This window comes from Solanum verrucosum, unplaced genomic scaffold (genome assembly GCF_900185275.1).
Source record: "Solanum verrucosum unplaced genomic scaffold, falcon-dt-bn FXZP01000255.1, whole genome shotgun sequence".
Lineage (NCBI taxonomy): Eukaryota > Viridiplantae > Streptophyta > Magnoliopsida > Solanales > Solanaceae > Solanum > Solanum verrucosum.
In genome coordinates, this window is record NW_026020006.1 from 2,215,085 (window position 1) to 2,267,723 (window position 52,639).

The following is a 52,639-nucleotide window of genomic DNA, read 5'->3' on the forward strand; positions in this document are numbered from 1 at the left end:
TGACCACAATCAGGAAAAAAATATTATAGATATATGATAGAAAAGAGAAGTGAATACTTTCTTTTTTGCCATTTTTTGTTTGTACAATGTTAATCAACCTATTCGTACTCGAATATTTCTTAGACACATGAGTTAAGTCACAATTCATTGATGTCAGGTAGAAAGTTTAAAATAAAGAGTTACTATTAGAAGAAAAAAAAGACATTGTTTTTAAAATTAATTGAAATGGATGTAGTATCTATTTTCTACTGAACTCGTAAGTAGACTTGTAGCTCCGCTCCTGACCTCACGGTTATATATGATGATAAGAATTAGTTGAGGAGGGAAAGTGTAATTTGTTTCAAACTTGTAAGGTGTCAAAGTGGAATAAGATGAATAATAATTTTGTCATATTATGGAAGATCATATCCTATTTTTAAGCAAATATATGGAGGAGCTCTTTGTTTTTCATACGCTAAAACCACTCTCTTGACATTTTCATCTCTTCCAAAAATCCATCAAAAAAAAATTCCCTTTTTTAAAATCATACATACATAAAAAATAAAAAAAAGTGGCACAATGTCTCTGTTGTTGTCAAAATCAAGAAAATTGATCTGTTTGAAACCCAAGATTGGATTTTTATCTTCTGTTTATCATCATCATACACTTATATCACCAAATCTGAGAACCCCATTTCGAATTCTTGGGTTAAATCAACCCCATTTTGCCTCTTTTCGTTTTGAATCAACCAAAGCTCAAACACAGTTAAATCCCATGCACAGCATTCATAATGATTCCCAGGTTTGGGTTTTATTCTGTTTTTACTAATGTGTATATCTTACTTGCTTAAAGTTTCCTTTTTTTTCAGCTTTGATTTATAATGTTTGGACTATTCTCTGTTCTAAAAGCTTGATTATTTACTTAGTTGTTGTCTTCAACATGCCCTTCATGTGCACACTTTTTGGTAATAATAAGTGATGGTTTAGACTCAAAGTCGCGAACTTTATCTGCTCTAATACCATGTTAAATTGTATAGTGACGTAGCTACGTAGAATAAAAGGTGGTCTATTGTGTGACTATGTTAGAGAAAACACACTTATTATTACTTAATTAAGTACTTGTTTGTTATTAGCTTTTTGTATGTGGATGTGGTGGGAGTATGTATATCTAACTGAAAACTGTTGCTGCTAGAGGTTCAGTTTAAGTTGTAACACTGAAATCTTTTGTTTCTAATAATAGTAACAGTATAAGGTTTGTTATAGTGCTAGCTGTATTGGCTTCTTTTGAAAAAGAAACTCTGTTTTGGAAGATTTTTTCCATCTGAGAAGGTTTTTTTGGATAACTGTTGCAGCTAACCTCAAGAAATGGAAAAAAAGTGTTGAGAAAATGTCTGTCTGAATGATAAAAGTTTATATTATCCACTTTCAGAAATGTATTAGAAGTGTGTCCCTTCACATTTAGCTCCTTTTATAGAAACAAAAAAAAAACATGATGTCAGGGCCAGTTTGTACGCACTTCGGCTAATTTTACGAGTTACCTACTATCTCCCACTAGTGCAAGTATTGGATAACTCTGTCCACTGGGGCTTGAACAGATGGGAAAAAATCACCTAATGTTTTTACCTCTGCTAGTATTTGAACCTATGCCCTTGTGGTTCTGGGGAAAATAAATCTCACATGTATATGGGTCCTCTATAGGTGTTAACAGGTATACTTGCAGGAAAAAAATAGGATCTTTACCAGTTATTTTGTAAGTTTTAGCATATATTCTACTTTGAGTATGCATGACCATAAACTTTCCTCTTGATGTTAGGTCCTCGATTTCCCTGGAGGCGAGGTCAAATTCACCTCACATTTGAACTTTATACCTGAAACAAGGGAGGAGAGAGTACACTGTTACCGGGTCCTTGACGACGATGGTTACCCAATCACTAGCGATTTTGCACAGGTAATCCAAATATACATTTTGTTGTTGATGCTTGTATCAGGATAGGTTGTCTACATCGCTGCCCTCTTGGGTGCGTCCCTTCCTAGAGCCCATATTTAACGTGCACTGGGCTACCCCTTTAATCTAATAGACATTTAAGCAGCTTAAACTTTGCATCAAGATTCAACAGATGAATTTTTATTGGGTATTCATCTTGGTCAGATTGAAAAGGAAGTTGCATTGAAAATATATACTGATATGGTCTCACTTCAAACAATGGATACAATCTTTTATGAAGCACAAAGACAAGGACGAATATCTTTCTATCTTACCACAGTTGGAGAAGAAGCTATCAACATTGCATCAGCTGCTGCACTTAAGACAGACGATTTCATCTTTCCACAGGTTAGTCGTGCACATAAATTCCCTTCTAATCTGTGAAAGTCACATTTTGTTGAACTAAAGATGCAAAAATTTGGATAGGAAATATATGAAGATCTACAATACACCTTCCAAACCGACCTTCTTCCCAACGAAATAATACCTTTTAGTGAAAACAGAAAGAAGCGTGAGTATTGGCGTTTGGCCTTTAGGTGTTACCAAATGTTGATTAAAACAGGAGCTATTGAATTATCTAAAGGAAATTTGTTGATTACTTCAGTTCCATCGAGTGAGTAGGGAGGTAATTTGAATTGTTTCTAGAAATTACACTAGTCACGAAGCGGCTGCATCTCTGCCAATATTCTATGCTCTGATAAGGCTGGATACACTGTACTCTCCATTTCCAGTTCAAGAGGAAGGGAACATATCATTTTTATCTGATATGCATCATGTCCATTAGGTTTCTTTGAAATGATTTGAATCTAGTGTTGTGTGTCCTTTTATTAATATTCTAGCTTTCTTCTTCTAGTATAAATCCTCAAACTTACTTTCTCCAACATTAGTGGAAGTTTATGAGGCAAATTCTAGGAAGATTGGATAGATGTAACTTTATCCTCAGATCACCTGTCTCCACCATAGGCGTATTTGGTTAAGATTTTTAGTTTCAGACCAACGGTGATAAGCAAATGCTGAGGTTCACTTGTCCAATGATTTGCCCTGTAATGTCAATGTTTTTCTTTTTTGTCGTTGCAGTATAGGGAGTCCGGAGTTCTATTATGGAGAGGGTTTACCATTCAAGAATTTGCCAATCAGTTGTTTGGAAACAAACACGATTATGGAAAAGGCAGGCAGATGCCTATCCATTATGGATCTAATAAGCACAATTATATTACTGTTGCATCAACAGTAGCGTAAGATACTCATGCTTTTGTACTGATACTTCTATTTTGATGTTTTCAAACATCTTTCCAAGGTAATCTTTGATGTAAATAATTGATGAACCGAAGTGGTTATTTTGCTTCAGTACTCAGCTTCCACATGCTGTTGGTGCTGCCTATGCTCTAAAGATGGACGCGAAAAATGCATGTACAATTGTATATTTTGGAGATGGAGGCTCTAGTACGGTATGTGTTTCAACTAACTTGTGGATAATGAACTTTTTAAAAAATTCATCTAACTAGGTTCCTCAAACCTCAACCATACTCAGATTTTCACAGATGGTGTGTTGTGATTTCGTTACTGTTCTTCCTGTTAAATTCATTGATTTCATTTCAGGGAGATTTTCATGCTGCTCTGAACTTTGCCGCGGTGTTAGATGCACCCGTTATCTTTTTCTGCCGGAACAATGGGTTTGCAATAAGTACACCAGTTAGTGACCAGTTTCGAAGTAGGTGCCTCTCTTAGCTGCTCAATTATTTGCTGCTACTGTTATGTAGTTGGCTACTGATGAAGACTGTCTTCTATTTATGGTTACTTAGGTGATGGTGTTGTTACCAAAGGACAGGCCTATGGAATTCGTAGTATTCGTGTGGATGGTAACGATGCTCTTGCTGTTTTCACCGCTGTCCAAGAGGCACGAAAAATGGCTGTTAATGAACGTAAACCTATTCTAGTTGAGGTAAATTGTACACTTGTTTGGACTTGAGGCTTAGTAGACAGCAAGAATCACTTGTCTTTTTCTGTTATAGCTAGTTTTGGAAGTGTTGTTAAGTGCTTCTTTTATGTTCAACAGGCTCTTACTTATAGAGCAGGACATCATTCAACCTCAGATGACTCAACCAAATATCGTCCAGCTAAAGAAATTGAATGGTGGAGAAGAGAAAGAGACCCTGTAAGCAGATTTGGGAAATGGATTGAAAGAGAAGGCTGGTTGAACTCTCAGGTTGAATCCGAACTTCGCAGTAATATCAGGAAGCAGGTAAAGTTTGCTCGTTGTTGCATGAATAGCTTTCTAGAGCAGAAATCTAACGAAGTATTTCCAGATTAGATAAGTTACAGTTAAACTGAGACGGAATTAAATGGAGCAACATGGACCAGTAACAATTTCATATAGCCGGCTCCCACTGTTGGTTTTCTGAAGTCTGCTTTCAATGTTGTGATACAGGTATTGCAAGCCATTCAAGTTGCAGAAAAACAAGAGAAGCCCCCAATTAAGGATGTATTTACAGATGTATATGATGTTTCTCCAGCCAACCTCCAAGAACAAGAAATATCTATTCGTGAAACAATCCGAAAACATCCACAGGATTATCCTACTGATGTTCCTCTCTAGTTGAAACTGCTTGTCTATGATATGAAAATGCAAATTATCAAAAGAGTTAATGTAATTAGCAAAGTTGTTGCATCTCTCTCAAGAGGGACCAATCTTATTCAGAAAATGATTACACAAAGAAATTATTAATTGGTTATCAACGTCTTCGATATGTACAAGTCTTGTCCCAAGAGTCTGATTTGCTATTTAATGTGTGACATTCGTTTATTAATGGTGTTCCAGCATCAGCCAGCATTGCAATTAGGACAAGATCCTGATATACTAGAGTGACAAGACTGGAATCGCCATAAAAAAACATAACAAGAGAACTACATAATGTTTAATCAAAGTTGAGTTGACATAACCAGAGAACTAAAAAATGTTTATCAAAGCTTGAGCTGAGATGACAATCAAAGAGCTAAAGTAATATCAGAAATGTGTAGAAGGAGAAGAACAGGTGAAAATGAGCAGCTGCAAGTACCATTCTGGGAACTACAATAAGATAGCTGCAGTTTATTGTTACTGGTTTGATCATCACAAGGATGAAGCTTTCTCATTCAAAGATTCTTTAACAGCCTTGAGGAGAGCAGGCATCAGCTTTTTATTGGTAACGATTATGCCTTCGTGTAAATCAAGGTATCTTCCCTTGGAGAAGTCCAAAGGGTTTCCTGCAGCATCTGAGACAACACCTCCAGCTTCTGCAAATTAGATGACAAATTTCTTTATGATTAACAAAGAAATCCTAGCTTAACCATTAAATAAGTGGCCAAGAATGATTAAAATACAACGTGTAGCAGAAAAACATAAATCACTTTGGTCCATGCAAAGTAGAAAAGTTGTATCATATATTGGGATTCAAACTTGTCTCCAACCAACAAATCTCATGCACTTAACCTATATAGAGCAGCTAAATTTTTATAAGATGTTCTAATTTAGCACATTCAAAGAAACTCAATTATATGATTTTTGGCAGTTACAAAAACTTGCTCAATAAGATAATGTTGCCAAGTGAGCAAAATGCTTAAAAGGACTTTGAGCATCCATCTAATAATTCTGTGTACAGCATCTCCAAGGGGTGTGATAGATAGATATGGATGATATCTCTGTGCCATTAACTTTAAATGAAATATCAATCATATAGCTGATACGGACTTTTTATGCCCAGATACAAAAAAAAACATAGCTTTCCAGTGCTCAATGGCATGGACTTGCACATTATTGAGAGTTAAGCTTGAATTAAGAGATAAACTTTTCAAGGGTTGATAACTATCTTAATGAAGCCCGAGAGGAAGCTGGATAAAAGGGAGTCCTCAAGTGGCGGGGTATTCGTAGGCAAGGCCAAGAGAAAGCATGGAAACTGATAAAAAGAGCAGGAGAAAGTGGTAGAGTACCATAAAGTGGGCAAGAGGATTCAAACTACACCACAATGAGATCTGCCACTAAAAGGGTGACCTGATCAATCATGTGAACAATGAGTTGGAACTTTGAGAAGGAGACTCTTAACCTTATCTCTCAAGCAAGGGGCAGAAAGTTGTTTATATGCTAGCCACCCTTGTAATGTTGTTCAGGACCTCTAGTGAATTGTATATAATTGCTGTTAGAATAATGTGTTTTTCTAATCAGCCATCTCTTGGAGTTAAAGGTTCTCTCTTCTTTAGTTGAAGGTATTAATACTATAACTTCTTGTTATCATAAAGTACCAGCAGTTGCAAATCAAATTTCTTATGCTCAGCTCTTCGTTGAACGAATAGATTCTCTGAGCATGAATACTGATCCGAGTGAAGCAAAAGTGAAATGTTAATTTAGAAAGCAGAAATCATATTATGGACCTGCAACAACAAGATATCCCGCCGCATGATCCCATATCTTCTCGCGGTAGCCTTTATGAGGAAACCGCAGATATATTGCTCCATCTCCACGGGACAAAGCACCATACTTTGCCTGGCTGTCTATTCGAACTGGGGGGGCTTTTACACCAAGTTTCTGTTTATAGAAGAAGAATAGAGACCTCACTCGCATATGCATTAAGATGGAATGAGAGAAGTTATGCACATTAAGAGAAAACAAAATACAAAAAAGAAACGTTGAAAGAGAACTGATACCTTTGCTATCAAACTAGATAGGTCGTGCAAAGAATGTGCTGCTTCAAAAGATTCAAAAAAAGATGCCTCTTCAGGGTTGTCTAAATCAGTTACATGCACCTGAAGGCAGTAGAGCAACCTATCAGCTGATTAGAGATGCAATTATTGAAGTTGTTAGAGAAAATTACAAAATACTCAGAACATGAACCTTTGTTGGTGTAGAGCCATCAAGAGACTGCATATAAGTTCCAGAACCAACTTGGGCATAAAAAAGGCAACCAACTTTGTCTTGATCATCCTGTAGATTGTGGGAGGCAAGAGAAGATAATGGAAGATTTGGACAGGCTAAGACGCCCAAAACCACCTTCCCTTCATCTAGCAATCCCAATGCAATTGCATATTGGTCTCCCCTCAGAAACCTGGAGAAAGATTAAGACCTTTTGAGAGACTCATAAATATGTTTTGTAAGCACTTTCCTGAAATCAAAGAAGCAAAAGTTACAATGTAGATGTAATAAAGAATTAAACATGAGATAGAGAGTTCTACATCAACCAAAAGGTGGCACATCCTGGTAATTAGTTGAGTTTGACAATAAGCAGTAACGGCATAAATTCCCTGGTTAGTGTAAGCATAGCTTGGCAATATCAATTGTACAAGCAACAGAAATCATGGTAGGGTGAGGCGAGAAGAGAGCTACCACAAACTTAATTCACATTGGTGTCAGCCTGTTTTAAGATAATTTACCAATTTTAATGAGGTTAATCAGTCATATCTCGCAAAAACTGACATGAAAAATCTTATTTCCACTCACCCTTTAGTACCATCAATAGGATCCAACACCCAGTGCTGCCCAGATGGACCCCCTTCAGATCTACCACTATCAATGGCAGCAAGGACATCTTCTTCAGATAATGGGGCAGTACCATATGTTCCATCACTAGCAAGTGTTTCATTGACAAGCTTCATGATACGCTGTAATGTTGCTTTTCCCTCTTCATTACGAAGATCTCCAGAGTCCTAGAGAAACTTAGATTTAGACCTTTAGTTTGATGCAAGAACATACATTTTCCACTGTAGGGAAATGAATATGCAGAGATAAATAAAAAACCGTAAAGCAGAAATGATTTAAGAGAGCAGGAAACACCACATAAAACAGAGGCAGACTGGTAATGACATCGACAAGAATTTCCTAAGATATCAAACCCAGTAAACTTTATTTTGCTATGAGCTCTCTGGGATTTTCCTTTAAGAAATCATCAACTATTAGAACTTAGAAGTACAAAAGCTCACCAAATCAAACATATTAGTTGGTTATGTTTCAGGAGAGGATTAGTTAAAAGACGAGAGCCTTTCAATTGCTTTAATTTCACGAAAATGTCAAAAGATAATACTTTGAGGTTTGTGACCATCTTTCGGCTATCGCATTGATTCACTCGTATTGTGCCCCAGGAAGAATATGCATAACTCCATACATCAACTCATCACTTAGGTTTGAGGCTGTTATGCCCAGAATAAATTGGACTAGTAGAGCTCCTGAGGTGCTATGTGTGATTTCTGACCATGAAGACGCTATGAAGAATTCCAAGAAAAGGCATCTAGAATATGTCCCTTTATTAGCTGAAAGAATTGTTAACATATTTTTGTTATTTTCTTCTTTTTCTTCAAAATGATACCTTGCCTATGCACAAATGTTCTTTCCTAGGTTTCATTTGAATGCTATCTTTATGAATAAACAATGAAGGTAGGCACAACATGGACTAAACAGCTAAGAGTTCAAACATTACCTCCTCAGCCACTAATGAAAATGAAGCAGAACCCAACTCTTTCTGCAAAACAACGCTAACCACGGCCTGTGAGCCTGATAAACTAATGTGAGACATTTTCAAAAGGAGAGAATAAATTGCAAGGCTCCATCAACATGATAACAAACATAAAATGTATATTTGTTTCAGAACATCAGTTTCTTTAATGCAGAAATGAGAAGCATCTTGCTCCATGAGAGAGACAGAGAGGAGGTGGAACATATATAGAGCGAACGGAACGAAATGTCTAAGGAAATAGACTGGTCCCTGCACATGACATTTTTGTTCTCTCTTTTGAAATCTTTACATTAGCATGGAAGCATGTTATATTAATATACCATAATCAGCCACCGTCACAGGAGATTTGTCAGACTTTGATTGAACATCTGCTTGCAACAGTGCTTTTTGGACTTTCTGCAGAAAATACAGGATATGTTAGTTGAACTACATAAAGAAACTGCCAAGTTGAATGAATATGCCAAAATAAATCAATCTGGTTTAAACAAAATATCAAATGAAATAGACATCTTGTTTCTAGTGCAAGAGGGAACACCGCGAACAAGTCCTCCCCCCACCACAAAGAAACTACAAAAAGCATGAAAGCATTTGGAGGCATTGAATGCTAGTAAATTGTACAGTTAGAAAGGTTTCACGATAGGTAATGGTCTGGTAGTAGTTCAAAGACTTAAAGGGCTATAAGGTGAATATCAAAGGCTGTTTCCTTTATGCACAGTTGGTAAGAAGAACAGGAGATGTGACATAAAAAACAAAATAAACCATTCTAGATCCATCTGCGGCATACATTAATCTTTATTACTCAACTCTAATGAGTTGGAAGGATTCCCACTGGGACCTATTCCCTTTCCTAAAACTAATCCAAACCAACCAGAAAAATGAGTCATTTAAATTTCGAACCTTTCATTAGAATGAATCCACCCTTTTCTAGCATGTTAGCATCTCAGATACAAAATCTCCTTGCTGTAAAAGATATTCAAGAAAAACAGAACGAAAAAGATACTGAAAATCTAATGTAAACCACTCCAAGTCCACTAAGTTAATTTCCAAAAAGCCCCGTCGACCTCAACATAGATCAAGTTTAGTGCTTTTCCATTGCAAGCACTTTTATCGGACGTTTATAAATTTCAAGGCTGCTTCTTTAATGTCCTATTTTAGTCTGACTTTTACAAGGCAAATCCCAAAATCTAATGCTTGGGAAGCAGAATCTAGCAGAGACCAAAAAGAGACAGAACATCTAATATAGAAGACTCAAAATCACTAACTTAATTTCTAAATAGCTTCATCAATCACAAAATAGATCAAGTTTAGTGCTTTCCCATTGCAAGAACTTCTGTCAGACATTTTATAAACTTCAAAAAGCTGCTTGTTTAGTTTCCTATTATAGTCATATGGAGTATTTCCCCATTCAAGCATTAGATACAATTGGACTTTTACATGACAAACCCCAAAATCTTATGTACTAGAAACACCCACTCCCTCCCTCCCCCACCTCTTCCCAATCCTAAAACAAAAATAAAGAAGTTTTCACCTTCTTGAAGATAAACTAAAGCCTGTTCACCACCCTCACCATGCTTTTCATCCAATATATTCATCATCAGAACTCTCAATCTCTTATGTATGCAACTAATGACCTAAGATACAAATAATACATTGATAACAATCTCATGACACAACCATCCAGCATATATTTTGAGCTACAAAATTTCATGTTTCATACTACCATATCTGGTGGCTCAACCAGGATTTTCACTGAGGGTGTTCAAAATTCAAAGAAGCCGAAGGGGGCTCAACATCAACTATATAAAAAAAAACTTGTAACCATGTATAAACATGGTAATTTTCAGCCAAAGGGGATTCAGATAAACCCCTCGGACCTACCTGGCCCCGCCCCCTACCATATCAAGGGCAATAAAATCAAGAACAACTCACCACTTTTATAGATAAAGGGCATACTTATCAGAAAGATAGGATCTTTCTCCATTCCACAATCACAATTCACACAAATTAAAACACAAACATGAAAAACAAGCTGAAATAATGAGCAAAGATTTACTTGACAAAGGCGAGCAGCAAGAGAAGCAGCATTCTTGGCAGCATCAAGCTCTTTATCATACGACATTGAAACAGCTCTTAAGGTTGATTTAGATGGTCTTAGAGTGAGACAAAGTGAAAAGGGGAAATGGGGTTTTGTATTTTTTGTTAACAATGGCAGGGTTTTTTGTGTCAAGGAATTTATAGTCCTAGATGATAATGTGAAAGTAGCCATTTCCATTCTTGGAGTTGGTGGCAAAATGGGGTTATTTGCCTTGGCCAATGTGCAAATTTTATTGAAATTAAAAAAAAAAAAAATACATACAAAACTCCACTTATTTTTTCTTGTATAAAATGAAAAAAATATTAGCACAAAGAAGTTGTGCTAATATTATTCTAAGATTCTTAATCTCAAAATTATTGAATTTTTCGTAATTGAGTTTTGGATCTTAAAAAAAAAGTGCAAAAATAGATTGAACAATTAGTTTTTTTAACATTACTTGAGTCGATGGTCTTTCAAAACAATCAATCTTTCTTCGAGAGATAGAGATAAAGTCTACATACACTTTATCATTTACATACTTTGCAGTCTTGCGGGACTATACCGAATATATTGTTGTTATATCCAAATCATTTTAACTTCAACCATATATTATCCCAAAATATATATAAAAGAAAAAAAAAGCATGAGTGGGCTTGCTATGTTTTAGAATGGGTTTGGGCTTGTAACTTTGAAACAACAAGGCCTTAATAGTTGCATCCAAAATGGGCCTAAATAACTATATCCAAATGGTAAAATTTAGGGAAAATTTTCAAAACAACAATATTTTAGCTTTTAATGGGACTCCTTAGCAATAGTTTCATTATTTATTAAAAATGTCATTATTTTAGTTTGTTAAGGGATTAGTTATGTATTTATTTTATTTTGATTAATTTGAAAGAATACAAATAATTAATAACAAAACAGAGAAATCATGGAACAAAAAAATTCAAAAAAGGTAAAAAAGATTTTAAATACAAATCATTTACATTTTGAAAAGAGCATAAATAGCCATCTTTCCGTCGAGCGTTTTTTTGCTTTCTTCTTAAGAACATAAAATTAAAATAATTTAGTTTGTCTTCCGAATCATTCATCTGTTAACTTTCAAAGCTTCTTCAAGTTGAATATGACATATTTTTGAAACCGAATTTTTCAAAATTGACAACTATAAATTTGTCGCATCCAGTGAACAATCGAAAAACAATCAGGTATTTTTTTTTGATGTTTTTATTTGTTTGGATGAGATATTCGTATATGTCGAGTACAAGAGTGTTGTTTTTTTTTCCTGATTGAATATGTGAAATCTTTGTATGCATTGGGATTTATAGCTTTTTTTGGATGTTTTGTATCCAAATTATGATGTATAACGAATGATATTGTTTTTTTTTTTTAGTTTAGTAGCTGTTTTTTCTGTTTGATTGCATACAATAATTGTATCCCATTAAGTTAATATAACTAATCGATCATGAACTATATGTTGAATACAACTATATATGAATACAAAAGTGAGATGAAAATACAAAGTTATAAATACAAAGTGAGATTGAATATAAAGTTGTGAATACAAAAGAAATATTCTCTTTATTTGATATACAAAGTGACTTTGAAAGGTAAAATACAAACTAATGGATCATGAACTATATGTTGAATACAACAATATATGAATACAAAAGTGAGATGAAAACACAAAGTTATAAATACAAAGTGAGATTGAATGTAAAGTTGTGAATACAAAAGAAATTAAATACTCTCTTCACTTGAAATACAAAGTGACTTTGAAAGGTAAAGTAGGCACATAAAATACAAAACTTGTTGGTATACAATTAGGTTGAATACAAAACAAAAGAGAAATACAAACTTGTTCACATATAAATTGAGATTAAAATACAGAATGAATACCCAATAAAATACAAAATTGTTAGCATACAGTTAGGATGAATACAAATTAAGAAGGAAATACAAACATGTTGGTATACTAATTGAGATTGAAATACAATGTAAAAACAAAAAATGTAAAACTTGTTGATATATAGATAAAATGAATACACAAATAAATTGTTGATTCAGACATTGTAGACAGACATATGCTTTCCCCAAATCTATAACCATAAAAGCAAATATAAATGTATTAAAAATCAAACAAAATAAACATATGAATGAATTTGTAGATTCTAATAAATCTGAAATATTAAACGAAATCAAAAAAAAATTGTTTAATCGACTAAAAATCTAAAATACATAAATTTTACATGAATATGTAAACAAACTTGCATAACAATCGAAAAAATTAACGGAAAATTCGTAATATGTACAATGCGAAATATAAATCATAAACGGTGATATTGAAAATAAATCAAAAGAAATCTAAATAACTAATTGAAATACATAAATATTAGATGAATATGTTGCATAAAAATCGAAAAAATTGACGGAAAATCCGTAATATGTACAATGTGAAATATAAACCATAAACGGTGATATTGAATACAAATCAAAAGAAATCAAAATAACTAATCAAAATTGATAATGGAAATTACCTTGCCAACCGAGAGATCTGCTTGAATTAATAAAGAGATTTCGTTTAACAATAAAGAAAATTTCTTGATGAACAATAATTTAGCACCTTGAAGAAAGATAAACTTGAAACGTGAAAGGTGGGGAAGAAACGTGTATGGTGATGAAAAAAAGTTAATGGTATATAATTTGGTCAAATATAGGACTCTTTCCATAAATAAAATTAATTTAAAATACTAAAATCTGAATATATATTATTTTATAAAAATATTGTTATTCTGCCATTTTAAATAAATATTTTAAAGTGTTGTTATTTTGACTAATTATGTTAGATATTATGACTTAATTGCTGATATAAATTTCAAACAAAAATTATTATTATTATTACTGCTAATATTTAAAAGCATTTTTGGTTGTATTAGGAAGGGAATCTAAATATCTAACTCCTTGACTATTTTTCTTACATCAGTAGAATTAAATAATTTTAAATCCAAATAAGTCATAAAACAACACTTTTACTCGTAAAACAAGGAGTTATTCCTGCTTTTCTGTCCCACATAAATATTAAAGAATAATATTTATTAATTTCTAAGTTGAAGCCTAACATTATGCTGATCAAGTTCTTAAATTATACAAAAATATATTATTTCTTGTCCCATAATTAATCCCATAGATCTTAGGGCTAAATATAAATTGTTTTTTTTTTCACTACAATTCCCTAGGCATCTTTGTGATCATATTATTCTATCCTAATTTTTTAATAAATAATGAAATTGTTGCTTAATTATTTATGTATCACCAAACGTTCTATTAGTTCAATCTGTTTTTTTTTTTTCTATATTAACTTTACTTTATCTAATTTTATAAGTTGAATTTGAAACTTTTTAAGTGGCAGACAAAGCTGTACCCAAAACACACAAAATTTCTCTAAATGTTAAATATAGTACATTTCTTTTCTTAGTTCTGTTATATATTTGACTTTTTGCCCTTTATTGTATACTTAGTAAATTTGTTCCCGCTTCGTACGGTGGTGAACTACGTCAACAATTTACTTTTGAATATTTGATAATATAAGTATTTTTGAATGGGTAAAGCCCTAGATAAATTGTCAAGAATATTTTATCCAAAAATGAAATGAAATATTTTTTAAATCTTAAAATAAAAAAAAATTGATTCTAATTATTTATGCATTTTGTTATTAATTCTTAATTTTACTCTAGTTCTTCATCACCAAATTCTTTAGAAAAGATATGTAGTTGTTTCATTGTCTCTATTTGTATTTTCAAAAAGTGGTACAAACATTGTATTAATCAATTGTGAGAGTTTTTTTCCTATTCAACGCCTCTACATGCAGAATCTAAATGTTATACATCTTATGTAATTAGTTGTGTACTTGATAAGTTAATTAAAATATAAAAACACATCTCTCGGAGTTCAATGAAATAACGTATGTCGCTCAAATAATTTGGATTAAATGATGTCTTGGCAAGTCCCTTATTCAAAATCATTCGCAATCGATGACACTACTTTGATAGCCAAAAGACATATTTTGTTGTTTATGTTTCGATCAATATGGTTTAAACTTTAATTTTTTGCGATTTTTAATCTAATGTTTATAAGGAGATAATTATTTCTTTAAGATTTGATTAATATGGACTCATCCTGCTTTGAGGGGTAATTCATTGACTCCAATCCGAAATTGGAACCCCAAACTTTTGATTAAGGTTGAGTACAATACTTACCATCTCACTACATTCCTTTTTTTATGTCACTAATCGATTGAATACCTCGAGAAGATAGAAAGTTGAATAACTAAAACTCCAAAGTAGTGTGGAACCACAACTTTTGAACACTCAAAAGTCCCTTCTTGAACATCTCATGGATCTTTTAGCCACATAAAATATAAAGATCAAAAGTCATTCATTTCAAATGTTTAAGAATTCTAATCTACATGACACCAATAGTCTAATGATTACATTAAACTCTTTATTAACATATCTTTACTTCCACATAATGGTAAAAAACATAAGCATAAACAACAAAGTTTAAAACATGTACTAAAAACAACAATAAATAACATAAGCATAAATTAATGACTGCAAAAAAATATACCAGGATCTGTAACAATCGAATGAAACAAAAAGAAAAAAATGGAGCTCACTAAATTCACATTGTCCCCATAAGTAAATTATTCCCCTCTAGTACTAGAGTTTTAAAGGAATAGATCCTCTCGGGATAGAACGATTCTATTCACCAGTGTATCGATACAAAACAATGGTGTCAGTGAGCCACTCAACATGAGCAAATTACAGGAATATTTAATTGTGCAGAAGAAGAAGAAAATGTTCAGAATTTTCGTTGTTTTAAAATGAAAGGAAATTCCTCTATTTATAGACAACAAAGGGTAGTGTGAACAAATATTTATTGTGTCTTATCAGAAAGGTCACAACTTTTCGGAAAAGTCACATCTTTCATAAAAGATGAAAAGTTGTAACTCTTCATAAAAGTCACAATTTTTTTTATAAAAGTCACAACTTTTCATGAAAAAAAAGGCTAATTTTGAAAATAAATAAATTAAAAGGGAATCTTAATTTGTGATAGCGTCACGTAGGCAGGCCTAGAATTCTCTTTTATATATATATATATATGATATGATTGTACGTATTCTTATTTTTCCCTTCTTTATATGTGTTGTCTAATATTGATGATATACTGTTACTTTTCAGCTAAGGTCGTATATACATGGATGACAAAAAAATAATACACTAGAAAGTGCTAGTAGCAGACACTGAGGATAAAATATGAGAAGATTGTTTGAGATAGTTTGAATATGTTTTGCGTTGACTTAAAAAATATATTAAATCGTATGTGTGAAATTATGATAAATAAAAAGGTTACAATTAGAAGATCATAGACCTAAAATCACATAAAATGAAATTGTTTGAAGTACCTACATACACATTCTTGGTATATATATAACTAAAGATAAGATACAAAGGAAGAAAAAAATTGATATAACCTGCTAGTTGAGAATAAGTTTTAGACTTGTTAGATAACTTCTAATAAAAATAATCATAATTTTATTTACATAATGATTGATATGAAGCGATGTTAAATGAAAAAGTGAAAATTTGTATAATTGATCTTACTTATTTAAAATTGAAATATTATTATGATATTACAATATAAACATGTAAGAACTTATATAAAAAATGTAAATCTTTACTAAAAGTCCAAATCATGAATCTGATTAGGAGTTTATATACCTAACTAAAAAAACAAGAGATTGAGAGATGAGATCATAGGATATGCACATGTTTGTATTTGACTAATTAATAGAATCATGTACTCCACTCACTTTATGTTATGCCAAAAATAAAAATAAAGGGGACAATATTAGCTGGAGTTGTTGCATTTTGACTAAGGGAAAAAACAATATGCCTTGTTTGGCCAGTCAAAAATATACTGAAATAGGGTAGTTATTTATCATAACATAATTACTTCTTTTTTGTTCCTATTAATTAATTATGGATACATTCAATTTTAATTTTGATACATGAATGTCAAAGTTAAAATCTTATACGTTTTTGCATTCATTAATAGTAGTTTTTTTAGTTCTTCTATACCCAACTAGTAAGAAGAGAACTACACTTGGACTATCACCTACAAATACTCTTTTTGCCCAAAATATTCTAGAACAACAACATAATTAAATTCATGTAAGCAGTTGATTAATTTACATAGTATTTTAGCTACATGAATAAGATCATACATTAGTTTAGTATAATTGAAAAGAAAAGAAAGATATATATGAAGTATATGAATATTTTTAATGGTACGAGACTTTCAAGAGAAAATTGTATTTCTTTTCTAATGAATTTATACCGCACAAATTTAAATTAATGGAATTAAGCTTTAGATACTGAATGATTAAATAATAATCCATGAGTATGCAGACAAAGAGATACCTTTTGTTTATTCTTTTTTATATATATAAAAAATTAATACTTTTTTGTTTTGTGGTAAAGGAGGTGTCACATCTTTCATATTCAAACAAGTATAATTTGAGGGGATTCAAAGTTCAAAGACGTGAACTTTTGATTGAGTGAGTGGGTCAGTTTGACTGTAGTGTTGATCTATTTATAAAAAAAAAAAAAAAACAAATGGTCCTACTTACTCTCTATTACTAAAATTATTCTATACTATTAGTTGCAATCTACCAATCTTTATTTTGCTTTATTTTACTTAGATAAGGCCTACTCTTTTTTTGGCCAACTCTTGTGTTTTGTATCTCTTTGTTCTCTTATCATTTTTCCCACTCACTTTTGGCCTATTACTCCTCATTTCATGTGCTTTGTTCCACTTCAAACTCACAATCTTTTGGCCTACTCTTCCACTATAAAATTTTTCAACTTTCTTCAATCTACAAATAGACTATACATATTCTACTAGTTTATATAGATTGATCTTCTAATCTCACATGTTCAAGAAAAGTTTTCATCTTTCTTTGCTTAGTTTATCCTTTCAACTAGTGAAAACTCAATGTTCCAACTCTCTTGTCACTTCTACACACACCGTTTGAATCTACAAATAGACTAGACATATCACATATTGTTCTAGTTTATGAAGATTCATCTTCTAATCTCACATGTTCAAGAAAAGTTTTCATCTTTTTTGCTTAGCTTATCCTTTCAACTAGTGAAAATTCAATGTTCTAACTCTTTTGTCATTTCTACACACACCCTTTGAATCTACAAATAGACTAGACATATCACATATTGTACTAGTTTATGTATGAAGATTGGTTTTATAATCTCACTTGTTCAAGAAAAGTTTTGATCTTTCTTGGCTTGTTCTTTCAATTAGTGAAAACTCAATGTTTCAACTTTCTTGTCATGTATACACACACCCTTTGGAGATAAAACTAAAATCCCACTTCAAAGATTTCATTTTTACTTGAATCCTATAAGTATATAGTTGATTCTAATGAAGCAGCCTGAAATTGGAATTCCTATCTTGTTTAGATGTCCAATAAGTTTAGATTTGTTTAAAGATCCAGTTACTTTATGCACAGGCCAAACATATGATAGGTCCAGTATTGAAAAATGGTTATCTTGTGGGAATTCAACTTGTCCTGTTACAATGCAGAAGCTTCATGACTCTACTATTGTACCAAACACCACTCTTCGCCATTTGATCGATCGATGGCTTCAAATAAACTGCAGTCATGGTTATGATCTTGATTACTTTCAAACAGTTGATGATTCATTTGTTGTTCTTAAACACAATCTTCAGTCAAAGGAGTCTACATTGGAAGCAAAAGTTGAAGCATTAGAGAAAGTTATTGCTTTATCAAAAGATCTGCCTTTCGAAAACTGTCCCCTGATTCAACTAGATTTCTTCCAAATGATTCTTGAATTAGCCTTGGAAAATGCTGATGAAAGTTTGAACTTTGAAGGAAATATCATGTTTGTGGAGCAAGCATTAGTTTGTGGATTGAAGTTGTTGCCATTTAGTGACTTGGGAACACTCAACATGCTTAAACAAGATGAATCAAAGTTTACAAACTTCTTGATTCTGTTCAAGAAAGGGAGTTTTATGATCAAGAAAAGTTTGTGTCATTACATAGTGGCAATTTCATCATCCTTGCAATCAAAGGAACTTTTAGTTATGTTGGGTAAATCCAAGATTCTTGTTCAAGAACTTGTTCATCTTATTGAGAACAAACTAGATGGTTATGAAGAATCAATCAAGGCTCTCTCAGCATTATCTTCTGTTGAACAGAATTGTGAAGTTATAGCAAAAGAAAATGTAGTAAAGGCATTGATAACATATATTGTGAATGCTCCAAAGTGTGAATATAGAAGCTTGTTTGGACTTGTTATGGCAATGAAAACAATTGAGACATTGCTAGTTGTAGAAAGTGCAAAAGAGGATGTTTTGGATCATCCAAATGGTATTAGTGAAATTGTGAAGATGGTATTTAGAGTTTCATCAGATAATGAAGCAAGTGAAAGTGCAATGAATTGTTTAATCATTTTGTGTCAAGATTTCATGAATGCTAGGGAAGAAGCTATTTGTTGTGGGATTTTGACTAAGTTGTTGTTACTACTTCAAAGCCAATGTAGTGAAAGGACCAAAAATAAGGCTAGAATGTTGCTCAAGTTGTTGAGATCCATGTGCAATAGGGACCAAAAATGAGTCTTCTAGATTTACATACATTATTACATGATTTTACAATTGATATGCTCTTTGTCCTTGTTACTACAATTTATTTAAAAATTTATAATGACCTTTTTTTTAATAATGCCTTCGATTGAGCTCGATCGACTATATGAATTCTCATTTATCATGTTTCTGTGGTTAAATTCAATCTTAGGCCAAAGAATCCCTAAAAAGAAAAAAAAAGGGCATGGTTTATAATACGAACTTTGCACCAAATGAATGCATACATAAAATCCAAGATTAGCTTATTTGAAAAGACCATCGTTTTTAGGAAGAAAATATGCAAGATTTTAAGGGACTAACTTTAAAATAGGTACAATTAAAACTCACAAGATAATTAGTTCACATATGTGCTGTTAGGACAAAATTTCATTATGTTTATTGTGTATAGAGTTGGACTTACTTTAATATACAAAATGATAATTATTTTAAGAATATATTTTAGAGTGAGAAAAATCCTTTTTTAAATATATTTTATATTTATTATAATAATAGAGAGTGTTGCGACTAAAATAAAATCTAAGTTCATTAAGTATATGTTTAGTTTAACCTTTTCAAGACTTTGAATGAAGTTGCTTCGATTTTATTTTTTTTGAATAATTAGCATATTGATTACTACTTATCAATAAATTAAATGACAATCTAAGAAAAATGAAAGGAGAACAAATTGCATTTTGCATCAAATATCTTTGAAAATTTCACACCGTGTTGAATCCTTCTAGATAAAAATATTCTATCTTTTTTTGGGTCAAAATTGTAAAGAATGTTCTATTAATTGATCATAGTGTTGCTACTTAGAGATTTCCTTAGTCAAAATATTACAACAATGGATAAGTTTATGAAACAAACGTAAAATGAGTGCTAAGAGATTTGCTTTTCTATTTTAATTGTTATAATAATTAGTATTATTAGTATAAATAAAATAAAAGTGGGGCAATGCTTTGTTTATCAAAAATAATATGTCACTTTTCTTTGATCATCATGAAGAAAAAAAACCAAATCCAACATCATAATGAAAGACAGTTGAATTCATAAAATGGTTGCTTAATTTTTACTTTATTGGATCAAAATTACTAAGTATTTATAGCACATTTTAAAATTCAATTATGCATTACATTTAAAATTCCTTTTTAGCTTCTTTTTTTTGGTTATAAAAGTAGTTTAATAACTTGTTGTAAAATAAAATTAAAGTAAATGACCATTCATGAAACTAAGCCTATATGATTAAAGGCACGTCTTCTTAACAAGGGCAAACACAGAAATTAAAATTACTTATAAGGTTAATAACTATGATTTAAATCCTTTAATGCATCTTTTTTTTTATATGTATCTTTCAATGTACGGTTTAAATTTCTTTCCATTATAAAATATATATCATACATAACCTACCATTAAAATTATATATTGTCATATATGAAGTAATTAAAGAAGCTTTAGTACAACATACACAATTAAGTGATAGAATATTGATAGTTATTATAAATATGTTTAGTAAAATATCATCAATAACACTATTAACACAAAATATAACCTTTTGTAGCTCCTTCTGTTTTTTTTTTTTTTAATTATTTACCATAATAATTATAATTTTGTCTCAATTTATGTGATTCAGTTCAAATTTCGATATGTCAACCAAAATTTTCACCGGCCATAAATTGTTACTTCCTTCCTTTTGTAAGTAATATAGTTGACATTTCGAAAGTTAATCAATTTTTTTATGTATCATTCAAATATTTAAGTAAATTTTAATCTCAAAATTCTAATTATAAAACGAATAATTATTGTGATTTATAAAAAATTCAATTGGGTCATATTGTATGATTCTATTTTCTTATTTGTCCCTTTCTTTTGCGCACTTGTAAATTCTACCATAGCTGAGTTTATCATTAGGGTTTTAATAGGGTTCAAACTCCTCCTTCGCTGTTACTGAAACTTTCAGAAATGCGAGCTTTTCAACGAATCTTAACAAAATTCTCGCAAAACTCAGCTGGTAAATCCTTGAAAAACTTCAATTTTGTGAAGCCCTTTTCTACTGGAAATGATTGGAGTGCAAATTTCGGTGGTACTGGTTCTACAGAAGATTTGGGTTGGGATGCGGGTTCAAATTCATGGTCTACTGGGTTAACCAAGGAGCATTTTGATGGAGAAGTTGTGGGCCGACAAATGGGTTCGGAACCCAATGCACGATCTGCACCGTCGTCTGGTGGGTTTGGTTCAGCTAGATGGACTGATGAAGAAATGGATAAAGTTAAGGAGCTTCATGCTGAGAATCGAAAAGGGAAAGCTTTTGTTGATGGATGGGATGAGAGGATGAAGGATATGAGCGTTTTGATGAAGCAGGTGACACAAATTAAACTGACTTCTCTTCTTATTTAACTAATATACATTGCAGTGTAATGCCCTTTTACTGCATATTAACTCATGAATAGTGTAGAAAATTACATGATAATGAGCTCTTAACTGAGTAAGTAGTGCAAACATCTATTAGCTTAAATATTTCTTCCTGTAATGCTTTTGTTTTTTGGGATTTAATTGCTTGTAGTTTTAGTTAGAAACTATAATGTTAGTATGAGTAATGTATAGTGTACAGGCTGATTAGAATTTACAGATTATGCTTTACTAGAATGATATTGAGAAATCAAGATATGGTACTGCGAAGGATATATCTGACAATTCCTTTGTGCCTTCCCGAAATGTTGATCGGTGTACACCTATTGATTTGAATCTTGTGCTGAGAATTTGTTAGGTGTTTCTACTGGTGTTGTTACTTCTTGGGTTGCCAATGCTAATCGGTTTGAATCTAAGTTGTAGTTGTATTTTCTGTTACTTAGTATTTTCTTGGTAATTATATGGAAGCTTTTCATTGCCTAGGCTGGATAGGAAAGCGGTATGTTTAATAGTATTATCAATGTTATTCCTCTGAAAGAACTATAACAGCTATGAAATCGTGGATGTGTGTGTTTGCGTGCATCAAAATTATATCACCTTGTCTTTGTTCTATATGTATTGTAGCTTATGCTAATAATTTCCCGACTTAACTCTATAGACTAATACAAGAAGTTTAGGCTGCCATTGGAAGTCCATCTGCACCAAATTGGAGGAACATTTTTGTTTATTGATCTTTTATAACGGTAGTGTCCTAACTAGCACGTGGCATTGCTTGCACCTCGACTAATACACGGGGTACATTGCTAGAAAGGTCATTTTATGCACCCAAGGGATTCTATATGAAAATTAATGTCACGTATTTTTATTTTTTTTGAAACTGGTAACTTTTTGTATTCCTCAGCATTAAGGGCTATGCTGGTCACCTCCAAAAAACTGTTACAAGAAAGGGAAAAGACTAAAAAGAAATACTTACAGAGAACCTATGAAGTCCACTAATTGGAACTCCTCTTCTATATCCTGTTCTTTACACCAAAAACCTAAAGTAGTAATTACTTTCCATTTGATCTTCTGTATTGTACACTCCTTTCCTTCAAAAATTCTTTGATTCCTTTCTTTCCATATAATCCACCAGATACATGCTAGAACTGTTCTCCACCATCTTTTCTGACTTTTGCTGCCTCCCTTTTTGATCCAGCAACTAAGAAGGTCAGAGGTGTGTTCATGCATAGTCCAATATTCATTGGCTATGCTTGTAAACAGGGCCCACACCTGAGCAGTTACGTTATAGTGCATGAATAAGTGTTTGTTAGTCTCCAGAGCTTCTTTACAAAGGAGACATCTGGTTACTATGTTGATGCGCCTCTTCTGCATTGCCTCATGAGTCAAACATTTTTTCCTAGCATACTAATCTCTTCGACTCCTCAGAAGTTCGAATAATATGATCCTCAATATTTGAGTGTGTTCTCCCCTTCCGTTCCATTCTTAGCATAGATCCAATCTTCTTCTCATTCCTGTCAATTGCTATTTTCGAACTTTATTTGCTTCCAATTTTGCCTTATAAACTTTTTAATGGAAATTAATATATGTTTTTTTGAGAAAGGTAACTTGTATTTTAAACAAAAGAATACATAAGGAGTATTCTAGTAATACTTACATCCAAAAGTTGCAAAAAACAAAGAACTCCTATGGAGGTCATAAGAACTCTAAAATACTAGGAATATCCTCTGCATCTTGAGGATATTCATGTTTACACCAAAAAAAGAAAAGAACCAGGCAATTCAACTTCAAATTCTGCATAGAGCAGCTCTTGTTTTTAAAACATCTCAGGTTCCTCTCCATCCATATAGACCACCAAATGTAGGCAGGGACAATCGTCCATCTCTCCCTGTGTCCTGAATGATTCCCATCTCTGTCCCAGCAAGCTAGAGCTTCTTTGATGTTCCTTGACATAGTCCAACTGATGCCCTTTAAGTTGATGAAAATCTGCCACAACTTCACAGTCTCTCTACAATGTAGAAAGAGATGATTTATTGTCTCGACCTCACATTCACAAAACCAACACCTGGAACAGATTTGCATGCCTCTTTTCATGAGGTTGTGTTGAGTGAGTGTAGCCTGATTGGCTAACAACCAAGTGAAACATGCTATCTTGAATGGTATCTTGACTTTCCAAATCATCTTCCAAGGCCATCCACCTATATGAGTACCAGGTCTTTGTGAGCTTCTATAAGCCGAGCCAACTGAAAATCTGCCTTGCTCATCTGGATTCCAAAATAGATTGTCCTCATTTGTGTTTAGATCTTTGCACTGCCCTAGAATGTTGAGTAGCTTAACTATTTTATTGACCTCCCAATCATTTAGATGTCTTCTAAACCTTAGATCCCACCCTTGATTATCTCTCATTTCTCTGATTGTAGCCTCTTTTTGAAGGCTCATGTTGAACAAAATAGGGAACCTATTCTCAAAGTCACATGATCCACCCATTTGTCTTCCCAGAACAAAGTCCTTCCACCATTCCCTACCTTGATTTTGCATTTGTTATAGAATTTGATCCATAAATTTCGGATGGATCTCCATACTCCAGATCCATAGGGTTGTGTGGACAGGTTGGTGATCCACAAATTCTCCATACCAAACCTAGCCTTTATTGTTTCCTTCCAGAGAGCTTGTTCTTTTTTTTTGAAATAGGGAGCTTGTTCTTGTGAGGCAAATCTCCATAACCACTTCATAAGTAAGCTTTGATTTTGGATTTTCAGATTCCTAATCCCCAAACCAACTTCCTTTTTGCTGAGAATGACTTGGTCCCACTTCACTAGATGGAATTTATGATTATTAGGATCACAATTTCCTTGCCACAAAAAATTTCTCCTAATTGCATCCATTCTGTCAATCACATTTGCAGGCATATGGAAAACAGACATCATATATGTGGGTAGAGCATCTAGCACACTGTTGATGAGTGTGACTCTTCCTCCCAAGGACAAATATTGACTCTTCCAGTTCACCAGCTTCTTCTCACACTTTTCTAGAATGTTGTTCTAGATACCTTTTGACCTGCTCTTGTCACCCAAAGGCATGCCAAGGTATGTTGTGGGGAGATCCCCTACCTTCCCCCCTAGAATATTTGCAAGCATGTTTATCCTAGGCACCTCATTGACAGTAAAGATGAAGCTCTTTCCCCAATTTATGTGTAGGCCTGAGATGGCTTCAAAAAGGATCAGAATTACACTCAAGTACTTTAGTTGAGAGTTGTCTGCATCACAAAATATCAATGTGTCATCAGCATACTGTAAGTGGGAGATTGCCAGACCTTGTTTGTTATTCATATTAGCATTGAATCCTCTTATCCATCCTCTTGTTTGGGCTGTTCTGAGCATGTCATTTAGGCCCTCCATCGCCAGGATAAAGAGGAAAGGAGATAAAGGATCTCCTTGTCTCAGTCCTCTCTCTGATGAGAAAAAACCAGAGGGGGCACCATTTATCAAAATAGAGAACTTCACAGTTGTAGTGCAAAACTTAATCCATTTTAGCCATTTTCCTCCAAAGCCCATGTTTTCCAAAGACTTCCAGAGGAAGCCCCAATGCAAGTGGTCGTAGGCTTTTTCAATATCGAATTTGCATAAAATACCTGGCACCTTACTGTTCTTTCTCTCCTCCACACATTCATTTGCAATCAAAATTGCATCCATGACCTGCCTACCTTTTATGAAGGCCATTTGTCGGGCATCCACCAGATTATAGACCACTTTCTTAAGTCTTATGGTTAAAACTTTTGAAAATGATCTTACCCTGTGCGCACCAAAAGGGTAGCGACTGCGGGTTTCCCTTGTCATAAAAAAAAAAACTTTTGAAATGATCTTATATAGGCTCCCTATTAGACTAATAGGTCTAAAATCCGTCAACTCCTTAGCCCCTATCTTTTTGGAATCAATGCTATGAAGGTAGCATTAAAACTTCTCTCAAAAATACCATGATCATGGAAGTTTTGGATAGCTGCAACTACCTCTTTTCTAACTACCTCCCAACATGTAATGAAGAAAGCCATAGTGTACCCATCAGGGCCTGGAGCTTTGTCCCCAGCACATGCCATGACACAATCCTTTATTTCATCCTCAGTAAACTGACTATGCAGCATGATATTGTCACCTTCAAGAATTCTAATTTGGATATTCATTTGATTTTAAGGTCTTCTGTGCCTACTACTGATTAATTTTCAATGGAGTGTATATTTTGCTATCTTTCTATTTTCAGCTTCAATGAAACATATATGTTCAACTTTATAAATCAACTAGTCACTCCAAAAGTGGGAGTCGAGCCATCCCTTTTATTTTGGTTGAACCGTCTAAGATAAATCAATTCATTGAAATGTAAGATTTCTAGTCTAGCTTTATCAGTTAATGCTGATTATGACTCTCAAATCATAGAAGACCTTTGAAAGAAACTTCCACTTGGTACATACTTACTACAATAAGTTGGTGGGAGCCGAGCCATCCTTTTTGTCTTGGGTGAACCTTCAAAGATAAACTGATCCATTAAAATGTGAGTTTTTAATGCTCCCCCTTCTCCTTATCAGTACTATTAGTATTATTCTAGTATTATCTTTGGTTATCCTACAATTTTTGCTTATTCTCTCATTTCCTCAGTATTTTCACCATTGCTTCACTCTCATATTTTTCCATACCGGTTTATGAGAACGCTTTTCTTGAGGCAAGGGTCTTCCGAAACTGCCTCGCACAATGAGGCTGTTAATCATGCTATGCTCTAGTCTCATGGAACAGTTCATCTACCAAACTTGGTTTACTGTCTCTATAGAACTCAAGGATACTGTGGTACGAGCCTATAGAACACATCCTGTTCAAGTAAGGTCTTTATCGTTTGAGTTTAACTGATTACACCAAAAACACAGGATCAAGATACTATTCAACTTCTCATTATATAAAAAAGAAGAAGGTAGTATTCAACTTGGTACTCTGCGTACTATTCTCTACATTCTCTAAATATCTAGACTTCCCCTCCTTCCAAATTGTCAACCAGATGCAGGCAAGAACAATTCTCCATCTACTTCTGTCTTTTGCCGGTAGACCTGCCTCCTCCCAATTCTCGGTTAAGTGCTTCTGAAACCTTTCCAGGCACAGTCCATGAAATGCCTTTGATATTTAAGAATATTATCCAAAGTTGTGTTGTGGTCTTGCAATGTAGGAATAGATGATTAACAGTCTCTGCCTTTTCACCTCAAAAGAAACATCTGGAACATAATGGGATCCCTCTCCTCATCAAACTATCATGTGTAATGCCTGCTCCCTTAGCTAGTAGCCTCACAGAAAGCAAGCTACTTTATGTGATATTTTTGTTTTCCAATTCCTAGGCCAGCTGTTTAATTGTAGATTGGGGTGGTTCATCATTCTGTAAGTTGCGTTAACCTTGAAAGTGCCACTGTTATTGCCCAACCACACAATATAACCTCTTGTCTGAAGCCCAGCCACCATAAGAAGTAATGTGAAGCTTTCTAGTTATGAACCAGAATTTTGATAATTCTGTAGGCATGTATGGTCTAGATTGATTAGAGATAATGTACTGTATTTGCTTTGTTCCCAAGATTCATTGTGGTTCAATGTACAGGGGTTAGATTGTTTAATTTTTATTTTTGGGCTAATTTGAAGTTTTTTTGAAGATAAAGTTTTACTTTTGAGAAATAACATATGTTGTAATATTGCAAACCATACTTTCTTGTTGTAGTCTTTCGCAGTCTTAAAGAATTTCTTTTCACTAGCATATAAAATGGGATTGGGAGAAAGTAACTTTCTTTTTGGTTATTCGGAAATGTTTCTGGTACAACACTAAGAACTCGATGAACAAATAAGGGTATGAAGTGGTAGTATCCTTCCCAACTATGATGGATTATCAAAGTTTGGTGTTATTGGAGCAGGTAATGGAGCCAGGTGCAAGGGGGTCTTATTTGAAGGATTCAGAGAAGACAGAAATGTACAAGAAGCATAAGGAGAATCCAGAGTTGTATACAGTTGAGCGCCTAGCAAAAGATTACAGGATCATGAGGCAGAGGGTTCATGCAATTCTATGGCTGAAGGAACTTGAGGAGGAGGAAGAGAAGAAGCTTGGGCGTCCATTGGATGACTCGGTTGAGCTCTTGCTAGATACATGCCCAGAGTAAGTGAATTAGATTCTGAAGTCATTTCCTTTAGAATCCTTCGAGATTATGTTGTTACTTATCACTTCGTCCAAGTTTGATGTTCCTATTATTATTTATTGAAAATGGTACTTTGTTCATGTTTATTACCCAAAGGGTACCACAAAAGTATAAAAGTTGAAAACATGAGCATATCAACGGCAACAACATCAAGGCTTTCTACAAAATCCAAAAGAAATGCTGGATTTTCCATTGTATTGCTCCTATATCATTAGTATAAGTTTTGTATACATTTGTACTTTAGAAAAGAAGTATGTGATTTTTCCCTTTCCAAAACATTTATTTTTTCTTTCCTCCAAGTAGTCCACATGATGCAAATTGGGATAGTCTTCCAAGTTGAATTTAGTCCTCTATCAATTTTCTGTCCCCGCCAACAATTGAGTAGGTGTTTCACATTTGAGGTGTCACCCAGCTAACTTCAAATATAATTAAAAAGAGTCCAAATTTTTGAAGTTGCAATGCAAAAAGAGATGCCTATATTTTTTTGGTGAATCTTCACATAGAAAGCATCTGTTGCAGAGATAGAAGCCCTTCTCTGTGATACATCTTGAGTTAAGCATGCTTCTTTTTCTGCTGTCTATCCAGAGATGGACTTTTTTTCTGGTGCTCTTATTCTCCAATTCATTTTCTATGGACGGTCAGCCTCCCATTGTCCTGTTTGTTTTTGCAGTAGATTGCAATAGCTTTTAACATGAATACACCACTACTGCTGGCCATCCACACTTGTGCATAAAACAATCTGCAATAGGTGCATCTATTCCAGAACTATATTGTATAAAACAGGGAACACTTCTTTCAGAATCCCTATATCCAGCCATCTATCTAACTAAAATTTGATGCTCTTGCCATTCCCCACCTTTAGTTCAATATTCTCATTAAACTCATCCTGGTATTTGCAAGTGTTCTTCCACACAGCCACTCTGCTAGGCCTTATAGCAGGTTTAGGAGACCAGAATTCTTCTTTCCATATTTTATAGCTTCACGAATATCATTCAATCTCCAAAGCCATTTTGCCTAGGAGGCTTTTTGTGTGCGGCTTGAGGTTTTACATCTCAAAACTGCAGGCCGTTGAACCAAAGTATAGTTTCTTTCTTTGCGAGCTGCCCTCCCGAAGAAAATTGTTTCTCAAACTGTTATTCCTTTTTCAATACAAGTTGGGATGGGGACAAGAGAAAAGACATCATGTAGGTTGGAAGACAATCCAAAGCAATATTTACCTATGTTGCTTGAACTCCGGTGGTATGGATCCGAGTGTTGTGATACGACCAATAAATGTATATTTCAACATATAAAGTATATATCTTGATTAATTAAAGCTATTGAACCAAAACTAATAAAATTTAGTTCTTTATAAACATCTAATGTTTATTCATAAGATATCTTGTGTTATGGAAAATCATTTGCATACTTTATATAACTATATATGTTTATGACATAAACCCAAAATTAAACCAAGTACCCTATCAAAGCACCTAGGGTAAGTTGACCAAGTCAGTGTGGATCCCATACCCACCCATGTCGTGTCGACACAAGTGCCACATGAATTTCATGAATTTTGAAGAGTCATAGAAGCATAGCTATTTATCCACGCTAGTCTTGACCGCAAAGGATAGATATGCACCCCCCCCCCCCCCCCCATGGATAGCTTTTTCTCACATTTATCAAGAATGCCTTGCCATATCCCTTTTTGTTTTTATTTTGCACCAAAAGGCAAACCCAAATAGACGATAGGTAATTTTCAACACTGCAGCCTAATTCAAATTTTAGTATAGTCTTCACTATTTAAAAAGTGCATATTTAGAGCACTTTATCAAGCCTCCCCACTTATTTTATGTCATTGTTTCATGCCCGGCCAATGTTACAAGAAAATTGGAAAGACTTCAAAGAAACTTTTTGGGGATTCGGTGAACGGGTTAGGAAGTATCATTTGGTCTGATGGGAGGCGGTGACAACTCCGAAGAGTTGAGGGTTGGGAGTAAAAGATTTGAGGATTTTTAACAAAGCTTTGTTGGGAAAATGGTTGTGGGGATATGGGATGGAGTTCCAATCCTTATGGAGAGAGGTGATAGTACTTAGTAGACAAGTATGGAGTGTTAGAAGGAGTTGGAGAACTAATGATATCACGTTGTCTTTTGGGTGTGGGGAATATCATGAATGGATGGGTAGATACTATGATAATCTTTCTTTCAAGGTAGGGGATGAGAGAAGAGTTAGCTTCTGGGGAGATAAATAGTCCGGAAATATGATGCTAAGAGGAGTTCCAAGCATTTATAAGGTTTCTTGTCAAACAGAGGCGATAGTCCAACACATAAGGGGACACAATGGGAAGAAATGTTTTGGGATTTGAGGTTGAAGGGGGATTTCTAGGATTGGAAGTGAATGGTTAATAGACTCCAATATTATCTCATTTGTTTGTCTTTTCTTTCATATTCAATTTCTTCATTCCAGATTTCTCCATTCCTTCCTATATGCCTCTCTAGAGCCCGTCTAAGTAATGTGCGCAATACAAAGTTCATGTTGCAGAACTCATTTAGTTCATCCTATTGGTGTGACCCATCCGAAAAATTCCAAATAAATGTGAGGATTCCAATGAATCCCTAATTGTGTTTTGTTGTTAGCCTCCTATCATCAAAGGCTTCCCACCCTTTCATAATGTTCCTCCTCACACCACAACCTAAAGGCATAGTGATCCTATTTGTTCTCCACCCCCTTCCATTTCTCCATGAAGCTTCTCCCTCCACACCAAATCTCCACAATCATTTACCCAAAAGTGCTTTGTTAAAAACCTTCCCATCAAACTAAGTGAAACTTCTTTGCCTCATTTGCCGCATCCTAAAGAAAATATCTTTGCAACCTTTCTAGCTTCCTATAACTATGGTGGTAGAGTTGAACAGGGACATGCATCATGTAGGGATACTCGATAAAGTGCTCTTAATAAGCACTTCCTTGCCTCCTTTGGACAAGTATCTTTTCTTCCAAACTGCTAACCTCTTCTCTACCCTCTGATTAAACCGATGTGTCTCCCTTGTAGACGGCCAGTTTGTCCATGTTTATGAATGAAAAAAATACATTTACTTGATAAAAAAAAGAAGTTTGCAAATATGTGCTAGCTTCAAATGAATAGTTCATAAATATGAAATCATTGAAAACATATTGTTTGACTTAAGATAGCATTAAAATGCTTCACAATCATAAAACTAGTGTAACCCATGACCCATACCCGCTTATAAAACATGACTCATTGAGGAAGAGTTATGTCTCTCTTACCTCGATTCTGAGCATAAAGACTGGAACAAAATATTTTGACAACCAACTATCGTGCTCAATGGGTGGGTAGTCTTAGAAGTTGTGTAAGAAATGGCATATAAAGCTAGAAGTCTACTGTTTCATTCTCTTGAAGACTATCAAAATTCCTTTGACACCGAAAGCTAGTGGATCGATAATATAGTCGTAAAAACTGGATTGTGGTCTATGTCACGACTGTACTAGTTCTTAGAATAACGATACAGAGTACACATGAAGATTGGATACAAGAAATGAAGCTACCCTCTGGGCTCCAAAAAGGAAGAGGGGGGGTGGCAGTTTGCTAAGATCCTGATCTGCCTTAGTAGCATCAGCTATAGTGTATTAAGGTCTAGTTTGGCCAACTAAGTATTTAGCTATGCTTCTAGAATATATATGGTTATTATATAAATGGTCTAGCTATTATATTATAATATTAACATTAGGGTTCTGGAAATATTTATTATCTACTTTTTATCTATTTTTTGGATGAAGTAGGGAAATTTCATTAGAAGTCATCAAGAAGATGCTGCAAGGCAAAAATTACAACAAAAGAAGGTGTTTGTTCCTGTACAATAACTTACAAAATAACTAAAAGAGCAGACATAATCCGAAAAAAGTTCATAAGTAGTTACAGGGACTGGTTGAATCAGCTATATAAGATGACCAAACAGTTGGATTAAGAATGTGGGATACTGTTACTAAAAGTCTCTTACATAGTTGCCATCTGCATTCCCCTCCTCAAAACCTTCCATCAAGTGTTGTGTAACATTTTACTTTGACTTTCATAGCTAGGATGAACAAGAAGGGTGAAAGAGGATCTCCCTGTACAGGACCTTTTGATCAGAAATGAGTACTTAACTGTGGTGATACAAAATTTGATCCATCTAATCCAGCATTCCCCGAATCCCATTTGCCTGAGTATGTTGATCAAGTATGTCCAATTAAGCTGGTCAAAAGCCTTTTTAATGTTACGTTTGAAAAGTAGACCAGGCTGCCCTGACTTCATCTTCCAGTCTAGAGTTTCATTAGCTAGCAGGGCTGCATCTGTGATCTGCCTTGTTTTGATGAAGGCATTTTGGTGTCCTGATACAAGCTTCACCATCCTTTTTAATCTTTCCTCTAGGATTTAAGAGGCAGTCATGTAAATACTGCCAATCTAGTTGATTGTTGTGTAGTCCCTCAATTGAGTGACTCCTTTCTTTTTAGGGATTAGAGCTTAAAATGAGTCATTGCGAGATCTGACTAGATTGTTTAGATGAAATTTTGTAACACTGCCAGTCAAGCTGATTGGTTTGTAATCCCTCAATTCAGTGGCTCCTTTGTTTTTAGGGATTAGAGCTATAAATGAGGCATTGCACTATCACACTGCCGTCAAGTGATATTGTATTTACACTCTTTCGTAAGGAACATCTTAAAAGAAGAAAAATCTCAACAAAAAATTATCTTTTTATGGGCATACAGCCATACACGCATAATGAAATTCCTCATTATGTGTCTTGGAAAATATTTTTAAACAACACACATTCGGGTTAATTAACAGGTTAGTTCATATATTTTGTTTATTTAAATTAAGTACTTCTATTAGACTAGACAATGTTTTAGACAGACAACCAAGAATTTTTCAAAAAAAAAAAATTACAAATCAAAAGAAAACTAAATAATTGCTAAATTACAGTAAATTGTTTTATTGACATACTCTCTCCATTTCAAAATAAGTGAGTTGAGCCTTTTTCCATAGTTAAAAATAAGTGAATTGTTCAAAGTTCAAGAGAGTTGTTGTATTTTTTTCCATTATTGCCCCTCATTTATATCTTTTTTGTGATAATTTCAAGAGAGTTAATTGTTCATGTTTATGATTTTACTTTGAATTATTTATATTTTCAAGAATAGTTTGAGAATAACTAAAGGGGCAAAAGTGGTGTTTGTTTTATGTTCTAATTTTTTTTTCTTAATGGGTGTGCATTGCCTCAACAATTCACTTATTTTGAAATGGAGGGAGTATATAATTAGAAATAGGAAATATTTTTGAGTTATTTTTAATATGTTAATGACATTTTTGATCAAATAGGTAGAAGGAAGGCAAATTTGAATCATTTCTAATAGGTTAAGGGCAGTTTTGATCCAATAGGTGGAAGAAGGGGCAAATTGGATCCAATAGGTAGAATGAGGGCACTTTTGAACCATTTCTAATATGTTGAGGGCATTTTGAACTTTTTCCGTTCTCTAAATATCTCAAGTCTCTAATCTTGTGTTACTATTAAAAGTATTAATTAATTCTTAGTCTACTTTAATTTTTTGAATTTTGTTTGAAAGGAGAAGTAGTAATAATAAACTATCTAGGATTATACTTACCAAATTCTTGTTAATCGATCCAATCTCAAAAGAGCACTATACCATATCGTTGTTTTTTTCAAAATATAATATGAATGCCTTCTCAAAAAAAAATATAATATGAATTTTCTTTTATCATCCCTACTATTCATAATATTTAAGGCACACTCAGGAGTCAGGATAGGGGTAGTATAGTAAACCTGGACTAAACTTGATTAAAGAAAAAACCTTCAAGAAGACCTGGAAAAACCTTGTGTTGCTTTATGTTTTCCCATAATGATTCTTCACTAATCACTACAGACTCACGATAGTTATCTGATTTGATTGTTCACATTCCTGGATCCTGATTCCTTATTTGCTGGTTGGATAAACACATTCACATTATTACCTATTAAATGTTGTTTATGCCAGTACAAAATTGTTTACTACTAACCTAGTATGTATGTGTCGCAAGCTAAATATAACTTAGAAAATCCACTAAAATAAATTTGGAAGTAGTCAACGTTTAATGGACGTGGTTCAGGGTTTCATTGTCAAACTGTTATGCAGCGGTGCTTGTCTCACATCTTTCCTTGGACACAAGCATCTTTATCTTCAGTGATATCATCATGAAAGCAAGCACATGCATGCTTGCTCTAGTCTAGCAATATGTTTGTGCTGATCGCCTGGAAATTGTCATGAAAATGGCTAACTCCATTAGAAGAACTGTTATGATTTATGAAAATACTAATCTTGCTTGTTCTGCAGATTTTTCAATTCTCATGACAGGGAATTCCATGTTGCAACTCTTCCTTATAAACCCGACTTCAAGGTCATGCCCGAGGGTTGGGATGGGACTACCAGGGATCCTGATGAGGTGCACTATGAAATATCAATGAAGGAAGATGAGATGCTGTATCAAGAGTTTGTCCAAAGGATGAACTTTAACAAGATGAAGGTTAGCATGTCTAGGAACCAAGAAACAATACGTGTACCATAATGATCTGATGTATTGTTGCACCAAAATAAGATTTTGATCTGTTGGGTGTACTGTTATTCTGTTTTACTAACTCTGGGCTACATGGTTCTGCTTTTGGTTTTAGATGGCGAAAAAAGTGAAATGCCACAAGTATAGCCGCAGGCGCCCTTCAGATGGCTGGAATTTCACTGTCGAGATGCTAGGATCTCGTGGCAAGCGTGGGAATGGTGGTGGCTGGAAGTTCGTTAGTCAACCTGATGGTTCCAGTCGACCCCTTGATGAGTTCGAGAAGATGTTTGTCAAGAGAGAGACCCCACGTCGAAGGAAAAAAATTCTCCCTTGATTTTTGGCATATGCAAGGTAGATTCCAGTTAAAAGACGTGTTCTTAAATTGTTAGATTTTCTCATAATTGACGCATTTCATGCGTTTCTGGAAGTTGTTTTTTTGGTTGTTCGGCAGAAGAGCCAGTATACACTTTTATGAAAATGTTTTTTGCAGATTACTCACAAGTGGTTTCTACAGCTCCTGTATCCTTTCATCAAATTGATCAAGTTAAAAGTTATAGTGGATCATATTTCTACCTCCATAAGTTCACCTAGTTTTGTGAAAAGATTGGTCATCGCTTTGCTTCATCAACGTTCAATAACACGGGCTTTTGCTAAGGCTGTGCTTTTGTTTGGTGTTAAGCTAAATCTCAAGGGATAATTTAGATGTAATGTGGCTTCTCCCATGAATCCCTGAAGTGGGGGAAATGCTACTTATGATGTTGAATCCTCCGTTTATTCACTTTACTAATTTTCTTTCATCATCATTACTACTTTGCTATGGAAAAAGCAAATTCAATGTCATACTGAAAGTTGAATTCTCTTGATATGACAAAAAATGAAAACGGATGAAAGTGTGGCCAATGCAACTGTCTCAAGAGAATGCTAAAATCCTTTTTGTCCTACAAGGTATGATGTTGTAGAGACCTTGGTTTTCACCAAGTTATTCAATTGTTTTTATGGGACTCATCAAATTTCAGACGGATTGGAGATAAGCAGGGACTTCTCTTTAAAAGTATGTATTAGCAGCAACAAAGTTAAAAAGAATGTCTTAGCAACAACTATAGTCGACGCTAAGTTATATAAACCGCTGCTAAAAGAATAAATTAGTAACCTAGCATTAGCGGCAGCAAAAGTTGCCACTATTAGGCATATAAGTCGCTGCTTATGTTTTTAGCAACAACTCTACTCATCAATAGTTGTAATAACCGACCTAAAGGTAGGTTTTAGAAGCAAAAAGTTACCACCCAACAAGTATATCAATCGCCATTATTGGTTAAGAACACGCTGGTAAAAATATTTTAACAGCAACAAATATTGCTACTAATAGCTACAACAGTTGCCGCTAATAGTTATATAACCACCGCTAATAGGTATATACAAGTCGCCCAAAATAATGCTAAAAGTCGCCGCAAAAGTAAGCTTTAGCGGCAACAAAAGTCGCCACGAAATCAAACTATATAAACCGCCGCAAAAATTATGTTTTAGTGGCAACATCAGTCGCCGCTAAAAGGCATAACAGTCGCCACAATAGTATTAATAACCGCCGCAATAAGTATGTTTTAGTGGCAACAATAGTCGCCGCTAAAAGGTACAACAGTCGCCACGAATAGTATTAATAACCGCCGCAATAAGTAGGTTTTAGTGGAACAATAGTCGCCGCGAAAAGGCATAAAAGTCGCCACGAAAAGTTTTATTAACCCCCGCAAAAATTATGTTTTAGGCAACCGATGTTGCCTCTAAAAGGTGTAACAGTCGCTACAAATAGTTTATTTAAACTTATGTTTTAGTGGCAACAGCAGGCGCCACGAATAGTTGTATTAACCGCCGCTAAAAGTTACAATCAAACTATATAAACAGTCGCAAAAATTATACTTCAGTGGCAACAGCAAACGCCGCCAAAAGGTATAACAATTGCCACGAATAGTAGTATTTACCGCTACTAAAATAATTGTTTTGTGGCAATAAAGTTGCCACCGATAGTCGAATTAATCGCCGCAAAAAGTTATAAGAATACTATATACGCTAAAACTATGTTTTTGTGGCAACAAATGTCGCCACTAAAAGCTATATTAGTTGCCAGGAATAGTTATATAAAGTGCAGCTATTAGATAGGATTAGTGGCAACAAAGTCACTCTAATTTTAACCGCCGCCAAAAGTAAACTCTAGCAACAACTAATAGTTATATTATACATTTTTAAAAGTTATCATTAGTTGCAACAATAGTCGCAACTAATAATAATATTAACTGCCTCTAAAAGTATCTTTTTCCAGCAATTATGGTTACCGCTATAGACTCTACTAACAACAATTTTAGTAAACTCTAACAGCTATATTAATCGCCGCTCAAAGTGAGTATTATCCACAACAATAGTCTCAATAGTAGCTTTAGTTTACAAGTGTCAGCTTGCTGCAACCTAACTATCACGAATATTTGTTATGATTTACGTTAATACGTATCCTCTCATCAACAATATGAAGAACTTCTATCAATACACAAGTTATAGGATTCTTGCAACAAAAGTAACAATTTTAAATTTGAATAGTCATTCATGCCATCTCCATTACATTGATCAAAGAAAACAAAATCTTGTCTAAATCTGTCACGCTAAAAATAATAGATTTATGAAAATCGCCCTCCTAGTCTTGAATATGCATGCCTTCAATAGGACTAAGTGAATCAACGTGAATTCATTGGTATTCCACAACACAGGGATGCAAACTATTTGTTGCTTAACTACAAAGTCGCCTTTGTTTTCTTACGCATTGTCCAGAAGGCAGCATAATATCGATTCTGCAATGAGAAGACCAAAGTTTAGTGTAGATGTATAGCAATTGCACATGCAACAAAATAGGAGGATTTATGTATGATCCAAGCCCATCTCATGAATTGTCTGTTTTGTCCCAACATGCTCCTCAGATCCAAACACACGCGTACCATGTGAAATGTGTCAGGTCTTCACTTTCATAAACTATTCGGATGTTGATTTGCCTAGAGTGTCATGTGCACTCACCCCTTCTTCACGTGCCTAAAGTTTCAGCCTGCTACTCCTTTTGGAGGAGTGCACATGACACCTTAAAGCGAACCTACATCAGATAAGGAGAAAAGCCTGAAGAGCTTTACAGGGAACCGTACAAGTTGGCATGGTATGCGCGTTTTTGGGCTCAATGATACCATAGTCCGAGAGATAAATTCATGGGGGATGTTGGGCAAAGGCATACAATATATAGCATGGGCTTGGGTCAGAATTTAAAGGAGAATATGAAGACCAAAACAAAAATTGTTAGCAATCAAAGGGAAGGAAAAGAGTAAAACAACACATATCTAATAATATCAAAATTGTTCTCAACTATACAAGAGAATTTGTCTGATTGCAATCTAAGAAATTGTGTCACTAAACCACCAGGGATCCTAGTACATAAAGCATGGATTTCAAACTATGAATTCAACCAAACTTCGCAGAATATGCCAACACTACTTCACGTGCTAGTTTAATTTACTGCAGTTTTGATATATAGTATTCGGAGTTCTCACATCTGTAAAATTTCATTTCACTAGAACTTAACGAGTGATGAATTTTAAAATATATAATGCGCTCCTTTAATTTACTGAAATATTGATATATAGCCTTTGAAAATTTCTCATTTTTGAAGTTTAGATTTCACTAGGAGTTAACGAGTGAAGGCCACTGTACTTTTGATCATGAATATATGATGCATTATTTGTTGAGCAATATATATGTACTGTACTTTTGATCATGAATATATGATGCATTATCTGTAAACAGGTACTCTTATATTGGTACTAGACAAACCAGCTGGTACACCAAGAGCTTACCAACCATGCTGTCAAGTGTCAACAATGCAACCCTCTGAGGCTCTGACCTAGTAATGGTTCATTTTGACTACTCAGTGGATTACACACAATTATAATAGAGCTGTCATTCACTGGTCGCTCCAAAAACATATCCTTAATGGCTTGACATTACCAACCGCTATAATTTTATTTTATTTTAAGAAAGGTCAAGTTTATTACCGACCGCTATAATTTGTAACTAGTAATTGATTGTTTACAGACTGGAATGGAGCAAAGACAAGAATGGAAAGTTCTCTGTCAACTCAGCATACAAGGAGCTGAATTCATCAGTGGTGAAGGAAAGAGATTGGTCTTGGAAGATGATTTGGAAGCCAAAGATTCCTTACAAAGTTAACTGTTTCACCTGGCTTTTGGCAAAAGAGGTAATCTTGACACAGGAAAACCTAAGTAAAAGGGGTCATCAATTAGTCGCTGAGTGTTTTCTATGTGGGGAACAACCTGAGACAATCAACCATCTTTTTTTGCATTGCAAGTGGACAAACCAACTATGGAGGATGTTTATATGCCTAAAAGGGATCAGATGGGTGAAACCTGGAAGCATAGCGGGTGTCCTAAGATGCTGGAATAAGGATGGCATGGTAAGTAAGAAGGAGGAGAGATGGAAGATTGTCCCGGCTTGTATATGGTGGTCAGTCTGGATTGAGAGGAATAGCGGGTGTCCCCAATTGCTTAGTGCTGGAAGCCCATAACAACTGTTTGGAATTGATACTCAATTGTTTGATTTACTGATTAATACAAGATAAATTTGTCAATTATTTTGTCCTTTGATCCTGCCCCCCACCAAACCCAAAAACAAATCCAGTCAAACATCGTATCAACATCATAATAATAATAATATGAACCAATCCATCCCCACTCAATAGGGGAGGGAGACACCTGCTTATAGAATGATTTCTAACTAAGGTACTCAATCAACATTGTATATAGTCAAGAGATTATGCAGAAAACTCTATGATCATGTTACTGTTGAAAGATGAAAGAATCATTGCAAATATAACATAAAATACTCTTAATGATCATGTCACCATAATTAACAATTCTAAATTTATTCGACTGACTTCATTGCGACCCAAACTAGCTCTGGTCAGGCCGAAAAGGCCGAGTGACCAGTATGCATTGGATTTAGTTACTGAAGTTTTTTTTTTTTGGGAGTTGCGGGGTCAAAAAAACAGGAACTCATGATTTTCAGGCTTTTCGTTGTGTGTTGGTCCATAGATTTTGTGGTATTTGTTCGATAGACTCTATTGGGCCTCAAACTTGGACATGGAACATGATTTAATCTTAACAGGAGAAAATGAGTATGAATACCACATAGCTACAAAAAGATGTAATACTTACTTGCATCATTGACCTAAGATTTGTAGTATATGTTGTCTCAATAGTTGATTCTTTCTGCATAAGAAAATGAAGCACTCAATCCTAACAAATATATGGTGCAAGCCATGACAACAATCTGACGAATCTGAGGATACCTCGAATATAAATCCATAATGAAGAGCGACCCTTTTCACATCCTCCAAGCTCAGATCAATAGACATTTCCTGGAATTTTTTAGGGTGGGGGAGAAGGAGCAGTAAAACAAGTATATCATCCACATTAAATACAAAATGTGCAGCTATTTTTTGGTTTTACATAGAGAGAGAGAGCCTACATCTTCTGGACTATACATATCTGCAAAATGATAAAGCAAGGGCCCCAGGTTTATCCAGACCTGCAAGGCAAGCAGATCATGCATCATAAAATAAATACACAAAAAGATGAACAAAATGATCAATTTTTTTTTGAAAAATATGTTAAGCTTAGCAATATTACTTACTCCACCATCTTTGAGGACTTTTGAGATAATCTCAATATACTCCACAATGTTATGGGCAGTGTCTAGGAAGAAACAAGTGACAACTGCATCCCAAACTCCTGCACATTAATATCTGATGAGGATAGCTTCTATCATAAAAAAAATGTTACGATTTAATGAATAACAATGACTAGAATATCTGCAGACGACACATGATGAGAACTTAGCAAATTGCATTTGAACCAGTCATGCAGCCTCCCCCCCTTCACACACACACAACCAAGAAAAAAACCAAATAGATGCAGGATAATTTTACTAGATAGCTGGTTATGGTGATCAATCTTAAGAAATGCATGCCTACAAAAGAAAGCAAAAAGCATATTATTTTCGCAACTAATTATATTTAGCATAAGACAAAAGGTCATGAACAGTGAACATGAGCGGTTTTAATGAGCTGAAAGATGAGGACAAAACTTAACTTTAGGGCCCATTAAGATGCAGGTACACATATACCCCAATTGCAGCTCTTATTTCCACAAGGTATAGATGAAATATCAAAATACATTATCCTTGTACGAGCTAAAATATAACCTAGGTCAGTATAAGAAGCATTAGATATTTTGTTTAAGGTCCTGAATCTAATGTACATATTCGTATATATTTCTACATAAAACATCACTGGATGGTTCCTCCGGATATTTTCTATCTCCTCAGACAAGAAAATGCCATCAAGCTACCATACCTGCTTGGCTTGGATCACTATAAACCTCAACAAAATCACCACCACACATGGAAAAGCCTTCAGTAATACCTGCACTGTTTCCAAAGTAATTGATTAGAAATGGGCCATATAGAAGCAAGCCAAGTGATACAAACCATTGAGTGAATTGCAGAACTAAAAACGGCCGGGTTCACAGAATGAGATGCGTATAACATACACTATTCTCACACACAGCGTAATTCAACTTACTGCATCTAGCAACGATATACCAAGCAAAATTTTACTTTATGAAAACCAAGAAGAAGACTTGAGATATGGAATTAAATGATGACATCATAAGATCTAGTCAACTTCGGTAGGAGTTTCACTAAGGGGGACTTTAAAATTGCAAAATCTGTGCAAACAAAGACTAATTTGTATTTTTCTTTTGAGAATATGCATCATTTCGGATCAGAGGTTTTTTTAATAACTAACTCCTTTACTCTTATAGCACTTCCTCCAACCTAATCCTGCACTTTGCACAACAAAGTTATGCTTGAACTAAATCATTTACTCTAGTACAACAAAGAGGCTTCCAGATTGGCAGCAAGGGCAGCTCCATCTCCTCCTTCCTTTGTCTTTGTCTATTGCTCATCATCTACCTTCTTTACGAACTCGTTGACACTGGAACACCCGCCATGAAGGTCAATCCAAAGGGGGAAAGGAAGTGTTAATTAATAGCACATTGTTAAGCATTCTCACATATTTCATGTCCTTGTTACACACTCTTGTCACTGTTTCAGGGAAGTTGGAAAGCGTTCAGAGGAATTTTCTGTGAAACAGCTCAAGTAGGGAAAGAAAGTTTCACTCGATAATTGGGACTTGGGAGCACTATCACCGCATTAAAGTGTTGGTTGGAGTTCCACTTAAGGATCTAAGGGTCTTTAACATGGCACTATTGAGAAAGTGGTTATGGAGATTTGGGGTAGAGCTGAACATTTTTTGGAGGGAGGTGTATGGGGTTTTGAAAGGGGTGGAGGATTAAAAGTACCCCACTCTTTACAGGTGCGAGCTATGGAGGAATATCTTGAAAGGATAAGAAGAGTCCAATGGGAACATACCATTTAGAGTGAATGATGAGAATGGTGTGAGTTTATGGGGACAGGTGATGAGGAATAACTTTTTTTTAGAAACTGGCAATGTTAAGGGTTAGATTAGTAAGTCATGTATCCTAATATGTATAGACATTCTTGGCAAAAGATGTCGATCTAACGGCTGGATAAAGGGGACGTGGAAAGCTAGACGTTATTGAGGGTGTTGTTGTAATGGAGAGGAGGAAAGAAAGGTTGTGAAATTTGAAAATTGGAGAGGAAGGAAAAAACCTAGTAAAGGGAAAAGATAGCATTACCCCTGGATTAGTGAATAAGGGTGGAAGAATAGAATGAACAGGTTTACTAATCCTAAAGGGTTGAATCACAAGGAAAAGAATCTCTCGAGAAAACCAAACAAATGGGAAAGCTACTGCTTTGACGGAGATCGAGCAATACACAAAGTAAAGGATGCCAAGAAGTTAGATTCGAGCCGGGAACTTTGCCAAAGAGCTGAATCCTGTTCTCTAGAGCTGGGGAAGCAGCAAAACGACAGAAGTTGAGACCCAGAAACTTCAGTAAAGTGGTAAGAGATTGAGTAACAGCCTTTAGCAACTAATTCACCAATCCACACTCTACTATCAAGAGTATAATAATACCACCATTGTGACCTTGAACTTCTTTAACTCCATATTTCATCCACTACATACTCATATTGTTTGGTAATAAGATCCCCCTATTTTTCTATTTTGGTCTCCTGAAAAAAAAAGATATCTGTCTTCTAGTTCTGCATTAAATTCTTAATAAGATTTCTTTTTGGTAATTTGTTACGTCCCCTAACATTCCAAGATAAAAGATTAACTTTCATTGATAAGTCAAGCTTAAGCTGAGGGTCTCCCGGAAACAGCCTCTCTACCTCCACGAGGTAGTGGCAAGGTCTGCGTACACTCTACCCTCCCCAGACCCCACCTAGTGGGATTTCACTGGGTATGTTGTTGTTTTGTTGTTGATAAGTCAAGCTTAAAATCTTCCCCTTGCTTCTCACCCCTTCCACCTCTTTATTGAGTTCTGATTGCAAATTCTTTAATTCATTTTTGGCAGTCTCCTTGCTCCTTGGTCTTTTATTTTACTGTGTTCTCCTTGCTTCTCCATGATCTATTTCCTTTCGTCAAGTTCACTGAGTAAGACTAGTGTCTCTTCCTCGCAACCTTCAAAAGCAGCTCCATAAGTGTTGCTCAGATCCAGAATAGGAGTTCACCCAATTGGAGGCCCCAACTTCAGCCTCGAGAGATTCCTGTGCCTGCATGACCACTGGCTCTGCTTTTTAGACTTGCATAAGTTGCAAATTTGTGCCATCTTGTTCTGCATGGATTGATGGTCCATCTTATACTCAACAATTCTCATGGCATCAGCATCCTTCGACTTTTCAGTCTCTTGGGGTTCCTTATTGCTTCCTGGTGGTTATGAAAAAGAGAAGAAGGAGAAGATTATGTGGCTTAATTCATGGTGGCTGATTCCCAGGTTGCAAAGCTTTCTAAGAATTTCTTTGCGGTTTCTTTCAGAGTCGAGAATAACGTCTGTGAGAGGCAGACCTATTTTCCATGGAGTTCTTTTTAAAAAAAACTGGTAAAGTTGTATTCCTCAGCATTAAGGACATGCTGGAGACCTCCAAAAAGTTGTTAGGAACAGCCTAAATTATTTACAAAGAACCTAAGGCTGTTCAGCTTATTCTATACAAATTTCTTTACACCAAAATAAAATGCAGCAATACAATTTCCTTTAACTTTCTGGATGCTGTTAACTTTGTTTTCAAAACATCTTCCATTCCTCTCCCTCCAAATTGTCCACCAGATACATGACGGAATTAGTCTCCACCATTTCTTCTTACTCTTACTACCCCCTCCCCTAATCCAACAGCTTAGAAGGTCTGATGCATGCTCAGGCATAGTCCATTTGATCTCTGTTAGGCAGAGAACAAGGACCATAGCTGAGAGGTGAATTTACAGTAAAGAAAGATATGACTACTTGTCTCTCCTTTCTCACAGCATAGGAAGCACCTGGATGCAATGTGAAACTTTCTTCTCTGAAGTCTCTCATGAGTGAGGCATGCTTTTCTGACAACTAACCAAGTAAAGCACTTAACCTTTGTTGGTGCCATATTTCCATGGAGAACTCCTATTTTCCATGGAGTTCTGTTCATTAAATGGAGCCTCATGTGGCTCATTAAAGTCTAAATTGAAGTTTTTGCTTATTCGGTCTCCTTTGGGGCCAAACAATGAGTTGGGTAACATTGTGTTCAACAACTCCTGACAATGGTGTCCACCACTGAATCTTGACGGGTAAATTCTTCCCAGGCCATTGGCCCTTCATGAATTTGTTCAATGGTACAATGGTGTCCACCAGTGAAACTTGACAGGTAAATTCAGCACCATTCCCCTTCATGATTTGTTCAACAGTAACTCTAAAAAAGCAAACTCAAAGAGAAAGGTGCCATCTCCCATCTCATATATGTTCAAGCCATGAGCTTGCTAGAGCTGGACGATCGCCTGATTGCTGAGAGGATGGAGATCTCCAAGGTGTTCATGGGAATGGGTTCCCCCCTCATCAATGTCTTGCCATCAATGACTTCTTGGTTAGACCATTTAAGGCTTGTGAGAGACTCTGTATATGGGAAATCGTTCATTGTTAAACTCAATCTTAGTCCTACAGCATTGATTGGAGGTCCCTGACTGTTTAAAAATCTGCCAACCTTGTCGTCTAGAGAATCCCATCCTGCATTAAAAGCCGCTTCCAGAATGACAAGGACTGATCTTTTCCTTCATGTAATGTAAAATTCTGATGTACTGACCAAGGCTATTGAAATTTCTAGAGAAAAATGTCTCGGGAAAGTTGTCTTTCTTCTTCCACCTTCTCACAAAATTCCTTGAACCCTCAATGCTTCGTGTAATATCTGGACAATCCTCCATGGTGTCTCTGTTAAAAGAGACTCTCCTGATGAAATCCTCGATTCTCTTAGTCCAACCAAACCATGACTATGTTGTATCGGACGATCTAACAATATCGAAGGACTTAAACCAACTGCAAAATAAATGCAATCCTCCATCTGGAAAAGAAAGGGAGAAGAGAGAAAGAAAAGAGAATGACACTGGTTTAGGAGAATGGGGGATCCAGAGTGGGAGAAGATGGTCGTGACCAAGAGACATCTAGAAGAGAAAGAAAACTGGAACGAAGAGTTCTGGGTTATGGCGGAAATCGGGTGGGAGTGTTTTCTGATGGGTAAAGGGTCAGTTTGATATTTTTTGTTAGAAACAGAATCTCCGGCAAAGGGGAAGTGGTCGGAAAAATCTTTTAAGGAGAGAGAAGGTTGGAAAAAGGTTCTGGGTTATATCAGAAAACTGGTTTGGTTGATCCGAGAGATTTTTAGAGAAGAGAGGAAGTTGGAATAGGATTTCTTAAGACCTACCTCCGGATTTGGGCCTGGGAGCATTTCTCATACAGATGTTTTTCTTTCTGTTGAGAACCATTAACACCTCATACTTGAATTGTTTATAGAAGAAAGCTACAATAACCAACTAAATGCAGAGACATTGACTCATAGAATTCATTTAACTACTTTAAAAAAATTAAAAGGAGATGGAGGGTGGGGTGAGGGGGAACCTATTCTAGCTCCTAAATATTCCAGTTTGGACCCTGCTATGCCTCAAAATTCTGATACTTAAAACTCATGTGAAACAAAACCAAAATCTAATCTCGACTTTATTGCGGCATATTATTGCCAGCCTGCTATTAGCAATACAGACCGCTAAAAATGGTGTCATTAGTTAGCCTTCACCATGCCACCACATTCACAGATCTAATAATATCCAATATCAGATAATTTCACAAGTTGAACCCACAATGGTTATGTGAAGTCTTCAAATCATTACCAATAAAGGAGAAATTCATTTGATAAGCATGATATGATGAGAGCAGTAGAACACACAAGATGCTATACACAAGATGATGGATACCTAGCCGGATGAATATCTGGAACAGAGACGGGACGAAGCTGATCATTGTCTGACACCGAATTGCAATTGCTGTGTATCCATGGAAAGATTGTCCATTCACCAGCAGCTTGAGTACTATAGATGTAACAAAGGTAGCAAGGTCAGAACCACAGATCTACATTCTTTAGGAAATGGCTGACCTAAGAACTTACTGATTAAGAATAAAACTGGAGCAGATCATCATGTAGTATGAGAATTCGTTTCCTTGGCTAGCAAAACCTGTTTTCAAGGTTCAATATTGGTTAAACAAGGCTCTTAACCAGACTATGGAAAGATTCCAACTCTAGGCTAACCTACCAAGACATGAAATTTCTAGTGCAAGTCTTCCAAGTCCAGCGCCAGGAACCAAACAGGCTGGAGGACTACTCAAGAAGAACTAAGATTTTAGTATTTTCCAGTTGACAACAAAAATAACGCATAGCCTAAGAGTAAAGGCAATCGAAACTGCAAAAGGAAGTGACGAACTTTTCATTAGATCGATTAGGAAATAGGCGTTCAAGCTCTTCCAGAATGGGCCTATAACACTGATCACGTTCTTTTTGACCCTGTACAACAAAGACGAAATAGCATTGATCTTCATTTTCTTATTTTCTTAGATAGTTTACTTGACAGAAAGTATAAGCCAATAAAGAACTATGTCTACCTCGTTGGCCCAATCTCTTACAATGTTTCTGATGATACAACGAACCTGGAACAAAAATTAAACAAACTATTCAAAAAGCACACAACAAAGAAAAAGACAATTTAGCTAAAACAATGAACAACAGAGCAATTTTGCCTCAATACTAATCTAGTTGACAGAAATATGAATCCTCTATATCCATTCCACTCCATTAGGGATTCCTTCCAATAATAATTTTAACGAAAATTATATAACATATTTAGAGTACATCCTGACATGAGAATGGAATTTCACTGATTTCTAATTACTCTGACTTTTTTAGGTACGACGTGTACAAAATAAATTTTGTAGCTGAGAAGAGATGTTTCTTTCCTCCCCACATGGCTAGAAGTAGATACACAAGAATTAATTATAACTCCCACATGATGAACCAACTTTCCTGAACAAGCAGAAACAGGAAATAGGTGCAACTTTACTGCAGTAAATATAACCAGTTTAATAGCTCACTCTCCTGTATGCACCCTCTGGGACAGGTACTTAACATATTTCAAACAGCACTACAAAAAAACAACAAGATACCTTATCCACATCAACCAGTGGAACATGCAGCTGCAAAGATGGGTCCAACCATTCCGGAGGTGATGAGGATACCTGAAACCGCAGATGGTAAGGAAATAAGTATTGGCATATCAAATTAACTACCTCAAGAGTAGGTCGTCATTAGAAGGAAGCCAAAGGACAAAGTTATACAAGAGAGAGGAAAGGAGGATAATACTGTTCCTTTTTCCTTTAGGTGGTTCATCATGTGCAATAAGAAAGAGAACAATAATGGTACTTAGTCTTTCCAACCAAATTACCAAACATCAATTCAGAACCTTTACAAACTATGTATGAGTACCTATTTCTTATGGTGTGGGTCTTTTCCCAAGAAACCACTCAGATCAATTAGGGGTCATTTGGTAGCTGGATAAGAAACAAGTTATCCATGTATTAATTTCCGTATAACTTATACGAAGTTTGGTAGATAGATAGGAAATAAGTTATACATGTATTAAATTAATATGATGTTTGGTTGACAATTTAAAAACCCACATAATTAATATATGTATAAGTTGTGAGGAAATCTATGTATTATTTTATGCAGGATAGAATGTGAAATAACTAATACCTGCATAAAATAATGCATAGATTCACTCATAACTAATCCTCATATTACTAATACTTCGATAACTCTATCCAGCTACCAAATGACCATTTATTGTGTCTATTTAACTAACAGAAGCTAATCGAGATCGAGATCGAGAGCTTTCGTATCACACAACTCCTGTGATGATTTTCTTCACTTGAAAGGATTTTGTACTTATTTATGTTGATTCCTATAGTCCATAGAGGATAGAAAATTCATTCATTACAATTATCTAGTTAGCACTAGACAACCATCCCCTCTCATTAAAAAAGAGGGAATGGATTGACCATTGTGGTTACAACAACAACGTACTCGGTGTAATCATATAAATGGGGTTTAGAGGGTGGTGTGTACTTTGACCTTACCCCTACATTGTGAAGGTAGAGAGGTTGTTTCCAATATACTTTCGGCTCAAGTAAAGCATTTCAAAGCATGTATGAAAAGGGAATACAGTAGTGAAGAAATCATGATGAAAATAAAGGACAAAAGAACAGTAGCAACAACAAATAATACGATAACCTAAGCAAAGAAAATAATAGTAATGATAAAATTGAAGAATAAGATAATAGGAGAGTAATAATAATATTATTAATACTGAAAATTAGACAACACTCGACTACCTACTAACCCTCTACCCTATTCCTCGACCTCCATATCCTCCTATCTAGGGTCATGTCCCCAGTAAACTACAGATATGCCATGTCTTGTGATTAGATTTTTATTCTTTTTATCACCCACCTGGGTTTTTGATAAGGTCCCACCTGGTGTAATTCTCCTACTCAAAACTCATAGATAACATATCTTTGAGCCCTCTTTCTTTAATGAAAGAGTGGCAGGAAAGCTTTACATATGAAATTTCAACCTTCCTTAGAGGTGTTCAGGGTGTATGTGCATTTTTTTTGTATGTGTGTGGGGGAGAGAGAGGGGGGATTGGAAGTTTCAGGTAGGTGTTTTACCTTTCCATTGCAACAAGCAGAAGCATATAACGTGTCCTGGTTTGGAAGGCTCTTACAATCATCAACCTCTTGCTCCTGTTGTCATCTACAAAGGTCAACTCCATAGTAAAATTAAAATAAAAGAAACAAGGTAATCACCAGATATCAGAAACTTCATAGAAGTAAGGAGACCTTATTAAATGGTGCCGGGTACTTCCCATTGCAGGTCTCTTTAGAGCTCGGTTCAGCCAAGCAGTGGCAATCTACTCCACCACTAGTTGACGTTGACTCACATAAGCAAAGGTTCCTTGATCTAGAAAAGTGATGACTACCTGACACATCATCTAGATGTTGGTTTTCACGAATATCAACATCCTGACTCATATCAAGAGGGGGCTCAAACATCTGCAAGTTAACAATTGGACCTCAACTTATTGTATCATACAACCAAGCTGGTCTTTCTACATTTAAGCCCATGAAATGGCAGAAATTAATGATACCCCAATAGGATGGAAATAACAAATGGATACAAGAAAAAAGATGTTAAAGAGCCTCTCATCACCTTTAGCATCTCAAATATGAAATATGAATTTTCAGTGATGCACCTGCACCACAGAAAGAATGATTGGTTTGGATCACAAAAAGACATCTAGAGAGTTAGGAAGTGTTTCGACCATTGCAATTCTTACATATTAGAAGACAAAGTTGTTGGTGTAGGACCATATGTAATATTATATTAGAAAAGTGAGAACAAAATTTAGCTGAAATGCAAAGGGATTCTTGGCACACATGCACATTTAAATGTAGACATGGTTCATCCCCGGTGGGATGACTTGGTGGTTGAGGCATTAGTGTTATAACATCCCAGGTTCAAACTCCAACTGGAACACGGAGTGTCAGTCCATCTACTATTGCCCTAGTGAGCAGGTTTACCCCACACTTGTGCTTGAGGGGAATAGGAGGTTCATTGCACTAGCAAGGTGAATGCAAATTAATCCAGACACTGTCATCAAAATGAAAAAGAAAGAGCCAGCATGGCTTTTGAGAGCATCAGAAAGCTGACTTTCTATCAACAAACCCCAACTATATTTAAGTAGGATGACAAAATTCTTGCTAACTTCTCAGCCCCACACCACTAACATGCTCATACTATGTGATCAGATTGTCAGATTCATGGTTTATGGAGTGCAGTAGCATAAAATTTAATAGGGTTGAACTTAAATTGAGTCATATAACTAGAGTATGTGGTCAAATAATTCACTCTTTGGCTCTTTGCTAAAATAAGAATGGTTTGTAGTATATCCTTATTTCATGTTGGTTAAGAAATGGATCTTGGGCCTAACTCAACCCCAAAAGTTAGTTCATAGGATGAGAATTGTCCAAGTCCATATAAGAAGATCAATTACCCATACCATATCCAAAGTGGGACTCTTAACACTCCCCCAACGCTCAAACCTCGTTGATTGGAGCATGGACAATATAATATAGGGGCCCAACATCGGTGAACAAAGAATTGAGATGGGTTTGGCCCTGACACCATGTTAAGGAATCGATTTTGAGCCTAACTCAACCCCAAAAAACTAGCTTGTAGGGTGAGGATCCCCCAAGTCTTTGGGGAAAAGGTTTCTCTGAAAGACATGGAAAATTACATTTCTAGGAAGTAGTTCTGCTCACATCATCAACAGCTATATGCATAGCTAGTCTCACAGCTAAAACAGGTTAGCTATGTTAGGTTACATTTCATCACAAATTTTGCAATAATAATAGAAGATTCTAGGAGTTCGGCAAGCACAAATTTTTCAAATGTTTTGAAGGAAATGGAATTAAGTTCATTGCATATAAAGTTCCAACTAATCCTAATTAGCAGTATAGTCAGTTGATCATATAAATGTACCATCTCAGTTTCTGAAACTTCGACGGAAGGTGAGACAATAGGGCCTGCAGAGCACATAGCACAAGTATCATAAGGTTACTACAGAAATGAAAGTATCATGCACCAAAATATCTATCAGGGACAACAAACACCTTATGATGCGGCGGTAGTTTTGTAAGAGACCTTTCCCATCTTTTCACATCCTCTTCTGCAGCTTCAGGATAACTGTACAGAAAGTCACACAAGTAATCAGAATATATATTTCAAAATAGTATTATTCCAAGCGAATAACCTTTGTTTAGTCATATTTATCTATTACCAAACCAAATGCAACCAAAGAAAAGAGTAGCTCTCAGACATAGGTTTACGAACAACTGAGGCTTAGTGTTATACAAGAGCAAATTAATAAGTAAGATTACTACATGAATCATCTCCTCTGTATCAGGTCCATATAGTTCCAGCATTGAACAATAAGATTAATTTATACTATAATAATAAGTTAATGCACATGGGAAAGGGAGGAAAAACGATTGGAAGCTTGATGATTATTAAAATTTATGAATAAATTAATACAACTAACTGTAGAATTGGGGGAAATGGGGTGAGGAATTGAAGAGAGTGTGTGTGTACTTGAGGTAGGCGCTGATGATACGACGGAGGGATTTGACTTCTAGAGCTTCTTCAAACTCCCTGCGCTGAAGTTCGTCGGCCGATTCGATTTCCGACATTGCCGGAGACGGTGAACTCTCTCAATGTGGACTCTGCCGGAGACGGTGAACTAATTGTGCCAAAAGAGGAGAAAATGACAAAAATGGTGTTTCAAGTTAGGTTTATTTATTAATTAATAATCACCAATTTTGTTTTTTTTGTTCCTTAAATATATAAATGAGATCCTTTAAATTTATCAAAAAATTAATACTACTTCTTATTTAATATTTATATTTATATTCATATTCATTATATAAATTTGACCCAAGAAAAATCAATAAAATCTTAATCACTTTTTTTAAAAAAAATATACGACACAAAGAGCTACACTAAAAACTAAAAGATAGAATATAATAATAATAATATATATATACCTTAAATGTTGCACTAAACGCTACATCTTAAAATATGAGTTCTTACTAAAAATAAAATAATTATAATTTTGTCAAATTATGATATTTGACGGAGATTAAGGGCCCATTTGGCCATGCGATATGATTTCATAATATAAAATCATGATATGGTATCATGAGATGAAATTGAAGTTTTGTTTGGACATGCGATATGAAATTTTTGTGTTGTATATTTTCTCATAAACATAAAAATTTCATAAGTTGTAAAACTATTAAAATAGCCCCAATTGTTTATTCAATCTTATCAAATAAACAAAAATTTATAAAATCGCATAATAAATTATTACAAAGTTATTTGTTCTCCACTTAAGTAATTGTTTCATCTAACTTTAATTTAATAAAAAAAAATTGAACATAAATTGTAGTGTACTAGTCTTTAATATAATACTCCCACATAGTACGGACAATTTTCTCACGTTGAACTTGCATTTCTCGATCATGTGACCGAGAAGACGAACCAACATTGTTACTTTGAGCCATTTGTTGGTCAATATCATCCGCAACTATATTTGCATGCTCATAGAGTATAAATATTTCATCAGTACTTTGGTATTCTTGCAAATAATTATGTAACATTGCACAAGCTATGACAATTTTCACTTGTGTATCAATATCATAATGGTTCATGTCTTGTTTCAGTATTCTAAATCTATTTTTCCAAGCTACAAAAGTCCGTTCAATCACATTGCGCAGAGATGAATGCCTATAATTAAACAGTTCTATGGGATTTTGAGGCTCTCTTTTCAGTAATCTTGCAAATGATAGCGTAGTCCTTTGTATGGAGCTAAAAATCCTTTTGTGTTTCGAAAACCAACATCAACAACATAATATTTATCTACCAACAAACATTTTATAAAGAATTACTAAAAGCATATGTGACGTAAATGCGACAATTTTGTGTACATAAATAATATTTATTCTAAGGATGTAAT

General features: G+C 34.9%; 5 protein-coding genes across 7 annotated transcripts; 3 read left to right on the forward strand and 2 right to left on the reverse strand.

Annotated features, from left to right (window-relative positions):
- The first annotated feature begins 439 nt into the window (after nucleotides 1–439).
- LOC125819501 (2-oxoisovalerate dehydrogenase subunit alpha 2, mitochondrial-like) lies at nucleotides 440–4,764 on the forward strand. The gene is made up of 9 exons (XM_049498936.1): nucleotides 440–780; nucleotides 1,792–1,926; nucleotides 2,128–2,310; nucleotides 3,040–3,197; nucleotides 3,311–3,410; nucleotides 3,562–3,673; nucleotides 3,765–3,904; nucleotides 4,019–4,204; nucleotides 4,391–4,764. The coding sequence occupies exons 1-9, from the start codon at nucleotides 559–561 to the stop codon at nucleotides 4,556–4,558; spliced, it is 1,404 nt and encodes a 467-aa protein (XP_049354893.1). The 5' UTR covers nucleotides 440–558; the 3' UTR covers nucleotides 4,559–4,764.
- An 82-nt stretch (nucleotides 4,765–4,846) lies between these two features.
- On the reverse strand, nucleotides 4,847–10,713 carry LOC125819502 (SAL1 phosphatase-like). Its single transcript, XM_049498937.1, has 8 exons — nucleotides 10,492–10,713; nucleotides 8,759–8,834; nucleotides 8,403–8,476; nucleotides 7,430–7,635; nucleotides 6,827–7,037; nucleotides 6,640–6,738; nucleotides 6,367–6,520; nucleotides 4,847–5,235 (listed from the first exon to the last, which is right to left on the reverse strand). The coding sequence occupies exons 1-8, from the start codon at nucleotides 10,708–10,710 to the stop codon at nucleotides 5,072–5,074; spliced, it is 1,203 nt and encodes a 400-aa protein (XP_049354894.1). The 5' UTR covers nucleotides 10,711–10,713; the 3' UTR covers nucleotides 4,847–5,071.
- A 7,296-nt stretch (nucleotides 10,714–18,009) lies between these two features.
- LOC125819466 (U-box domain-containing protein 26-like) lies at nucleotides 18,010–19,224 on the forward strand. The gene has a single exon (XM_049498893.1). The coding sequence runs from the start codon at nucleotides 18,010–18,012 to the stop codon at nucleotides 19,222–19,224; it is 1,215 nt and encodes a 404-aa protein (XP_049354850.1).
- A 1,876-nt stretch (nucleotides 19,225–21,100) lies between these two features.
- On the forward strand, nucleotides 21,101–35,287 carry LOC125819679 (protein GAMETE CELL DEFECTIVE 1, mitochondrial). Of its 2 annotated transcripts, XM_049499149.1 has the most exons (5): nucleotides 21,135–21,588; nucleotides 27,563–27,801; nucleotides 34,205–34,394; nucleotides 34,540–34,775; nucleotides 34,915–35,287. In XM_049499149.1, the coding sequence occupies exons 1-4, from the start codon at nucleotides 21,190–21,192 to the stop codon at nucleotides 34,756–34,758; spliced, it is 1,047 nt and encodes a 348-aa protein (XP_049355106.1). In that variant the 5' UTR covers nucleotides 21,135–21,189; the 3' UTR covers nucleotides 34,759–34,775; nucleotides 34,915–35,287. The 2 variants fall into 2 exon arrangements, with proteins under 2 accessions (XP_049355105.1, XP_049355106.1); XM_049499148.1 differs by lacking the exon at nucleotides 34,915–35,287 and having other exon boundaries at nucleotides 21,101–21,588; nucleotides 34,540–34,866.
- A 1,704-nt stretch (nucleotides 35,288–36,991) lies between these two features.
- Nucleotides 36,992–51,401, reverse strand: LOC125819675 (uncharacterized). Of its 2 annotated transcripts, XM_049499141.1 has the most exons (18): nucleotides 51,217–51,400; nucleotides 50,739–50,811; nucleotides 50,608–50,651; nucleotides 49,276–49,318; nucleotides 48,906–49,118; nucleotides 48,735–48,809; nucleotides 47,172–47,243; nucleotides 46,614–46,658; nucleotides 46,436–46,515; nucleotides 46,268–46,332; nucleotides 46,123–46,189; nucleotides 45,932–46,045; nucleotides 40,876–40,949; nucleotides 40,155–40,252; nucleotides 39,990–40,049; nucleotides 39,811–39,879; nucleotides 39,677–39,730; nucleotides 36,992–37,255 (listed from the first exon to the last, which is right to left on the reverse strand). In XM_049499141.1, exons 1-18 carry the CDS (start codon nucleotides 51,312–51,314, stop codon nucleotides 37,199–37,201), a joined length of 1,401 nt encoding a protein of 466 aa, XP_049355098.1. In that variant the 5' UTR covers nucleotides 51,315–51,400; the 3' UTR covers nucleotides 36,992–37,198. The 2 variants fall into 2 exon arrangements, 1 of the variants encoding a protein (XP_049355098.1); XR_007442466.1 differs by lacking the exons at nucleotides 36,992–37,255; nucleotides 39,677–39,730 and having other exon boundaries at nucleotides 40,155–40,724; nucleotides 51,217–51,401.
- Between the last annotated feature and the right edge of the window lie 1,238 nt (nucleotides 51,402–52,639).

Bases quoted from the DNA above. Each gene is read 5' to 3' on its own strand.
- LOC125819675 (XM_049499141.1), bottom strand. From the start codon at position 51,314: ATGTCGGAAATCGAATCGGCCGACGAACTTCAGCGCAGGGAGTTTGAA. The intron at 47,244-48,734 runs GTAAAACACCTA...CTGCGGTTTCAG, and splicing joins CTGCTTGTTGCAATGGAAAG to GTATCCTCATCACCTCCGGA. The intron at 40,253-40,875 runs GTATGGTAGCTT...ATTAATGTGCAG, and splicing joins TAGTGATCCAAGCCAAGCAG to GAGTTTGGGATGCAGTTGTC.
- LOC125819466 (XM_049498893.1), top strand. From the start codon at position 18,010: ATGAAGCAGCCTGAAATTGGAATTCCTATCTTGTTTAGATGTCCAATA.
- LOC125819501 (XM_049498936.1), top strand. From the start codon at position 559: ATGTCTCTGTTGTTGTCAAAATCAAGAAAATTGATCTGTTTGAAACCC. The intron at 3,411-3,561 runs GTATGTGTTTCA...ATTTCATTTCAG, and splicing joins GAGATGGAGGCTCTAGTACG to GGAGATTTTCATGCTGCTCT. The intron at 3,905-4,018 runs GTAAATTGTACA...TATGTTCAACAG, and splicing joins GTAAACCTATTCTAGTTGAG to GCTCTTACTTATAGAGCAGG.
- LOC125819679 (XM_049499148.1), top strand. From the start codon at position 21,190: ATGCGAGCTTTTCAACGAATCTTAACAAAATTCTCGCAAAACTCAGCT. The intron at 21,589-27,562 runs GTGACACAAATT...TTATTGGAGCAG, and splicing joins TGAGCGTTTTGATGAAGCAG to GTAATGGAGCCAGGTGCAAG. The intron at 27,802-34,204 runs GTAAGTGAATTA...CTTGTTCTGCAG, and splicing joins TTGCTAGATACATGCCCAGA to ATTTTTCAATTCTCATGACA.
- LOC125819502 (XM_049498937.1), bottom strand. From the start codon at position 10,710: ATGGAAATGGCTACTTTCACATTATCATCTAGGACTATAAATTCCTTG. The intron at 6,739-6,826 runs GTTCATGTTCTG...TACTGCCTTCAG, and splicing joins ATGGCTCTACACCAACAAAG to GTGCATGTAACTGATTTAGA. The intron at 5,236-6,366 runs GTCCATAATATG...TCTAATTTGCAG, and splicing joins GGGATATCTTGTTGTTGCAG to AAGCTGGAGGTGTTGTCTCA.